General features: G+C 45.7%; 1 protein-coding gene, 2 long non-coding RNA genes and 1 pseudogene across 3 annotated transcripts; 2 read left to right on the forward strand and 2 right to left on the reverse strand.

Moving 5' to 3' along the window:
- Positions 1–2,252: 2,252 nt before the first annotated feature.
- Positions 2,253–5,826, forward strand: LOC120967414 (uncharacterized). The gene is made up of 4 exons (XR_012187301.1): positions 2,253–2,797; positions 2,896–3,265; positions 4,050–4,121; positions 5,357–5,826. It is a non-coding gene; the product is annotated as an uncharacterized lncRNA (long non-coding RNA).
- Positions 5,827–40,301: 34,475 nt separating this feature from the next.
- LOC120966220 (uncharacterized) lies at positions 40,302–51,204 on the forward strand. Its single transcript, XR_005759534.3, has 2 exons — positions 40,302–40,752; positions 50,950–51,204. It is a non-coding gene; the product is annotated as an uncharacterized lncRNA (long non-coding RNA).
- Positions 40,746–45,060, reverse strand: LOC109756515 (uncharacterized; annotated as a pseudogene).
- Positions 45,589–50,943, reverse strand: LOC109756520 (tyrosine-sulfated glycopeptide receptor 1-like). The gene has a single exon (XM_045229751.1). The coding sequence runs from the start codon at positions 50,151–50,153 to the stop codon at positions 47,004–47,006; it is 3,150 nt and encodes a 1,049-aa protein (XP_045085686.1). The 5' UTR covers positions 50,154–50,943; the 3' UTR covers positions 45,589–47,003.
- Positions 51,205–53,960: the final 2,756 nt, after the last annotated feature.

A 53,960-nucleotide genomic window follows, 5' to 3' on the forward strand; every position in this document is an offset into this window, starting at 1 on the left:
AAAACTTAACAGAAAATCTCGTGAGCTCCGTTAGCGAAAGAAAACAAAAGACCACTTCAAGGTACTGTAAAGAAATCATTCTTTATTTATATTGGTGTTAAACCTACTGTATTACAACTTCTCTATGGTTTATAAACTATTTTACTAGCCATAGATTCATCAAAATAAGCAAACAACACACGAAAAACAGAATCTGTCAAAAACAGAACAGTCTGTAGTAATCTGTAACTAACGCAAACTTCTGGAACTCCAAAAAATGAGCAAAAATAGGAAGACCTAGACAATTTGTTTATTGATCAGCAGCAATTCGAATCACTATTTTATCACGTTCTGGTGATTTTTAACAATTATTTTCGTGAACAGAAAGTTTCTGGAAATTACAGCAAGATCAAATAACTATCATCCAAGAAGATCCTATAGGTTTAACTTGGCACAAACACTAATTAAAACATAAAAACACATCTAACCAGAGGCTAGAACAAATATTTATTCCTAAACAGAAGCAAAAAGCAAAAAAACTAAAAATAAAATTGGGTTGCCTCCCAACAAGCGCTATCGTTTAACGCCCCTAGCTAGGCATAAAAGCAAGGATAGATCTTAGGTATTGCCATAATAGTGGTATGGCAAGTCATGAAAACTTTTCTCATATTCTCTATGTTCAGCAGCACGTTTTCTTTGAGGCAAGCAAAAATAATCAAAAGGGCTAAATTTAATGGGACAAAAGTCCCCAAGATCAATCTCGGGAGGTATGGGTTCCTCCCTAGGCCCTTTGTATTGCACAACAAATTCATCATTACAAGCATTCTTTTGGCAAAAAGTCACAAGCCTTTGTTCAAGAGGAAAACCTAATCCATTATTCTGAATAGCAAAATCATCATTAAGCTCGGAAATTCTATCAACTAGAATATCAGTTGGAACCTTTTTCCTAAGATTTTCATTATAAGCAATATGATCCAAAGATTGTAAACGCATCATGTCTTCTTGATTAAAAAGGATAGCTTCAATGGGAGGATGACTAGCATCTACCCTATAATGCGCAAAGATTTCTTTGGCCTCTTTTATTATGAATCTAAACTCATGAGCCAAATAGATAGTGGCGGCACGCTTAACAAAAGAATGCTCAATATTAGAGAATTCTAGGAAAATTCTTTGTATGCAAGGATGCATGTGCATAAATTGCCTTTCAAGTTCAACTATAAGCATAGCAATAGCGTCCGCAAGACTACTAGTTCTATGAAGAATAGAACCGCCCATAGAAGGCAAAGCATAGGCACAAGTAAAGAAATCTTGAATAACTCATTTTCCAATAATATTACCACTACCAATTCGAAATCTTTTTGTATGCAAGGTAGGGGGTTCTTCAGCAGGAGCATCAGAATTATCTATGATATTATTATTGTCCATACCGGCAATAATTTCCCCAATTTCAGACATAATGACAGAGAGAGCGAGGGGCAAAAAAGAAAGAAGAAGGCGAACGGAAAAGAGAGGGCGCATAAAACGGCAAAGGTGAAGTGGGGAGAGTAAAACGAGAGGCAAATGGCAAATAATGTAATGCAGGAGATAAGGGTTTGTGATGGGTACTTGGTATGTTGACTTTTGCGTAGACCTCCCCGGCAACGGCGCCAGAAATCCTTCTTGCTACCTCTTGAGCACTGCGTTGGTTTTCCCTTGAAGAGGAAAGTGTGATGCAGCAAAGTAGCGTAAGTATTTCCCTCAGTTTTTGAGAACCAAGGTATCAATCCAGTAGGAGGCTACGCGTGAGTCCCTCTGTAACGCCCCAAGACCGACGCTCCGATTGCCTTCCTTGTTTTGCGAGTCAGCTGTGTTTTATTTGTGTGTTGCCTTCATCATCGCATCATTTGCATTGCATCGGCACTTTCGTTGCCGTCATGTTTTAAAAATTTGCATTCGTTCGTAGTTGCCGCGTTCCCCCCTTGTCTTCGTTCACCGTTCCAAGACCAACCGTGTTTCCGGTTCCCTCTTGTCAAACCAACTAACCTCTCTCGTCAGCCCACGATCCCCTCCCGCGCGTCCGAAAGTTGTCCCGTACCCGACCCGGTTTGTTGTGACCGTTGGGTCCGGATCATCCCCTAACATCTACAAAACATCTCCGTTTTCTTATTTGGACTCCCTACCTATTATTTTCTCGATCGTCCGATTTTAATCAGAGGGACCAAATGCCCCTATCAAAATTCACTTGTTATATATATAGACCTCCGTGTCCATTTTTAGACAAAACCCTAATTTCTAGGGATCCTACCCTAGCGCCGCCGCCACTCTTCCTCGGGATCTGTCTGATCCTTCCACCCACCTTCTCCTCGATTTCAGCCACCGGTCAGTCGCCTTCGAACCTACCCAACCGGCGCTCTCCTCTGGATCCCCTCGATCCTCCAACCGACGACAGAAACACCCGCAGGAGAGAGCCAGGGCCTCGATCCCGTGCTCATGCCCGAGCTTCTCCAACCTCTGCGTTGTCTCGCTCCTCTGCATCGGCAGCCAGGCGCCCGAGGCCATGCGCTCCTCCCCTTGCGCAACACCTCATCACCGTCCGACAAGTTACCGGACTGGGACCCCTCGCCTGGCGCCACCAGCAGCTCCCCACTGCCCCGCTCCTTTCCCCTCCCCTCCTTTTCCCTCTCGGCTCTCTTCCTCTCGTGCCTCTCAACTCTGTTTTGTTCTCTGTACAGCAGCACCATGCCATGGTTGGAACTTGCAGCCGCCTCGCTGCCCGGATCCACGTCGTTTCGAACCTCCCGTCGCCAACATCACCCGTGGCCAGCCGCTGGAGTTCCAGGTCACCGTTGCTTTGCGTCCCCTGCTTTCTTGTACTCTCCATCCCGTCCCCCTTCCCTAACCTCTCTCATGCCCCGGTCTCTCTCTCTCTCTCGTCAGGTGCAGGAGCAGCGGAAGCTCCACTATGGCTGCCAAGGGCCTTCTCCTGCAACGATCCGTCAAGTCCGCCGCCGGGAATGTCCTCCACCACCTGGATCCGCCAAGTCCAAGCCGCCTCGCCCGATTCCAGCCGTCTTGCGCCGTCCCCGCCGCCGGCTACCTCCCCTGCCTCGCACTTGCTCAAGCAGGACGACCGCGCCTCTGCTTCCCCTACAACGAGCAGCAGCCGCTGCATCGTCTCCCGTATGCGTCCATTGACCGCTTCAACCTTCCACGTGGGCCCCGCGTCGTCAGCCAGCTCCAAAGGCCCAGCCTGCTTCCCCTCCAGATCTGCCCCAGCCGCCACCACCGACCTGGGCCTCAGCCCATGGTGAGCCCCAGCGCCCAGCAGTTTCGGCCTGCTACTTTTTTTTTCCTGTTCTGTGAATTTCCTAATTTCCCGGGAATTAACAGATTTGCAGAAAAACCCTTGAACTTCATGCATATAATAACTTCACAACCGTGCATCGGATTAAAATGATTTAAACATGTAAAATGCTTAGAATTTTGTGTAGTTTAATAATATGCCACTTTCACCCATGTTAAAATTGTTTAAAATGCTGTTTGATTAAATTTGCTCAAATAACATGTTAAAATGATTTATTTCATAACTAAATAACCGTAGCTCGGATTTTATTAAACTTTATATGTAAATGGGGTAGAAAAATGCATAGATTAACATGGTGCACCTTGTTTTACTGTTTAATAACAATAAAATATGGTTTTGGGCAGAACAGTACCAAATCTAAAATATGGACATGAGGATTTTTCGGAATTGTTGTTTGTTGTTCCGGCCTCATTTAAACTTGCCTAGATAGATAGTATTACCATGCTTCACCTCTTGCCATGTTTAATAACATTTAATATTGTTGGGTACATAAATGAGAGAGAACTAAATAATTGATGTGGTGTTTCGTCAATATGCAACTCGTTGCATATTGAGCTCCACTTAATTTGTAGTGTTGTTTGTTGCACTTTGCCATGCCATGCCTCATTAAACCGGACATGCATCATATTTGTTTTTGCATCATGCCATGTGTATGTGGTGGTTGTTTACTATGTTGTTTGTTTCTTTCCGGGTTGCTTCTCTCGTTACCTTCGGTTTCGTTCCGGAGTTGTGAGGATTCGTTCGACTACATCCGTTTGTCTTCTTCATGGACTCGTTCTTCTTCCTAGCGGGATCTCAGGCAAGATGACCACCCCTCAAAATCACTTCTATCTTTGCTTTGCTAGTTGCTCGTTCTATTGCCATGCTGCGCTACCTACCACTTGCTTATCAAGCCTCCCAAATTGCCATGAACCTCTAACCTTTGTCACCCTTCCTAGCAAACCGTTGTTTGGCTATGTTACCGCTTTTGCTCAGCCCCTCTTATAGCGTTGCTAGTTGCAGGTGAAGATGAAGATTGCTCCTTGTTGGAACATAATTATGTTGGGATATCACAATATCTCTCATTTAATTAATGCATCTATATACTTGGTAAAGGGTGGAAGGCTCGGCCTTATGCCTGGTGTTTTGTTCCACTCTTGCCGCCCTAGTTTCTGCCATACCGGTGTTATGTTCCTTGATCTTGCGTTCCTTACGCGGTTGGGTGATTTATGGGACCCCCTTGACAGTTCGCTTTGAATAAAACTCCTCCAGCAAGGCCCAACCTTGGTTTTACCATTTGCATACCTAAGCCTTTTCCCTTGGGTTCTGCAGACTCAAGGGTCATCTTTATTTTAAACCCCCGGGCCAGTGCTCCTCTGAGTGTTGGTCCAACCTGTCAGTCGCCGGTGGCCACCAGGGGCAACTCTGGGCTCGCCTATCGGAAGCTTGGACAATCCGGTGTGCCCTGAGAACGAGATATGTGCAGCTCCTATCAGGATTTGTCGGCACATTCGGGTGGCTTTGCTGGTCTTGTTTTACCATTGTCGAAATGTCTTGTAGACCGGGATTCCGAGACTGATCGGGTCTTCCCGGGAGAAGGTTTATCCTTCGTTGACCGTGAGAGCTTATAATGGGCTAAGTTGGGACACCCCTGCAGGGTATTATCTTTCGAAAGCTGTGCCCGCGGTTATGTGGCAGACGGGAATTTGTTAATGTCCGGTTGTAGAGAACTTGACACTCGACTTAATTAAAATGCATCAACCGCGTGTGTAGCCGTGATGGTCTGTTCTCGGCGGAGTCCGGGAAGTGATCACGGTTCTTGGGTTATTTTTGACGTAAGTAGGAGTTCAGGATCACTTCTTGATCATTACTAGTTGACGACCGTTTCGTTGCTCCTCTTCTCGCTCTTATTTGCGTATGTTGGCCACCATATATGCTTAGTGCTTGCTGCAGCTCCACCTCACTACCCTTTTCCTTCCTATAAGCTTAAATAGTCTTGATCTCGCGAGTGTGAGATTGCTGAGTCCTCGTGACTCACAGATACTTCCAAAACAGTTGCAGGTGCCGACGATGGCAGTGCAGGTGACGCAACCGAGCTCAAGTGGGAGCTCGATGAAGATCTTGTTCGTTGTGTTGTTTCTGTTCTTTTTGATCAGTAGTGGTGCCCAGTTGGGACGATCAGGGATCTAGCAGTTGGGTTATCTTCTTTTCTTTTGGTTTTGACCGTAGTCGGTCTATGTGTACTCTGAATGATGTATGTTTTATTTATGTATTGTGTGAAGTGGCGATTGTAAGCCAACTCTTTATCCCATTCTTGTTCATTACATGGGATTGTGTGAAGATGACCCTTCTTGCGACAAACCACAATGCGGTTATGCCTCTAAGTCGTGCCTCGACACGTGGGAGATATAGCCGCATCGTGGGTGTTACAAGTTGGTAATCAGAGCCATCCCCGACTTAGGAGCCCCCTGCTTGATCCAATCGCTGACGTTGTTGAGTCTAGAACAAAAATGTTTTGAGTCTTAGGATTATATATATCGGAGAGTAGGATTCTTTTTACTCCTCAGTCCCTTCGTCGCTCTGGTGAGGTCTCCTGACGTAGAAGTTTTGACTCTTCTCTCCTCAAATTTCACTAAATTTTTTTAGGATCACGCGGGTATCTTGGAATCGTTCCGATGGTTTTGTGACGAGAACATTGTTCTTGGTGCCTCCTGACATTTAGGGGTTGTGGCAGTGTCCCGGGGAGTTGAGCTCCGAGGTGTTGTCGTCACAATTTTATCGTTGTAGTTCTGGAATACCTGAGTTTCACCGACATCGAAAATCTCTTTTATGCAGTTGTTGGTGAGATCACCTCGACGCCACCCAGTACTGGGGTGGGAGTTCGGGAGTATTGCCATAACTAGTATAACGGATGCTTTTCGAAGGTTGAGGTAAATGATTTCCGAAGGTTTCTTGGTTATGTGTTGACGGATGGATACAGCTGGATCTAGGGATTGTTAGTTTGGGTGATATATATTTTGTGTCCCCTGTATCCCCAACACCAGATTGCATAACCAGAAAGTTTCGGGAGTTTATAAGTGGGAATTCAAGTAGCTCTTAGGATATCTTTCCGACAGATGCATGATATGAGATTGGGGTTCGACGTCTAGTGGTCCGCCTTTCCACGGTTGGTTTTACAGTGGTCTCGTAGTGTCTTAAAGAGTCCTTGGCTATGCCGACTCGGGGACGCTTTGTTGAAAATATGCCCTAGAGGCAATAATAAATGGTTATTATTATATTTCTTTGTTCATGGTAATTGTCTATTATTCATGCTATAATTGTATTGTCCGGAAATCGTAATACATGTGTGAATACATAGACCACAACCTGTCCCTAGTAAGCCTCTAGTTGACTAGCTCGTTGATCAACAGATAGTCATGGTTTCCTGACTATGGACATTGGATGTCATTGATAACGGGATCACATCATTAGGAGAATGATGTGATGGACAAGACCCAACTTAAGCATAGCATAAAAGATCGTGTAGTTTCGTTTGCTAGAGCTTTTCCAATGTCAAGTATCTTTTCCTTAGACCATGAGATCGTGCAACTCCCGGATACCGTATGAGTGCTTTGGGTGTGCCAAACGTCACAACGTAACTGGGTGACTATAAAGGTGCATTACGGGTATCTCCGAAAGTGTTTGTTGGGTTGGCACGGATCGAGACTGGGATTTGTCACTCCGTGTAAACGGAGAGGTATCTCTGGGCCCACTCGGTAATGCATCATCATAATGAGCTCAATGTGACTAAGGCGTTAGTCACGGGATCATGCATTGCGGTACGAGTAAAGAGACTTGCCGGTAACGAGATTGAACTAGGTATTGGGATACCGACGATCGAATCTCGGGCAAGTAACATACCGATTGACAAAGGGAATTGCATACGGATTGATTGAATCCTCGACACCGTGGTTCACCCGATGATATCATCGTGGAACATGTGGGAGCCAACATGGGTATCCAGATCCCGCTGTTGGTTATTGACCGGAGAGGCGTCTCGGTCATGTCTGCATGTCTCCCGAACCCGTAGGGTCTACACACTTAAGGTCCGGTGACGCTAGGGTTGTAGAGATATATGTATGCGGAAACCCGAAAGTTGTTCGGAGTCCCGGATGAGATCCCGGACGTCACGAGAGGTTCCGGAATGGTCCGGAGGTAAAGATTTATATATGGGAAGTCTTATTTTGGTCGCCGGAAAAGTTTCGCGCTTTATCGGTATTGTACCGGGAGTGCCGAAAGGGGTCCGGGGGTCCACCAAGGGGGTCCACCAGCCCCGGGGGGCCACATGGGCTGTAAGGGGTGCGCCTTGGCCTATATGGGCCAAGGGCACCAGCCCCAAGAGGCCCATGCGCAAGAGATAAGAAAGAAGGGAGAGTCCTAAAGGGGGAAGGCACCTCCGAGGTGCCTTGGGGGGGAAGGACTCCCCCCTGGCCGCACCCTTCCTTGAAGGAAGGGGCAAGGCTGCGCCCCCCCCTCTCCCTTGGCCCTATATATAGTGGGGGGAAGGGAGGGCAGCAAGATCCAAGCCTTGGGCGCCTCCCTCCTCCCCTGCAACACCTCTCTCTCTCTCGCAGAAGCTCGGCGAAGCCCTGCCGGAGACCCGCTACATCCACCACCACGCCGTCGTGCTGTTGGATCTCCATCAACCTCTCCTTCCCCCTTGCTGGATCAAGAAGGAGGAGACGTTGCTGCACCGTACGTGTGTTGAACGCGGAGGTGCCGTCCGTTCGGCACTCGGTCATCGGTGATTTGGATCACGGTGAGTACGACTCCGTCATCCACGTTCATTGGAACGCTTCCGCTCGCGATCTACAAGGGTATGTAGATCCACTCCTTTCCCCTCGTTGCTAGTAGACTCCATAGATGCATCTTGGTGAGCGTAGGAAAATTTTAAATTATGCTACGATTCCCAACAGTGGCATCATGAGCCAGGCCTATGCGTAGTTACTATGCACGAGTAGAACACAAAGAAGTTGTGGGCGTTGATGTTGCCAATTCTTCTTGCCGCTACTAGTCGTTTCTTGTTTCGGCGGCATTGTAGGATGAAGCGGCCCGGACCGACCTTACACGTACGCTTACGTGAGACAGGTTCCACCGATTGACATGCACTAGTTGCATAAGGTGGCTAGCGGGTGTCTGTCTCTCCTACTTTAGTCGGAACGGATTCGATGAAAAGGGTCCTTATGAAGGGTAAATAGAAATTGGCAAATCACGTTGTGGTCATACGTAGGTAAGAAAACGTTCTTGTTAGAAACCTACAAACCACGTAAAACTTGCAACAACAATTAGAGGACGTCTAACTTGTTTTTGCAGCAAGTGATATATGTGATATGATATGGCCAGAAGATGTGATGAATGATATATGTGATGTATGAGATTGATCATATTCTTGTAATAGGAATCACGACTTGCATGTCGATGAGTATGACAACCGGCAGGAGCCATAGGAGTTGTCTTTATTATTTTGCATGACCTGCGTGTCATTGAATAACGCCATGTAATTTACTTTACTTTGTTGCTAAACGGTTAGCCATAGAAGTAGAAGTAATCGTTGGCGTGACAACTTCATGAAGACACAATGATGGAGATCATGATGATGGAGATCATGGTGTCATGCCGGTGACGAAGATGATCATGGTGCCCCGAAGATGGAGATCAAAGGAGCATGATGATATTGGCCATATCATGTCACTATTTGATTGCATGTGATGTTTATCATGTTTTTGCATCTTATTTGCTTAGAACGACGGTAGCAAATAGGATGATCCCTTATAATAATTTCAAGAAAGTGTTCACCCTAACTGTGCACCGTTGCGAAGGTTCGTCGTTTCGAAGCACCACGTGATGATCGGGTGTGATAGATTCTTACGTTCGAATACAACGGGTGTTGACGAGCCTAGCATGTACAGACATGGCCTCGGAACACACGCAATACACTTAGGTTGACTTGACGAGCCTAGCATGTACAGACATGGCCTCGGAACACGGAGGACCGAAAGGTCGAGCATGAGTCGTATAGAAGATACGATCAACATGGAGATGTTCACCGATCTTGACTAGTCCGTCTCACGTGATGATCGGACACGGCCTAGTTGAGTTCGGATCATGTTTCACTTAGATAACTAGAGGGATGTCTATCTGAGTGGGAGTTCATTAAATAATTTGATTATATGAACTTAATTATCATGAACTTAGTCTAAAAAATCTTTACACTATGTATTGTAGATCAAATGGCCCACGTTGTCCTCAATTTCAACGCGTTCCTAGAGAAAACCAAGCTGAAAGATGATGGCAGCAACTATACAGACTGGGTCCGGAACCTGAGGATCATCCTCATAGCAGCCAAGAAAGATTATGTCTTAGAAGCACCGCTAGGTGAAGCACCAATCCCTGAGAACCAAGACGTTATGAACGCTTGGCAGCAGCGTGCTGATGATTACTCCCTCGTTCAGTGCGGCATGCTTTACAGCTTAGAACCGGGTCTCCAAAAGCGTTTTGAGAAACATGGAGCATATGAGATGTTCGAGGAGCTGAAACTGGTTTTTCAAGCTCATGCCCGGGTCGAGAGATATGATGTCTCCGACAAGTTCTTCAGCTGTAAAATGGAGGAGAACAGTTCTGTTAGTGAGCACATACTCAGAATGTCTGGGTTGCACAACCGCTTGTCTCAGCTGGGAGTTAATCTCCCGGATGACACGGTCATTGACAGAATCCTCCAGTCGCTTCCACCAAGCTACAAGAGCTTTGTGATGAACTACAATATGCAGGGGATGGAAAAGACCATTCCCGAGGTGTATTCAATGCTGAAATCAGCTGAGGTAGAGATCAGAAAAGAACATCAAGTGTTGATGGTGAATAAAACCACTAAGTTCAAGAAGGGCAAGGGTAAGAAGAACTTCAAGAAGGACGGCAAGGCGGTTGCCACGCCCGGTAAGCCAGTTACCGGGAAGAAGTCAAAGAATGGACCCAAGCCCGAGACTGAGTGCTTTTATTGCAAGGGAAGTGGTCACTGGAAGCGGAACTGCCCCAAATATTTAGCGGACAAGAAGAAGGCCGGCAACACCCAAGGTATATGTGATATACAAGTAATTGATGTGTACCTTACCAGTACTCGTAGTAGCTCCTGGGTATTTGATACCGGTGCGGTTGCTCATATTTGTAACTCAAATCAGGAACTACGGAATAAACGGAGACAGGCAAAAGACGAGGTGACGATGCGCGTCGGGAATGGTTCCAAGGTCGATGTGATCGCCGTCGGCACGCTACCTCTACATCTACCCACGGGATTAGTTATAAACCTCAATAATTGTTATTTAGTGCCAGCTTTGAGCATGAACATTGTATCTGGATCTCGTTTAATTCGAGATGGCTACTCATTTAAATCTGAGAATAATGGTTGTTCTATTTATTTGAGAGATATGTTTTATGGTCATGCCCCGCTGGTCAATGGTTTATTTTTGATGAATCTCGAACGTGATGCTACACATGTTCATAGTGTGAATACCAAAAGATGTAAAGTTGATAACGATAGTCCCACATACTTGTGGCACTGCCGCCTTGGTCACATTGGTGTCAAGCGCATGAAGAAGCTCCATGCAGATGGACTTTTGGAGTCTCTTGATTACGAATCATTTGACACGTGCGAACCATGCCTCATGGGTAAGATGACCAAGACTCCGTTCTCCGGAACAATGGAGCGAGCAACCAACTTATTGGAAATCATACATACCGATGTGTGCGGTCCAATGAGTGTTGAGGCTCGCGGAGGATATCGTTATGTTCTCACTCTCACTGATGATTTAAGTAGATATGGGTATGTCTACCTAATGAAACACAAGTCTGAAACCTTTGAAAAGTTCAAGGAATTTCAGAGTGAGGTTGAGAATCAACATGACAGGAAAATAAAATTCTTACGATCAGATCGTGGTGGAGAATATTTAAGTCACGAATTTGGTACACACTTAAGGAAATGTGGAATAGTTTCACAACTCACGCCGCCCGGAACACCTCAGAGAAATGGTGTGTCCGAACGTCGTAATCGCACTCTATTGGATATGGTGCGATCTATGATGTCTCTTACCGATTTACCGCTCTCATTTTGGGGTTATGCTTTAGAGACTGCCGCATTCACTTTAAATAGGGCACCGTCTAAATCCGTTGAGACGACACCGTATGAATTATGGTTTGGGAAGAAACCTAAGCTGTCGTTTCTAAAAGTTTGGGGATGCGATGCTTATGTCAAGAAACTTCAACCTGAAAAGCTCGAACCCAAATCGGAAAAATGCGTCTTCATAGGATACCCTAAGGAAACTATTGGGTACACCTTCTACCTCAGATCCGAAGGCAAGATCTTCGTTGCCAAGAACGGGTCCTTTCTAGAGAAGGAGTTTCTCTCGAAAGAATTGAGTGGGAGGAAAGTGGAACTTGATGAGGTGATAGTCACCCCTTCCGAGTCGGAAAATAGCGCAGCGCGGGAAAATGTTCCTGTGGTGCCTACACCGACGGGGGAGGAAGTTAATGATGATGATCATGAAGCTTCGGATCAAGTTGCCACTGAACTTCGTAGGTCCACAAGGACACGTTCCGCACCAGAGTGGTACGGCAACCCTGTCCTTGAAATCATGTTGTTAGACAACGGTGAACCTTCGAACTATGAAGAAGCGATGGCGGGCCCGGATTCCGACAAATGGCTAGAAGCCATGAAATCCGAGATAGAATCCATGTATGAAAACAAAGTATGGACTTTGACTGACTTGCCCGATGAGCGGCGAGCCATAGAAAACAAATGGATCTTTAAGAAGAAGACGGACGCAGATGGTAATGTGACCATCTACAAAGCTCGACTTGTCGCTAAGGGTTATCGACAAGTTCAAGGGGTTGACTACGATGAGACTTTCTCACCCGTAGCGAAGCTGAAGTCCGTCCGAATCATGTTAGCAATTGCCGCATACTATGATTATGAGATATGGCAGATGGACGTCAAAACGGCATTCCTTAACGGCTTCCTTAAGGAAGAGTTGTATATGATGCAGCCGGAAGGTTTTGTCGATCCTAAGAATGCTAACAAAGTATGCAAGCTCCAACGCTCAATCTATGGGCTGGTGCAAGCATCTCGGAGTTGGAACATTCGCTTTGATGAGATGATCAAAGCGTTTGGGTTTACACAGACTTATGGAGAAGCCTGTGTTTACAAGAAAGTGAGTGGGAGCTCTGTAGCATTTCTCATATTATATGTGGATGACATACTATTGATGGGAAATGATATAGAATTCTTGGAAAGTATAAAGGCCTATTTGAATAAGTGTTTTTCAATGAAGGACCTTGGAGAAGCTGCTTATATATTAGGCATCAAGATCTATAGAGATAGATCAAGACGCCTCATTGGTCTTTCACAGAGTACATACCTTGACAAGATATTGAAGAAGTTCAGTATGGATCAGTCCAAGAAGGGGTTCTTGCCTGTATTGCAAGGTGTGCAATTGAGCACGGCTCAATGCCCGACCACGGCAGAAGATATAGAAGAGATGAGTGTCATCCCCTATGCCTCGGCCATAGGGTCTATTATGTATGCCATGCTGTGTACCAGACCTGATGTAAACCTTGCCGTAAGTTTGGTAGGAAGGTACCAAAGTAATCCCGGCAAGGAACACTGGACAGCGGTCAAGAATATCCTGAAGTACCTGAAAAGGACTAAGGATATGTTTCTCGTTTATGGAGGTGACGAAGAGCTCGTCGTAAAGGGTTACGTCGACGCTAGCTTCGACACAGATCTGGATGACTCGAAGTCACAGACCGGATACGTGTATATATTGAATAGAGGAGCAGTAAGCTGGTGCAGTTGCAAGCAAAGCGTCGTGGCGGGATCTACATGTGAAGCGTAGTACATGGCAGCCTCGGAGGCAGCACAGGAAGCAGTCTGGATGAAGGAGTTCATTACCGACCTAGGGGTGATTCCCAATGCGTCGGGCCCAATGACTCTCTTTTGTGACAACACTGGAGCTATTGCCCTTGCGAAGGAGCCCAGGTTTCACAGGAAGACCAGACATATCAAGCGTCGCTTCAACTCCATTCGTGAAAGTGTTCAAAATGGAGACATAGATATTTGTAAAGTGCACACGGACCTGAATGTAGCAAATCCATTGACTAAACCTCTCCCTAGGGAAAAACATGATCAACACCAGGACGCAATGGGTGTTCGATTCATCACAATGTAACTAGATTATTGACTCTAGTGCAAGTGGGAGACTGTTGGAAATATGCCCTAGAGGCAATAATAAATGGTTATTATTATATTTCTGTGTTCATGATAATAGTCTATTATTCGTGCTATAATTGTATTGTCCGGAAATCATAATACATGTGTGAATACATAGACCACAACCTGTCCCTAGTAAGCCTCTAGTTGACTAGCTCGTTGATCAACAGATAGTCATGGTTTCCTGACTATGGACATTGGATGTCATTGATAACGGGATCACATCATTAGGAGAATGATGTGATGGACAAGACCCAACTTAAGCATAGCATAAAAGATCGTGTAGTTTCGTTTGCTAGAGCTTTTCCAATGTCAAGTATCTTTTCCTTAGACCATGAGATCGTGCAACTCCCGGATACCGTATGAGTGCTTTGGGTGTGCCAAACGTCACAACGTAACTGGGTGACTATAAAGGTGCATTACGGGTATCTCCGAAAGTGTTTGTTGGGTTGGCACGGATCGAGACTGGGATTTGTCACTCCGTGTAAACGGAGAGGTATCTCTGGGCCCACTCGGTAATGCATCATCATAATGAGCTCAATGTGACTAAGGCGTTAGTCACGGGATCATGCATTGCGGTACGAGTAAAGAGACTTGCCGGTAACGAGATTGAACTAGGTATTGGGATACCGACGATCGAATCTCGGGCAAGTAACATACCGATTGACAAAGGGAATTGCATACGGATTGATTGAATCCTCGACACCGTGGTTCACCCGATGATATCATCGTGGAACATGTGGGAGCCAACATGGGTATCCAGATCCCGCTGTTGGTTATTGACCGGAGAGGCGTCTCGGTCATGTCTGCATGTCTCCCGAACCCGTAGGGTCTACACACTTAAGGTCCGGTGACGCTAGGGTTGTAGAGATATATGTATGCGGAAACCCGAAAGTTGTTCGGAGTCCCGGATGAGATCCCGGACGTCACGAGAGGTTCCGGAATGGTCCGGAGGTAAAGATTTATATATGGGAAGTCTTATTTTGGTCGCCGGAAAAGTTTCGCGCTTTATCGGTATTGTACCGGGAGTGCCGAAAGGGGTCCGGGGGTCCACCAAGGGGGTCCACCAGCCCCGGGGGGCCACATGGGCTGTAAGGGGTGCGCCTTGGCCTATATGGGCCAAGGGCACCAGCCCCAAGAGGCCCATGCGCAAGAGATAAGAAAGAAGGGAGAGTCCTAAAGGGGGAAGGCACCTCCGAGGTGCCTTGGGGGGGAAGGACTCCCCCCTGGCCGCACCCTTCCTTGAAGGAAGGGGCAAGGCTGCGCCCCCCCCCTCTCCCTTGGCCCTATATATAGTGGGGGGAAGGGAGGGCAGCAAGATCCAAGCCTTGGGCGCCTCCCTCCTCCCCTGCAACACCTCTCTCTCTCTCGCAGAAGCTCGGCGAAGCCCTGCCGGAGACCCGCTACATCCACCACCACGCCGTCGTGCTGTTGGATCTCCATCAACCTCTCCTTCCCCCTTGCTGGATCAAGAAGGAGGAGACGTTGCTGCACCGTACGTGTGTTGAACGCGGAGGTGCCGTCCGTTCGGCACTCGGTCATCGGTGATTTGGATCACGGCGAGTACGACTCCGTCATCCACGTTCATTGGAACGCTTCCGCTCGCGATCTACAAGGGTATGTAGATCCACTCCTTTCCCCTCGTTGCTAGTAGACTCCATAGATGCATCTTGGTGAGCGTAGGAAAATTTTAAATTATGCTACGATTCCCAACACTACTGTCACTGGGAAAGGACACCGCAAGATTGAACCCAAAGCTAAGCACTTCTCCCATTGCAAGAAAGATCAATCTAGTAGGCCAAACCAAACTGATAATTCGAAGAGACTTTCAAAGATAACCAATCATACATAAAAGAATCCAGAGAAGATTCAAATATTGTTCATAGATAATCTTGATCATAAACCCACAATTCATCGGTCTCAACAAACACACCGCAAAAGAAGATTACATTGAATAGATCTCCACGAAAGAGGGGGAGAACATTGTATTGAGATCCAAAAAGAGAGAAGAAGCCATCTAGCTACTAACTATGGACCCAAAGGTCTGAAGTAAACTACTCACACTTCATCGGAGAGGCTATGGTGTTGATGTAGAAGCCCTCCGTGATGGATGCCCCCTCCGGCGGAGCTCCGGAACAGGCCCCAAGATGGGATCTCGTGGGTACAGAAGGTTGCGGCGGTGGAATTAGGTTTTTGGCTCCGTATCTGATCGTTTGGGGGTACGTAGGTATATATAGGAGGAAGGAGTACGTCGGTGGAGCAACAGGGGGCCCACGAGGGTGGAGGGCGCGCCCTGGGGGGTAGGTGCGCCCCCTACCTCGTGGCCTCCTCCTTTGTTTCTTGATGTAGGGTCCAAGTCTCCTGGATCATATTCTTCCTAAAAATCACGTTCCCGAAGGTTTCATTCCGTTTGGACTCCATTTGATATTCCTTTTCTGCGAAACTCTGAAATAGGCAAAAAACAGCATTTCTGGGCTGGGCCTCCGGTTAATAGGTTAGTCCCAAAAATAATATAGAAGTGAATAATAAAGCCCAATAATGTCCAAAACAGTAGATAATATAGCATGGAGCAATCAAAAATTATAGATACGTTGGAGACGTATCAGTGTCATAAATGTTTTCCATTAAATTAATCTGTTAATTCCAAAATAGTATTTAGAACTTTGAAAAAATCATATAAAATAAACCGTAGATGAGATGAAAAAGTTTTATACATGAAAGTTGCTCAGAACGACGAGACAATCCGAATAAAAGGTCCGTTCGTGTGTCACACATCCCTAGCATAGCGAACATGTAACCGTCCCCCTCCGTTTCATCTGTCCGGAAATGCCAAACTTTGGGAAAGCATTCCCGGATGTTGTCCCCCTTCGCCGCTAGTGTGTAGTGCAACGTTAGAACACCCCTAACACCGCTTATTGTCATGTCATGCATCTGTGTGCTTTGTATTTACTGTTTCTTCCCCCTCTTCTCTCCGGTAGACCCCGAGACCGCTGTCGCTGTGATCGACTACGTCAACGACGACCCTTCTTCCCTTTTAGCGGAGCTTCCAGGCAAGCCCCCCCCCCCCCCCCCCCGTTGATCATCTCGATATCGCCCATTCCATTCTCTCATGCTTGAATTAGATTTTGCTACTATAATTGATTACTCCTATTCTGATGCATAGCCTGCTTTTGTAACCTACTCATTGTACCTTACCTGCTTATCCTAAACTGCTTTATAGGTTGGGTAGTGATCCATCAGTGACCCCACCCTGTCCTTGTTGCCCCTGCTTCATCATCGGCGACTCGATCAACGTGATCGACGGCCAGAGCCCGACACCTCACATCACATCATGCCCCTTTTTGTTGCTCGACTCTGTAGAGTTACCATCGAGTGTCGAGGGTGATACCTTGCACATCACTCCTGATGAGATATCTGTAGTGTAGCTATTCGGTCGTGGTCATCGAGGGTGATTCCTCCTTAACCACTTCCAATACGACTCTATCGTGCAACCCCTCAAGTGTGAACCTCGAGGGTGGTTCCTCTTACATTCACCTTGATGATTACATCGAGTGGAATCCACCGAGGGTGACTCCTCGGGTTTTCCCCTTGATGTTTGGACACACGGATACCTTGACTCTACTTGAGACCTTTGTGAAAGTCGAGCGGGCCTGGAGAGCACCCGCAAGATAATTACGTGGCACGGCCCGGCATTCTGGGCCCTTGCCGCAAGTCCACGAGACGGGGCAATGGGGTCACATCGATCGTGAGTCTCTGCTCGTCTTCGCAAGGTAATAATACACTATGGTTTGGGTATTTGTTTTGAGTTGGCCTTTGGCCTTTACGCACTAACCACCACGCGAGAATAGTTATGGGCCTCGATGACGTAGTATTAGCCGAAGCTTTGTCAGACGTCCAGTTCAGCACTACGGCACGGCTGGGCCGGCACCAACCATGTAAAGGTGGAGCCTGGACCCGCCCTGCTCGCAATGACCCGGAGTGCAACGGGCGATGGGCCCAGACCCCGGAGTGCTTAGAGCATCTCCAGTCGTTCAGCCCTCCACGGCGCCGAAAAAGAGCGGCCTGGGGGCGAACCGGCGCTAGATTGGCCCCTGGGGGCGACCTAGCTCCCAGCCACGCCCCCAGGCACCGCCCCCCAGGCGCGGCAAATTCAAACGTAGTCTCATTCCCGCTCACAAAATAGACGCCACAAATCCGGCGATCAAGCGGCCACAACTTCGGCGATCGAATGAAAAGTTCGGCGTCCAAAAAGCAGAAAGGACGCGCGTGCGCATCAGACAGCGAGGTCGGCCTCCAGCGTCGGCGGAGTCAGCATGCGTGGGCTTGGCGGTGTCTTTGTGCTGGGCGGCGTCGGCGTGGCTTCTATGCTGCGGGGAGTCTCGGCGGCATCATCGCACTTGGCGGCGGCGGCGGCGTGGGCGTCGGCGTCGGCGGTGGCGTCGAGGGAAGCTGGTTCAGGATGAGGCCACGCTCCGCCAAGTACCACGCCTTGACCGCCTCGTCATTGCTCTGGAGCATGTCCGCCCCGCCCAGCAGGAAAGCCAGGTCGGTGTTTCTCTTCTTCGCGGCGACGTTGGTCCGGAGTAGGCCGAGCTTGACGGCGTTGCTCGAAATCAACGCCGACCATCGTGCCTCGGTCTTCTCTTCACGAAGGGCGGCCCGGGCCTGTGCGTCGGTGAGGCGGTGCTTGATGGACTCCTGCACTCGAGTGGTGGCCGCGTCGGCGTGTTTCCCCTTCTTGGCACCTTTGTTGCCGTCCGGCCACCCTTCTAACGCGCCCGGAGTCGGCGCGTCCGGCTTGTAGGTCTCCTTGGCCTTGTCGAGGGTGCGCCGGACTTCCGCCCACTTCTCGCACTTGTCAATGCTCTTGTAAACATGGAGGTACTTGAATTCGGCGTCGTTGTTGCCCTGCCAATACATGGTGAACATGCGCAGCAACTGCGCGGACGAACAAACAGTTGGCGGGCGCACACGACGAAGAGAGGCGGGAGACCGGCATGCCATACCTGATCCTCAACGCTAGCGCCGCTCTCCGAGCGAGCCGCGACCTCCTCGACGATCCCATGCCATTTGTTGCACACCCCCTAGATACTCCACTAATGGTTCGCCATCGCTTTCGCCCCGCGCTGTATGTAGACGCCTTTAAAGTAGGGGTCGACGAGCTTGCGCTCGTCGAACTCGGCCTTGATGCACTCCCAGTACGTCTTGATGCTCTGGTTTGTGCCGGTGGTCGGGTCGAGGCAGACGACTTTCCATGCTTCGGCGAGGCATTCCTCCTCCTTGGACGCCCACTTGATGCACGGCTCGCCGGACCTGGCCGCCCGCTACTTCTTCTTGCGCCTCCTCGCCGGAATAGTCGCCGGCTCCTCCTCCTCCTCCTCTTCGTCGTCCTCCTCCTGCTCCTCCTCGCCATAGACGTAGCCGAGCTTGCCGTCCATGCCGCCGCTGAGATCCACCGTATCGTCCGGGGTGACGAACCGACGCGGCGGCCGCGGCCGAGCCTGTCGCGATGATGTCGTCCATGTCGGCCTCGGTCTCGTCAGCGTCGCCGAGGTGCGAGAAGGGCAGCGCGCCACGGCGGAGAGGGGGCATCGGGGAGGAAGCGTAGGAGGGCGGCGAGTAGTTGTATGGAGGGTACTGCACGCCGGCGAAGGCGGGCGAGGGCGTGCGCTGGGCTGGGTGTCCATGGGGAAGGTGACGTTGGGGTTGAACCCACCGTGCGCGTCCCCGTCGGTGTAGCCCGGCGAGGGCGTGCATCCCCATGGCTGCGATGACAGAGAGCCGACGCCTTGCTGGCCCCAGGGCGCGTACTGGGCGTGGCTGCCGGGTGGATTCATCATCCCTGCGCGAGTCGCCTCGGCCTCGGCTTGGTCCGCCGAAGCCGCAGCCGCACGCGCCGCGTTGTCACGGGCCTTCTTGGCGATTGCCCTGTTCCGCCGGTCGACGGTGACAGCCTCCCATCGCTGAACTTCCGCCCTCCACTCGGTGTTTGTCATGCCCGGTGGCTTGGACGGCGGCGCCCTCGGCTTCCTCTGCTTCGGCTGGGCGACGGAGGCGGTCGCGGTTGCCACGGCGCGGGGGACGATGTACTTCTTCGGTGGCATGGCGGCCGGCTGGGAGGCGAGCGGGAGGGAGATTGGCGAGAGGAATGGAGAGAATGGGAGGGAAGTGGGGAAAAGCGGGAAGAAACGGCAGGAAGAGGCGCTCGACTTGCCGACAGGGCAGACCCACGCGCCCTTTTCGCTTGTGCCGGCACCCAGGCGCCGGGTTGCCTGGGTCCGCCGGCACTAGTTTCGGCCCGAGCCGGCGAAAAACAGGCTTCTGGGGGGGCGACTGGGCCGTTTTTCGGCGCCGGCGTGGCAAAAACGCCTGGGGAGGGCCTGTTGGGGGCGCGGCTGGAGATGCTCTTAGGATGTAGACCGACAGGGACCTCTTTGTTGAGCCTAGGTAGGGCTACGACGTGTTGATTTTTTGAGGCCGGGCATTGACCCAGAAAAGTGTGTACGGCCAGAGTAATCAAGCGTGTTGGAAAACGTGGTGCACCCCTGCAGGGAAGATTATCTATTAATAGTCGTGTCCACGGTAACAGACGTTCAGACTTATATCCTGATCTTTTACAACTAGAAAGGGATACTTGAGATATGTGGCCCCGTGATTGCTTTCTCGCAGGGAGTCGAGGAAGGATCTCTGGGCGTTAATGTTACAACATGCTTGTTAATTATTGATACGTCTTCGTCGTATCTATAATTTTTGATTGTTCCATGCCAATATTATACAACTTTCATATACTTTTGGCAACTTTTTATACTATTTTTGGGACTAACATATTGATCCAGTGCCCAGTGCCAGTTCATGTTTGTTGCATGTTTTTGTTTCGCAGAAAATCCATGTCAGACGGAGTCCAAACGGGATAAAAACTGACAGAGTTTTTTTTTGGAATATATTTGATTTTTGGGAAGAAGAATCAACGGATACGATGCCCGAGGGGGCCACGAGGCAGGGGGGCGCGCCCAGGGTGTCAGGCGTGCCCTGGGCCCTTGTGGCCACCCCGTAAGGTGGTTGGAGCCCTTCTTTCGCCGCAAGAAAGCTAATATCCGGATAGAGATCGTGTCCAAAATTCAGCCCAATCGGAGTTACGGATCTCCGATTATAAAAGAAACGGTGAAAGGGCAGAATCAAGGAACGCGGTAACAGAGAGAGACAGAGAGACAGATCCAATCTCGGAGGGGCTCTCGCCCCTCCCACGCCATGGAGACCATGGACCAGAGGGGAAACCCTTCTCCCATCTAGGGAGAAGGTCAAGGAAGAAGAAGAAGAAGGAGGGGGGCTCTCTCTCCCCCTCGCTTCCGGTGGCACCGAAGTGCCTCCGGGGCCATCATCGTCATCGCAATCTACATTAATGATGAAAGTGGATTTGGAGAGGTCATGACTTTATTTAGTGATGATTCCACTATCTTGGAAGAGGTTTCAATTGATTATGATGAGAACCAAGTTGCTACTTATGATGATTATTGTGATGAAACTTATGCTATAAAAAGTAGTGATGCTTATATTTATAAAACTTGTCATGATTATGATTACCCTTTTTCTGAACATTACTCATTTAATGTGAAAACAATTTATAGTATTCGAGTCTCTTATGATACTCTCACTATTCCGAAAGAGAAGAATTTTGCTTATGTGGAGAGTAATAAAATTTCTATGCTTGTAGATCATGAAAAGAATGCTTTATGTGATTTTTATATTGTTTAATTCATTCATGATTCTACTGAAAAATATTGTGAGGGAGTAATATATGTTTGTAGGAATTGCAATAATATCAAATTTCCTCTCTATGTGCTTAAAGTTTTGAAGTTATGCTTGTTTTGCCTTCCTATGCTAGTTGATTATTGTTCCCATAAGTTATTTGCTCACAAAATCCCTATGCATAGGAAGTGAGTTAGACTTAAATGAGCTAGTCATATTATTCACGATGCTCTCTTTATGTTTCAATTCTTATCTTTTATGTGAGCATCATTGAAATCATCATGCCTAGCTAGGGGCGTTAAACGTTAGCGCTTGTTGGGAGACAACCCAATCTTATTTTTGTTCCTTTTTTTTGCTCCTGTTTATCAATAAATAATCTATCTAGCCTCTGGTTATATGTGGTTTTATGTTTTAATTAGTGTTTGTGCCAAGTAGAACCTTTGGGAAGACTTGGGTGAAGTCTTTGTGATCTTGCTGTAAAAAACAGAAACTTTAGCGCTCACGAGATTAGCTGCCATGTTTTACTGGAGAGTTATTTTAGGTTGATTCTTTTTGAATATGATTAATAGACAAATTACTCAGGTCCACCAATTTATTTCAGAATTTTTGGAGTTCCAGAAGTATACGTTTGATGCATATTACTACAGACTGTTCTGTTTTTGACAGATTCTGTTTTCATTGTGTTGTTTGCTTATTTTGATGAATCTATGAGTAGTATCGGAGGGTATGAACCATAGAGAAGTTGCAATACAGTAGATATTACACCAATATGAATTTAGAATGAGTTCACAACAGTACCTAAGTGGTAGTTTTATTTTCTTATACTAACGGAGCTTACGAGTTTTGTGTTGAGTTTTGTGTTGTGAAGTTTTCAAGTTTTGGGTAAAGATTTGATGGACTATGGAATAAGGAGTGGCAAGAGCCTAATCTTGGGGATTCCCAAGGCACCCCAAGGTAATATTCAAGGACAACCAAGAGCCTAAGCTTGGGGATGCCCCAGAAGGCATCCCCTCTTTCGTCTTTGTTCATCGGTAACTTTACTTGGAGCTATATTTTTATTCACCACATGATATGTGTTTTGCTTGGAGCGTTAATTTATTTTGTTAGGTTTTGCTTGCTGTTATTTAGAACAATGTTTTGCATCTTTTATTTCAATAAAAGTGGCATTGATAGCCTTTACTATGCCTGTTTTACAAGTCTTCATGTTGCTGTTTGAAAACAGAAAGTTTACCGCTGTTGCAAAAATTCCCTAGAAAAGTCAGAATGTGATAAAATGTTGAAACCTTTAGCATAATAAGCTCTAATAAATTTACTACAGTGGTAGTTTTCGTTCATAATTTTTGGAGCTAGGGAAGTATGGATCTTGCTGCATTCTTTACAGACTGTCCTGTTTAGGCAGATTGCTGTTATGTTTGCATTGTTTGCTTCTTTAATAATTCTATTTGAGGATAGGACTATTAAATATGCAGAGGCATTTAGTATGCAATGTTGAATAATAATTTTAGTGATTTGCTACAGTAGAGTATGATAAGGTTTTTGCATTGGTTTATACTAACTTATCTCACGAGTCCTTGTTGAGTTTTGTGTGGATGAAGCTTTTGAGATTTAGGGAGACCGTGATATGAGAGGAATTAATGAGACACAAAAGCTCAAGCTTGGGGATGCCCAAGCCATCCCAAGTTAATCTTTCAAGAAGTCTCAAGCGTCTAAGCTTGGGGATGCCCCGGTTGGCATCCCACCTTTCTTGTTCGACAACTATCGGTTAGTATCGGTTGATCCTAAGTTTTTGCTTCTTCACATGATGTTTGCTATTCTTAGAATGTCATTTTATTTTATTTTGCTTGCTTTTTGAATAAAGTATCAAGATCTGAAATTATTAAATGGGAGAGTCTTCACATAGCTAAATAATTATTTAACTACTCATTGATCTTCACTTATATCTTTTTGGAGTAGTTTGTCATTTACTCGTGTGCTTCACTTATGTCCTATGAGTAAATAGTTGAATGATTTGAATATCATAAATCTGAAATTATATATGTTTCATATGCTTATCCCATGGGGAGTAATGACTTCACATATAAGAAGTAGAGGTGGTAAATTTATTGAAGGTTAGCAAACATTGTACTGGTCACTTGAACATTTCATGAAAAATATTGAGGGAAGAGAGATTTCACATATAAATATACTATCTTGGACATCTTTTATGAGTGCGAGCACTCATTAAAATATGACATGCTAAAAGGTTGATGTTGGACAAGGAAGACAACATAATGGGTTATGTTTTCTTATATCCGAAATAAAGTATATTGTCATGGATCATTCAACATGCTGAGCTTGCCTTTCCCCCTCATGCTAGCCAAATTCTTTGCACCGAGTAGAGATACTACTTGTGCTTCCAAACATCCCTTAAACCAATATTGCCATGAGAGTCCACCATACCTACCTATGGATTGAGTAAGATCCTTCATGTAAGTTGTCATCGGTGCATGCAATAAAAAATTTCTCTCTAAATATGTATGATCTATTAGTGTGGAGAAAATAAGCTTTATACGGTTTTGTGATGTGGAAGCAATAAAAGCGACGGACTGCATAATAAAGGTCCCTATCACAAGTGGCAATATAAAGTGACGTTCTTTCGCATTAAGATTTTGTGCATCCAACTATAAAAGCGCATGACAACCTCTGCTTCCCTCTGCGAAGGGCCTATCTTTTATTCTTGTCTTATACCTTATGCAAGAGTCATGGTGATCTTCACCTTTCCTTTTTACATTTTATCCTTTGGCAAGCACATTGTGTTGGAAAGATCCTGATATATATATCCAATTGGATGTAAGGCATCATGAACTATTATTGTTGATATTACCCTTGAGGTAAAAGGTTGGGAGGCGAATCTATAAGCCCCTATCTTTCTCTGTGTCTGATTAAAACTTTGAACCCATAAATATCGCGTGAGTGTTAGCAATTGTGAAAGACTAAATGATAGTTGAGTATGTGGAGTTTGCTGAATCAAAGCTCTGACATAGACCCTTCCTGAAGATGAATTGTAATTGTTTGATGACTAATAACACGGTTTGTTAGTTTTCAAGAAAGTTTATGATCTATACTTTAACATGTGAATAGCTTGTTACTTGATCATGAGAAGTTCTATGAGTTGAGCTACTGTTATGATATACTCCCTCCGTTCCTTTATCTAAGGTGCATTTTTTTACAAAAATTTCACTATGTAAGGTGTATTTGTTGTAATCTCACTTAATCCCTCTTTTACCCCTCCACCGCCACATACATGGGTAGCTATCCTCCTGATGCTAAAATCAAGCCAAGCACTTAATGCGTTTGTTGGGAAAAAAGGGCCCCATCATTAATTAGGAAAATGTATATCCTCCCGTCCCATGCAATCCCATTATTTTAGTGTTTCCTTTTGAGAGCGTATAGAACAATTTTCTCTACCTGATCCAAGCCTTCTCCTTTCTCCTGAGAACAGAAAACATCACACGAACAAAACTTCTGAACGGACGCCCTTTCTCTTCCACCATGGATCCGTTCACGCTAGAGGAAGATAGGTTCAACTCGTTGCTGCATGTTTTTAGCCAAGAGGATGATCCCGCTATGGAACTGTTCAGTCAGGTGGAAGAAACGGACGAGTCCTTGGGCCTGTTTAGTGAGGTGCAAGACCACGGCCGGTGTCTCGCCGAGGACTCGTCGCCTCTGTTGTCCAACGTGAAGCTCGGCGACCAGATTTTGCATGATGCGGCCACGGCAGACAACGGCGGTGTCCAACAAGCCGGGTTATTGCGCACACATGGTGCTCGACATCCGGTCTGTAACTTCTTCCAAGGCGGGAATCACCACCGCCAACGAGGTCGTGAACTGCGCGGTGTCCGAACCGTACGCCGCATTGGCCTCTTCAAGCATGCCATGTCAAGCAATGCTCAGCGCACTGACCTTTGCTGTATCTATGGAATATCCGTCATGTCAAATAACATCACCGATTTTTGGTTAGTCCCACTTATACGTTTGCTCTTATCCATCATATCTGTACATGTAGTATGACATGCCTTGTTCTAACTTTTAGCGCGACAACTGGAGGCGTCGATCAAGGGGAGCATCAATATGGCGAGGAGAACGATAAGAGCAACGTGGTAAATGACAAGGCCATCAAGAATGATGAGGTGGATAGCGATGCTGAGACCATCGATTCAGAGTTTGAAGCATTGCAAGCTGCCAGAGCAAGTGAAGTGCGTGTGGAATGATTTTATGCCCCAGATTCAATGCCGGACTCGGTACCCCCAGGAATGGAATCATATAGGGATTTCATACTGAAGTCCTTGATATCATCGTATGATCCAAAGATGATGAAGAAATTACCACATAATCAGTGACGCAACTACTCTCTGCTTAGCACTAAATATTTGGTGTGATTTCATAAATTTTCAATGTGCCCAAAGTCTTTTTTGTATTGCATGAGTTTGTTAAGTGACATCATACTTTGGCATGAATAAAGCTCATTTTGTTGGTTATTGTTACTTGCAACATTCTACTCTCAAAGCAATAGATAAGTCGAAGTCATGGAGTAATAAAAATCACCCAAAAAAATAACAACAAGTTCTTTTAAGATTACTTGATGGCATGGAGTAATAAGCATCAGAAAACAAAGAACGAGTTCGCTGAGATTATGAATAAGGCTACAAGTACAGTACGAGTATGTTTAAATTCATGATTGTATAAATAACGAAGTCGCTAAGATTATTAGTGATAACAAGCCACATGAAGTACATCAAGCATCTGGAAGGGCTTCAATAGCAGCAATTACAACATCAGCATCGCAGGGTACTACGTCCGGAAGCATTTCGAGTGCTGCCAGAAATGTCTTCCTCATGTGCGGAACCTTGCAACAATATCAGCAATTTTACCAGGGGACATCTTCTCAAAAAGAGCCTGAAGTGCCGCAAAGAACCCTAAGTCAAGAATGTTCAAATCAGGTGAGTTCGGTGGCTGACATGTAAGCCTAATATCCCATCCATCCGCCTGTGCCGCTGCACAAAACACACTGTCATTCACAGCAATATGGGTCTTTGCATTATCTTGCTGAATGTATATTATGCGTCCGCGTTCCGAAGCCGGCCACAAAGCCTTGATGGCAGGTAGAAGCTTGTTCACCATATAATCTCTACTAACATCCTTCGTCACCAACGGCAAAACCTTGGTTACCTCTTCCCCCCTATCTCGGTAAGGGCTACGCCTCTTTGCAAAGTCCTGATATGTGAATGGCCAAATTCCAATCTTGCCATCAAATGTCATGACACCATGATCATCATAACGAGGCCTTGCTACTGCTGCCAAGAACATCACTTTCTCGATAAATCCCTTGCTCTGTGTGCTGCGATAGGGTTCTTCTTCATCAGGTGCCAAGTAGTAGTTCTGAGTACCTTTAGTGCGGTAGAACCACTTCTCATCAATATGAATGACATTGTACATGCCTTTAAATCTGGGTTCTTCAGGCACACTTAGCTCATCCAACATGGATAAACAAAACCGAATCCGACCTACCTTGTTGTCATCAGTCAATGTGGATTTAATTGAATTTGTATGGCGCTTCAGTCTGCCCTCCTTCAACCTTCTCCATAAAGTTGTCTTCGCCATTTGAAGCTCATTAGCAAGATCTTTGAGCGTAGTTCTTTTGCTCAATTCAATCTTTTTTATGGCATCTGAATCAAACAGTATCTTCTTGCGGCCACAAGTTTTCACCCTTTTGTTTGCTACTCCATGAATACCACCGGCTTTCTTGCCTCTCGACCATATGTTTTGAACAGTCTGGTAATTAACTTGACAAAACTCTGCCACCTCGTCAACCACCCCTTGGTTTAGTACGCCTTGATTTGTCCGCTCTAATATCATGGCATAAATTTCTTGCTTTTGATGGTCTGGGTACCATCTTCGCTTCTTTTTTTTATTAGCATTTGAGCCTACAGAATATTCAGAACAAGAACTGAATTACTTTCAGCTAAAATTAACTAACATTCTCTAGAAATTAACATGAATTTAGTGCCACAAATTACTCACAATGACATCAGACAAGGACTAACTTAAATAACTCATGCAGAATACTAACCATTGTTGCTGCCGGTGTCAGCTACTTCACCTTGTACTCCAGGGTCACTCTTTGGAACAACACCTTTGTTCAACTCCACACGGATGCATGGGTTAACGTTGCTGGCAGGGCTGGTTGCATCATTGCCGCTGCCATTTACTGAAGATGGAACACTTTCTGTACAGTCACCTTGGTTAACGTTGGCAGGACTGGTTGCATCATTGCTGCTGCCATTTAGCGAAGATGGAACAACTTCGGTACGGCCGCCTTGCCACTTCGTCAGAGTCGGGCGCATTCTGCTGCGACCAGCCAAGCCCAAGTGTCGACAACCACGTCGAGCGTCACTGGCGTCCCCGACGGCATTGTCATCACCTCCACGGCCACGCCCGACGACAGGACCAGCAAGTAGCGCCGCACGCACACGTTTAAGCACGACATCATGTGCACCACGAGCACGTCCGAGGCCCGCGTGCATACTGGCAGCTTCTTCCACTTCCGAACCATCGCATCCACTAGTAGCATCTTCTCCATGGCCTGAGTCGTGTGCGAACATAGAACCTGCCGCATCAACTCCTTGGTCATCGGTGGCGATGTTCGCAAGATGGCAGGGGAACATGACAACCGTTCCCTGGATGAATACTTCACCGGTACTGCGCGCACGAGAATCTATAAGAACATGTTCACCGTTGAAGAGATAGGCCCTGGTGGTACCAAGCCGGATCGCCCCCGGATAGAAGGTATTCCTACTTCTGAGCGACACCATCATGCAAAAGGACACCGGCCACCACTTCTCCGCTGGATTCACCGGCGGCTTGCACTGTATTCCATCCTCTGCGTGGCCTCGTCCACCAGCGCCTCGGCGATCGACCTGAGCAGAGATGGTGACACAGCGGGTCAAGTACTACCCCGGAGTACATGATCTGGTTCAAGGAGTATGGAATACATACAGTACGTACCTGTGAAGCCTGCGTTGCATCCACTGCGTGGCCGGGTCCGTCTGCATGTTGGCCTCGCGTGCGTCCCCGCCTGCCGGCGCGTTGGCCGTGGCTGTCCCCGCGTCTGCGCCCGCCGGCGGGTTGGCCGTGCCCGCCTGCGCCTTGGTCGTGCCCACGTCCGCGCCCGCCGACGCGTTGGCCGCGCCCCGCGTCTTCCGCCGGCGTGCGTACGTCAAGTCGCCCGTGCTCCGCAGAAGCAGCTCGCGTGTGTTCAAGGAGGTCCGCCTCATCGTCGGCTTCTTTGCTGGCATGAAGTCGATCATGCTCGCCTTGCCGTCATGGAGGGAATGCTCAACTTCTACATGGAGCCCGCAATGAAAAAATTATCTCGCTATTACTGCAAAAAGGTGAGATTGCACGAGAACATACCGTCGTCGGAGTCATCAGAAGCTAGCCAGTCATAGTCGTATCCAAGATCACAGGCCCTGTCTTCGTTCTCCTCAATTGAATCCCAATTAGGTGCTGGATGCAAGTCTAGATCAACCATGTTTTCTGTTGGCCACGTACTGGAAGAAGGGGGAAATGAAGAAAAACAGGGGGAGTTGACTCATTTTGTACACGAGAACATATTTTGAAATCTTCATTCTGTTGGCGCCAAGTGACTTCCCTCCCTTTTTCTGTTTGCCGCGCGAGCTCATTTTCCTATAGGAGGCAACACAGTTATGTGCATCGCTGATTTCTTGGGATATGGGGATTGCATGTGCCATGCTAGGCCGGCAGCGTATCTGCATGCAGCGGCCAAATCAGTGGAGGCTCACCTAATTGATTTCCAACGCTAAATTAATACCAGGGGTAGTATTGTACCAGATGCTCCAAAAATTACTGCCTTGGTCACTGAGCTGAAAAAATGCACCTTAGATAAAGGAACGGAGGGAGTATAATGATGCTAGAAAAGGTGATTGAAATTATCATTGATCAAACTTGTGCACCTGCTAGCATTCACACTTCATAAATTATTTCTTTTATCATTTACCTATTCGAGGACGAGCAGGAATTAAGCTTGGGGATGCTGATACGTCTCCAACGTATCTATAATTTATGAAGTATTCATGCTATTATATTATCTATTTTGGATGTTTATGGGCTTTACTAAACACTTTTATATTATTTTTGGGACTAACCTATTAACCGGAGGCCCAACCCAAATTGTTGTTTTCTTGCCTATTTTAGTGTTTCAAAGAAAAGGAATATCAAACGAAGTCCAAACGGAATGAAACCTTCGGGAGAGTTATTTTTGGAACAGAAGTAATCCAGGAGACTTGGAGTAGACGTCAGGGAAGCTTCGAGGAAGCCACGAGGCAGGGAGGCGCGCCCTACCCCTGGGCGCGCCCCCCACCCTCGTGGGCCCCTCGTGGCTCCCCTGACCGACTTCTTTCGCCTATATATGTCCATATACCCTAAAAACATCGGGGAGTAGAACAGATCGGGAGTTCCGCCGCTGCAAGCCTCTGTAGCCACCAAAAACCAATCGGGACCCTGTTCCGGCACCCTGCCGGAGGGGGGAACCCTCATCGGTGTCCATCTTCATCGTCCCGGCGCTCTCCATGACGAGGAAGGAGTAGTTCACCCTCGGGGCTGAGGGTATGTACCAGTAGCTATGTGTTTGATCTCTCTCTCTCTCTCTCGTGTTCTTGAGATGGTACGATCTTGATGTATCGCGAGCTTTGGTATTATAGTTGGATCGTATGATGTTTCTCCCCCTCTACTCTCTTGTAATGGATTGAGTTTTTCCTTTGAAGTTATTTTATCGGATTGAGTCTTTAAGGATTTGAGAACACTTGATGTATGTCTTGCATGTGCTTATCTGTGGTGACAATGGGATATCAGGTGATTCACTTGATGTATGTTTTGGTGATCAACTTGCGGGTTCCGTGAGCTCATGAACTTATGCATAGGGGTTGGCACACATTTTCGTCTTGACTCTCCGGTAGAAACTTTGGGGCACTCTTTGAAGTACTTTGTGTTGGTTGAATAGATGAATCTGAGATTGTGTGATGCATATTGTATAATCATACCCACGGATACTTGAGGTGACATTGGAGTATCTAGGTGACATTAGGATTTTGGTTGATTTGTGTCTTAAGGTGTTATTCTAGTACGAACTCTATGATAGATTGAACGGAAAGAATAGCTTCATGTTATTTTACTACGGACTCTTGAATAGATCGATCAGAAAGGATAACTTTGAGGTGGTTTCGTACCCTACCATAACCTCTTCGTTTGTTCTCCGCTATTAGTGACTTTGGAGTGACTCTTTGTTGCATGTTGAGGGATAGTTACATGATCCAATTATGTTATTATTGTTGAGAGAACTTGCACTAGTGAAAGTATGAACCCTAGGCCTTGTTTGAACACATTGCAATACCGTTTTCGCTCACTTTTATCATTAGTTACCTTGCTGTTTTTATAATTTCAGATTACAAAAACCTATATCTACCATCCATATTGCACTTGTATCACCATCTCTTCGCCGAACTAGTGCACCTATACAATTTACCATTGTATTGGGTGTGTTGGGGACACAAGAGACTCTTTGTTATTTGGTTGCAGGGTTGTTTGAGAGAGACCATCTTCATCCTACGCCTCCCACGGATTGATAAACCTTAGGTCATCCACTTAAGGGAAATTTGCTATTGTCCTACAAACCTCTGCACTTGGAGGCCCAACAACGTCTACAAGAAGAAGGTTGCGTAGTAGACATCAAGCAGTTTCTGGCGCCGTTGCCGGGTAGGTGAGTGCTTGAAGGTATATCTTTAGATCTTGCAATCAAATCTTTTAGTTTCTTGTTTTATCACTAGTATAATTTATAAAAGAAAACTACAAAAAAATGGAATTGAGGGTGCCTCATATGCTTCATCTTTTTTATATCTTTCATGAGAATAAGGATTCCGATAATTGTGCTCAATTGCTAGAGGAAGAATCCATTAGAATGTTTGGCACTAAATCTCTGAATGATGAACATGATTGCAATGTTGTTAGTATGAACTCTTTGAATATCCATAGTACTAATGATGATTGCACTAGTCATGATGAAAATGTCTCTTATAAGCATGTCAATTTCTGTGGAGTGCATAGAGCTTGCAAGTACACACCAAATAGGGAAACTAGATTTTGCAAGAGGCATAAGTATTTGGAAACTAAATGGTTGCAAGAGGCATAAGTATTTTCATTATAGAACTTGGCTTGTATATTCCAACGATGGGCTTCCTCAAGTGCCCTAGGTCTTCATGAGCAAGCAAGTTGGATGCACACCCACTTAGTTTTTAGTTTGAGCTTTCATACACTTATAGCTCTTAGTGCATCTTTTGCATGGCAATCCCTACTCCTCACATTGGCATCAATTGATGGGCATCTTCATAGCCCGTTGATTAGCCGCGTCAATGTGATACTTTCTTCCTTTTTGTCTTCTCCATACAACCTCCACCATCATATTCTATTCCACCTATAGTGCTATGTCCATGGCTCACGCTCATGTATTGCGTGAAAGTTGAAAAGGTTTGAGAACATCAAAAGTATGAAACAATTGCTTGGCTTGTCATCGGGGTTGTGCATGATGTGAATATTTTGTGTGGTGAAGATGGAGCATAGCCAGACCATATGATTCTGTAGGGATAACTTTGTTTGGCCATGTTATTTTGAAAAGACATGATTGCTTTGTTAGTATGCTTGAAGTATTATTGTCTTAATGTCAAATGATAGACTATTGCTTTGAATCACTCGTGTCTTAATACTCATGCCATGATTAGATTATGTGATCAAGATTATGCTAGGTAGCATTCCACATCAAAAATTATATTTTTTATCATTTACCTACTCGAGGACGAGCAGGAATTAAGCTTGGGGATGCTGATACGTCTCCGTCGTATCTATAAATTTTATTGTTCCATGCCAATATTATACAACTTTTATATACTTTTGACAACTTTTTATACTATTTTTGGGACTAACATATTGATCCAGTGCCCAGTGCCAGTTCCTGTTTGTTGCATGTTTTTGTTTCACAGAAAATCCATGTTAAATGGAGTCCAAACGGGATAAAAACTGACGGAGATTTTTTTTTGGAATATATGTGATTTTTGGTAAGAAGAATCAACGTGATACGATGTAACGCCCACGATGCGGCTATATCTCCCACGTGTCGAGGCACGACTTAGAGGCATAACCGCATAGTGGTTTTGTCGCAAGAAGGGTCATCTTCACACAATCCCATGTAATGAATAAGACTGGGATAAAGAGTTGGCTTACAATCGCCACTTCACACATACATAAATATCATCAAACATCATCCAAAATACAATCATATAGACCGACTACGGTCAAAATCCAGATGAAAATAAGACAACCCCAAATGCTAGATCCCCGATCGTCCCAACTGGGCTCCACTACTGATCATCAGGAAAAGACACATAGTAACGACCACGTTCCTCGTCGAACTCCCACTTGAGATCGACGCCATCATCTGCACTGGCATCGTCGGCACCTGCAACTGGTTTGGAAGTATCTGTGAGTCACGGGGACTCAGCAATCTCACACCCGCGAGATCAAGACTATTTAAGCTTGTAGGGAAAAGGAGGTGCAAAGAGGTGAAGCTGCAGCGGCAAAAGCATATATGGTGGCTAACTTGCGCAAATGAGAGCGAGAAGAGAAGCAAAGGAACGGACGTCATCTAGCATTGACCAAGAAGAGGTCCTGAACACCCACTTACGTCAAACATAACACAGACCGTGTTCACTTCCCGGACTCCGCCGAGAAGAGACCATCACGGCTACACACGCACTTGGTGTATTTTAATTGGGTCAAGTGACAAGTTATCTACAACCGGACATTAACAAATTCCCATCTGCCTCATAACCGCGGGCACGGCTTTCGAAAGATAATACCCTGCAGGGGTGTCCCAACTTAGCCCATCATAAGCTCTCACGGTCAACGAAGGATAAACCTTCTCCCGGAAAGACCCGATCAGTCTCGGAATCCCGGTTTACAAGACATCTCGACAATGGTAAAACAAGACCAGCAAAGCCGCCCGAATGTGCCGACAAATCCCGATAGGAGCTGCACATATCTCGTTCTCAGGGCACATCGGATAAGTCAAGCTACGAGTTAAACCAGTCCTCGAGTTTCCCCGAGGTGGCCCCGCAGGCTGCTCGGTTCGGACCAACACTCGAAGGAGCACTGGCCCGGGGGGGTTAAAATAAGATGACCCTCGGGCTCGCGAAAACCCGGGGGAAAAAGGCTTAGGTAGCAACTGGTAAAACCAAGGTTGGGCCATGCTGGAGGAGTTTTATTCAAGGCAAACTGTCAAGGGGGTCCCATAAATCACCCGACCGCGTAAGGAACGCAAACTCAAGGAACATAATCCCGGTATAACAGTAACTAGGGCGGCAAGAGTGGAACAAAACACCAGGCATAAGGCCGAGCCTTCCACCCTTTACCAAAATATATAGGTGCATTAATTAAATAAGAGATATTGTGATATCCCAACATATCCATGTTCCGACATGGAACAAACTTCAACTTCACCTGCAACTAGCAACGCTATAAGAGGGGCTGAGCAAAAGCGGTAACTTAGCCAAACAACGGTTGCTAGGAAAGGATGGTTAGGGGCTGACATGGCTAAAATAGGAGACAAGATATAGCAAGTGGTAGGTAGCGGAGCATGGCAATAGAGCGAAACAACTAGCATAGCAAAGATAGAAGTGATTTCGAGGGGTGGTCATCTTGCCTGCAAGATTCTCAGAGTTGTCGAAAGCTTGATCCTCGTAAGCGTACTCGACAAGTTCCTCGTTCACGAACTCGTCTCCCGGCTCTACCCAAGACAAGAACACAAACAAACGGAACCACAATCAGCAACGAGAAATTCGCAAGCAACATGATGCAAGACATGTATGATATGCAAGTTATGATATGCGATGCATATGCGTGCTCCGGAAGGAAAATGATGAACATGGCAGTAACTTGACAAACCAAGCATGCCACTGGAAAGTTGAGATGATTTCGGTCGAAATCGATATAAAGGTCACCGGAATCGGATTCACGGTTTGCAAATGGCAAGCAAAACAAGAATGACACTAATCTTCGATAAACAGCAAGATAGCATTTAAAATGCAACAAGTAGCAATGCTAAAGCACCCCAACATAGCAACAAAGCACATGGCAGTAATCTACAGGAGATGCTTGACAAAAGATGAACACTGAGCTACGGCTAGTTCACAACATATCAAGCTCAAACAAGCATGGAAAAAGTGCAAAAGATTACAGGTTCACAGACTTAGTGAAAAACTGGACATGGCAGAAATCAGCATCAGGTAGCAATGTTCAGAGCACAAAATCAACATGCTACAGGAACTTAACATAGAAAAACAAGGTATGGTAGTGTTCTACTAAATGCACATGACAAAAGTCCCTTAGTGACCATAAGCCAAAAAGGACCAGAAGATATGATGGCAAGCATGTAAACTTAGTAAGTTTCGTTATCAGGTTTCAGACAGCAGAAAACAGAGCATGGCAGAAATATTAATATGTAGGCCTCTTTGTGAGCATGATGCACTCACTACAGAGCAATGCATGACAAACAAATCATACCTACAGCAAGATGGCATGTCTATGAAGCTATCCATGGCAAGAACAATTGCATAGCATATATGGATCAACTACAATAAGCTTGGCAAGATTGCAAATCATGTTAAGAATCTGCCAGAAATATTTTATAGCAAAAGTAGAGCAAGATTGAGTCATGCTCTGGTGCTCTAAAATTGCAAACAATTGCAGGAATGGATCAATTACAACTATAGCTACAAAACATCCTTACTGAACATCTCCAAAATATGCATGGATCTCTCTCTAGCATCAAGTTTACATGGCAACAAAATTACAGCAGACAAAGACTTAGAGAAAACACTAAGTCCCTGAAATCAGAAATATTACGGGGCCTACTTTGCATGCTTGTGCTAGTCACCACAAAGATCAAAAAAATACATGGACTAACCCACTGGAAAGATGGCATGGCATACTTCAAAACACATGTAGAGCTTATGCTCAAAAGATGCACAGAATAAATGATACAAAAATGACAAATCTCCAAGTTCTGATAAGAACCAGAGATTAACAGCAACTAGCCCTCTTCCAACGAATATTTGGGCATCAAGAAAACCTCTAATGAACATGGTGCAATTGAACAAAATGAAGAGCATCACGAGACGAACAATTTGGCATATTATACGCGCGAATCGAAACTACATGCACAAAGTTATCGCATCGGGAACAAGTGCATATGCTGAGAAAATACTGGGACTTGGGAAAAAAACGAGCGAGGGAAGTCAGCGGGGAGGCTACCGCTCGATCGGATCTGGGCCGGAGGTCGGGCTCGCTCGCCGGAGGAGAAGAAGGGGCCGGCGGCGCCTGGTCGGGGGAGGGCCCGGCGGAGGGGGGGTCGCCGGAGGAGGCGGTCGGCGGAGGGGGGGTCGCCGGCCGGCGAGGGAGGCGGCGGGGCCCCGGCGACGGGCGGCGGCGGGGAGCCACCGGCGACGCGGCGGACGGGCGGCGCAGCCGCGGCGGCGAGGCGGCGATGGCCGGCGGCGGCGGGCGCGCGGGGAGGCGGCAGACGGGGCGCGGGCGCCGGGCGGCGGAGCTGCGGGCCGGGAGGGCCGGTCACGGGCCCGGCGGGCCTGGCGCGGCGGGGGCGACGTGGCGCGACGCCACTGGCCGGGAGCGGCGGCGCGTCTTGTCCGGCGGCGGCTGGACACGTCCGCCCGCGGAGAGGCGATTTAGGGTTTCGGGGAGACTGCGATTTCGTTTTCGGGATGCCCACATATAAATAGGTAGAGGGAGCTAGGAGGCTCCAAATGAGGTGCGGTTTTCGCCCACACGATCGTGATCGAACGACCTAGAGCATGGAAGAGGGTTTGGTGGGTTTTGGGCTGGTTTTGGAGGGGGGTTTTGCTGGATACTCAAATGGACTTTGCGGATGCCCGGTTAACCGTTGGAGTACCAAACGACCTCCGAATGGAACGAAACTTGACCGGTAGTCTCCGGGTGGTATATTAAGACCACTTGACAAGCCGCGGTCCATTCCGAGAAAGTTTGACACACGCACACGAAAGAAAACAAGAGGGGTGCACCGGAGGAGATAGGAGCGCCGAATTGGAAAACGGACAACGTGGAAAATACTCGGATGCATGAGACGAACACGTATGCGAATGCAATGCACATGATGACATGATATGAAAATGCATGACATGACAAAATACAAAACGAAAGACAAAACCCGACAACGGAGGGAAAAACATATGACATAGCCGGAAATGGCAAGAGTCGGAGTTACAAATATGGCAAGTTACATGCGGGGTGTTACATACGATGCCCGAGGGGGCCACGAGGCAGGGGGCGCGCCCGGGGCCCTCGTGGCCACCCCGTAAGGCGGTTGGAGCCCTTCTTTCGCTGCAAGAAAGCTAATATCCGGATAGAGATCGTGTCCAAAATTCAGCCCAATCGGAGTTATGGATCTCCAGTTATAAAAGAAACGGTGAAAGGGCAGAATCAAGGAACGCAGAAACAGAGAGAGACAGAGAGACATATCTAATCTCGGAGGGGCTCTCGCCCCTCCCACGACATGGAGACCATGGACCAGAGGGGAAACCCTTCTCCCATCCAGGGAGAAGGTCAAGGAAGAAGAAGAAGGAGGGGGGCTCTCTCTCCCCCTCACTTCCGGTGGCACCGGAGTGCCGCCGGGGCCATCATCGTCACCGCAATCTACACCAATAACTTCACCGCCGTCATCACCAACTCTCCCCCCTCTATGCAGTGGTGTAACCCCTCTTTTACCCGCTGTAATCTCTACTTAAACATGGTGCTCAACGCTATATATTATTTCCCAATGATGTATGGCTATCCTATGATGTTTGAGTAGATCTGTTTTGTCCTGTGGGTTAATTGATGATCGTGATTGGTTTGAGTTGCATGTTTTATTATTGGTGTTGTCCTATGGTGCTCACCGTGTCGCGCAAGCGTGAGGGATCCCCGCTGTAGGGTTTGCAATATGTTCATGATTTGCTTATGGTGGGTGGCGTGAGTGACAGAAACACAGACCCGAGTAAGTAGGTTGTTTGCGTATGGGAATAAAGAGGACTTGATACTTTAATGCTATGGTTGGGTTTTACCTTAATGATCTTTAGTAGTTGCGGATGCTTGCTAGAGTTCCAATCATAAGTGCATATGATCCAAGAAGAGAAAGTATGTTAGCTTATGCCTCTCCCTCAAATAAGATTGCAATAATGATTACTAGTCTAGTTATCGATTGCCTAGGGACAAATAACTTTCTCGTGACAACAAGTTCTCTACTAAAACTAACTTAGTTGTGTCTTCATCTAAACAACTCCTAGTTTTTATTTACGTGCTCTTTATATTCTTGCAAACCTATCCAACAACACCTACAAAGTACTTCTAGTTTCATACTTGTTCTAGGTAAAGCGAATGTTAAGCGTGCGTAGAGTTGTATTGGTGGTTGATAGAACTTGAGGGAATATTTGTTCTACCTTTAGCTCCTCGTTGGATTCGACACTCTTACTTATCAAAAGAGGCTACAATTGATCTCCTATACTTGTGGGTTATCAATTATAAAGTGCTATTCTTTACTCTTCTACATGCTGCAAGATGCTTGGAGCTGCTTGAAGATGCTAGTCTTCGATAGGCTAGGCCTTCCCCTTTATTCTGACATTCTGCAGTTCAGTCCACAGATACAACCCTTCCATTTGATACCAATGCATACTTAGTATAGATTGATGCTTGCGAGTACTTTGGATGAGTACTCACGGTTGCTTTGCTACCCATTTCCCCCCTTCTTTCTTCTTTCCGGTTGTTACAACCAGATGGTGGATCCCAGGAGCCAGATGCCACCTCTTTGCTTGCTGCTACATGGAGACCACCGACGACCAGGAGTAGTTAGGAGGTCCCAGGCAGGAGGCCTTGCCTCTTCGATCGTTGATGTTTGTGCTTGCCTTCTTAAGGCAACCTTGTTTAACTTATGTCTGTGCCCGTTGCTTCCGCTGACTCTTGTGTATCGAGCTTGTATTCGAGCCCTCGAGGCCCCTGGCTTGTAATATGAATCTTGTATTATTTTATTTGTGTCTAGAGTTGCGTTGTCATATGTTCCCGTGAGCCCTTGATCTTGATCGTACATATTTGCGTGTATGATTAGTGTACGGTCGAATCGGGGGCGTCATAACTTGGTATCAGAGCCGACTGCCTGTAGGAACCCTCTTTTCCAACTCCTTGGCCGAAGTTGAGTCTAATCTTTGAAAAATTGTTTTACTAACATGAGACGGAGGGAGTACATTCACATACGGATCCAGTGATATATTTTATGACATATATAACATAATTTAAGTTTGGACGCGTCTAGCGGGCGGCTGGATGCCCGCTAGCGCTCCTGGGCGGCCTACCTTTTTTTTAAATAGTGTGGGTGTTGTTATTTAATCATTCCTGTGATTAAAAAGGATTCTACTAATTAATCATTCTCTATATGGTCTCTTCTCACGTGATGAATGTATGGATGCCGCTGCATTAATGTTCTTTATGTTCGTTCCTTTAATTTTTGATTTTCAAAATTCTAAAAGACATATCTTCTAAACCGCGTGTCAAAATTCAGATCCGTTTTCACCGTTGAAACCATCACGACGTGCTCTTCAAAAGTAGATCCCGCATGGGCATGTTTCGATAAATTAATTTTCCTGCCAATTAAACATCAATGTGTGTGCAACTAGATTACATTGCCGCACCAATTAAGCATATGTGTGTGTCAATAGTCTTGCCAACTAAACATCAATGTGTGTTCAACTATACTACATTGCTGCGCCAACTGAGCATATGTGTGTGCCAATAATCCTGCCAGCTAAACACCAATATGTGTGCAACTAGACTACATTGTCATCCCAACTGAGCATATATGTGTAACTAGTCCTGCCAACTAAATATCAATGTATGTGCAACTAGACTAAACACGTCAATTGCGCATGTGTGTGTGCAACTAGTGTCCTGCCAACTAAACATCAATGTGTGTGCAACTAGACTACATTACGAATCAACTGAGCATATTGTGTGCAACTAGTCTTCCTGTCAACTAAACATCAATGTGTGTGCAACTAGACTATATTACAAGCCAACTAAACATCAATGTGTTTGCAATTAGACTACATTACAAGCCAACTGAGCATATGTGTGTGCAACTAGTCTTCCTACCAACTAAACATCAAATCGGAACCTCACAACCAAGACCAAAAGTGGAGGAGAAGGCAAAGCCAATACATACGCAAATCAGGTACTATCCCTGATGAACAGTCACATAGGAAGTTGGATTATGCAGCTCCAGAATTTTGTTGTGAAAAAAGTTGCACCATGTAGTACTAAAATTGCACAATATAACATAAAAGTTGGTATAAAAAAATTTCATCGAAACATATCCATGCGGGATCTAGTTTCAAAGATCTCGACGTGCGGATTCTAAGGGTGAAAACGGATCTGAATTCCGCCGCGCGGTTTGAAAGGTATGACTTTTTTAATTTTTGTGAAAGATAGTTAAATCAGTCTCATGCGGAGAGAGAGAATGGACATCATGGGCTACTTTTTCTTCTAATTATATTCCCTGACCCACAACAGTCCAAAAACAGTCCATATAATTCAGACCAGGTGACACCTGGACTACGTACGCACGGAAACGAGTGGCCAGGAGCCGGCCGCTCAGTTTGCCCAAATAGTGCGTATGCACTTTTTAGATTTTAGGTTTAAGTTTTTCCAAGAAACACAATTTATGTTTTTTTTTATGGTAACACAATTTATGTTAGTCAAATCAACGACCTACCTTTCCCCTCCCCCACCCCTATTTTTTTTTAAAGAATCGACTACCTATGACTAGGCACGTGCCCTATGCGCCGAGAGGGAGGGAGTATATCTGGATGCCGCCTTTGGTTCGCCGCTCCATCGCCATCAGCCCATCACCCGCTCCTCCTGCTGGCATGCCGCCGTACTCGCGCCGCATCCTTGCTTCCACCACGCTCGCTCCGTTCCACGTGCGCGCTGGCATCTACCCCTCCGACTCAATGCCGGCCTTTCGTGCCCAGCGAAGCCGCCTCGGCAGCAGCGCGCTCAGGCCGTTCGGCAGAATGCCGACCCGGATGCGGCGGTTTCTTTGAACCGCCGTGAGGGTTGCCATCGAGAAGCTGGATCGGGCTCGTAGATCAGGCCTAGGACGCGTTTCCAGGCCTATTTCTATATCACGGAGGAGCTAGCTGCGGATGCAAGGCAGGTGGTTTCTTCGCCGAGTGATTCCTGCTGCATGGTAAGTAGGTGCTATGCATAGCAGGTGGTTTTTTAGCCATGCCTTTCTTGTTCTGCTAGTAGCTATGTACTTTCTGCAGTGCGCACTGAATTATAAACACTCCGAAGATAGTAGTCGTATTGCATCCTCAAATTCTCGTTCCATTTGTTTGACGCTTGGACCAACCAAACACTTGCTGTGTCTAGTAGTTCGGCAGTTCACCTCCAACTCTGCTGGTTTTTAAAATCGCTGATCCAAAACAAACAGCTGAAAGAACTTGAATTGAAACCACTTTCAATCTTTCAGTGACAAAACAAGATAGTCATTTCACATGTTTATACTTTGTCTCATGCTTGTGAAACATAAACCATATAGTATAATATATACTCCCTCCGTGTACTTCTACCTTTTGTCCTAAGTCAAAGTTTTAACGTTTTGACCAACTTCATAGAAAAGAGTAGTAACATATATGACATCAAATTGGTATAGTATGAACGTACATTTCAAAACGGAATGAGTGATACTACTTTAATGCCATAATTGCTGCTACTTCTTCCTATTAATTTGGTCAAAATTCTAAATCTTTGACTTGGAACGAAAGCTAGAAGTACACTTATGGATGGACGGGAGGAGTAGAGGGACATGTAAAGGTCCTCGAAAAAATAATACTAATAAAGGAAGATCGATTTTATAAAAAATCTTTCCTTAAAGAAACACGAAACACTGAAAATGGCAACCTGTTAGGCTCTGTACAAAGTACAAAATAAACTCTAAGATTATCAGAAGTACTAGTAGTTGTATGAAATTAAGAAAGTACATGTACATTGTGCACGAAAATACATTATCTATCATGTGCTATTCCTTCTATATCTTGGCTGTTCTTTGCATTTGTCGATCATCGCCTATACTGGTCAGGCAGGAGACTACTTCCATCATAGCTAGCCTCCTGAATTGATTATGATCGGCACACCTGCAAGCGATTTGAACCACCTTCAGCATTTGCTCTTTGTATCCTGTTCCTTGAAGTGTTGGAGATGCTATTTTGTGACAGTAGTGCTTATAGCATACTGCATACATTTTATCAGTTCATCTTGTTTAGTCGCTAACACACGCTATACCCAAGGATTTAGCATGACTCAACCGCATGCCGTTATTGCTCCGGAAGCAAAGTAATTTGTGAAAAATAAAGTTACACTACATAATTTGTTTTCCTGAAAGAAAAGAATTAGAAAACCAGCAAGATGAGTTTCAGATACATATAGAATGCTTCAGTACAAGCAGTCTTGCATTGTTACATACTTATACACCTCCACGAAATGGAATGACTCCTTGCCCTAGATTACTGTGGTATACAATTATGACGGCAAGCTTGTTCGCTGGACATGTTGCTAAACCTGAATAGCAACCTAATCGTCTCAACATTGGGATAAATCGATACAGAAACTGGATTAGTACCAGCCAAAATACTTTGATAAGACTATCTGATCATACAGCACCCCTACACCAAAGAACACGCTGAAGGCAATTGCGAAGCCGGTCTTGTAATCAGTTTGTTTGATTGACATAATTGTGGCTGGAGGTGGTTCAGCTGAACCACATTTGTGAATGAGCATGGCGCCGCAGAGCTTGTTGTTCCCATCGAAGCCAGAAATCTCAAATGTGTCGAACTGGCCTCCAGATGGAACAGGACCTTCTAGGTCATTATAAGAAATGTTGAACCTGGATAGAAAGTGCAGGCTACTCAGTGCAGATGGAACTGCACCGGTGAGATTGTTGTTGGACAAGTCTAGTGCTGACAGGTTTGTGAGATTACATATTGATATTGGGATCTTTCCTGATAGGTCGTTGGAGCTCAAATTGAGTGAATGAAGGGATATCAACTGGCCGATCTCCGGAGGGATCTCACCAGTTAAGTTATTGTTACCTAGCTCCAGCACTTTGCGGAAAGCAATGTGTGTGCGATACTGACGTGATGGAGTGCCATAAACAGGCAGTTCAAATGCTCTTGGGTCCAAACGGGGTGCAATCCTATCTGACTTGAGCATTGGCATCTCCATTAAGGCTTTTGGAATTTCGCCTGTAATGTAATTATTTGATATGTCTAGATGGAACAGTAAGTTTAGGTTTTTGATCCAGCCTGGTATTGGCCCACTGAGTTGGTTATCTTGCAAAAATAACATCTCCAGCTTTGTCAGCTTTGATAGCCAAAGGGGTATGTTTCCAGACAATGAGGAACTAGCTATTGAAAGAACCTGAAGATTCTGAAAACCATCAACAATTTCATCTTCTGGCATGGACTCACCCTTGAAGTTGTCGTTGCCGGATCGAGCGAGAGGGAGAGAGGAAGACAAGCTCACGAACGAAAAGAGAGAGGAGTTTTTGCGCTGTGCGACTTCACAGCTTTTTCTGCGTCTATTTCTCTTCTAGTTATTCTGTTACAACAGAAGCCACCCCAGCTTGCTCACTCCCGGCGGGATCGCCATGATCCGTGATGGCCGCGCCATCCCACGACCGCATCTCACAGCGATCAAGTCCCACCAGGAGAGGAGCCAGGGTATGGGGAAAAAACGAGAGAACATGAGAGAATCGTGCGTACGTGCACTGAGCTCCCACAACTACGTGCATGTGCCGGTCACATCACCATGCACACACATTATTTAACAGAAAAAGCAAAGGACCTATACTATGCAGCCATGCAGCCAACTAGCTTAGTCTAACAGAAGTTGGTCCCCCCGATAAGTAGGGAAGTGAGGTTCCTACAGTTCTTGAGTATCCGGAGTGTGTTTGTGATATTTGTAAAATTGTTGAAACCAAGTGATAGGAACGTAAGGGATTTCAAACTGGCTATTCTTGGTGAAAGCTGCCCATGCAAGTTGTTGCCAGATATCCGCAATGCAGCCAGCTTGCTGCAAGAGTATATGCTTTCTGGAATTGTGCCGGTGAAGTTGTTGTACAGAAGATCTAAATTCCTTAGACTGAGCAGGCTTGAGAAGTTGACCTTGGTAAGTTCTCCGTTGAAGTGGTTGCTCTTGAGATCAACTGTTATGAGATTTGTGCAGTTGCTCAGAGCCGACGGCAGCTCCCCTGACATCTTGTTGTGGTCCAAATGCAACTCCTCTAATTTCTTGAGCTGGCCAATGGAGTCGGGAATCTTGCCGCTGAAATAGTTCCCTCCAAGATTTAGGTTAGCCAGATTTCTGAGCTTGATTATCTGTGCGCCATCGAGCTTTCCATTTAAATGATTGTTCGGAAGCGAGAGGTACTCCAGTAAGGAAGCATCAAAGAGTTCATTGGGGAGAGCCCCCCTGAGGTGGTTGTGTCCAGCCTTGAGCACTCTGAGCATGGAGCAGTTACCAAGTCCTGGAGGGATGCTGCCTGTAAATTGGTTGTAACAGAGGTCAACCACAGCTAACAATGACGAGCTGCTGCACAAATAACTCGGTATTTGCCCAGTGAAGCTGTTGTTGCTGGCGTTGAGCGCGACCAGATTGTTCATCACTTTCCACGTGGATGGAAACCCTCCTGTGAACAAGTTGCTTGAGATGTTCAATACCTGCAGAGGCCGGGCTGTTGAAGATGGAAGCTCTTGCATGTCTCCTCTGAGGCGGTTGAAGCTGACATCAAGGACGACGATGCTGTCGGACGACACCAGCTCCAGCGGCAGGCCACCAGACAGAGAGTTGTGGGACAGGTTGACGCGCAGCAGGTCAGTGAGGTTGCCCAGCGATGGAGATAAGCGCCCCTCAAGGCCCTTCGAAGCTAGCGAGACGTCTGTGACTGACCCATCCGCACCACAGGTGATCCCTTCCCACACGCAGCAGCCGGTGCTGTTCCGCCTCCACGACGCCGTGAGGCCGCCGTCCTGTGACAGCCCAGCCAGGAACTGCAGGAGGGAGTCCTTCTCCCCCTCTGTTCAAGAACTGGCTGGAGAGGCCATGGAGAGCAGCAATAGCACCACCACAAGAGCAGCACATCCAAGGAAAGGTCCATTGCTGCACTTCTTGCTTGAGGAACGGAGCTGCTGCTGCTTCTGCATGGTTGCTGTCCTGATCAACGATTCTGACTGGACCTGGTCAGGAAAGAGGGTGAGGAGGAATGAGAAGAAGGGTGGACTCTTCATTGACCACAGAAGAAAGGAGGTTTGGGTCAAGGATCAGGGGCTGTGCGGGCACACATCCACACTGGTGCTCTTCACACTGGCCTCGGGCAGCAGCTTCCTGGCTCTCGCCCATGCCATCACGTTTCGGTTGAGGCTCTCACACACTAGCGAAACGGTCCGTCCGTTGCAACAGGAGATTTTTTTTTTCATAATCTCCAATGGCCATGACCACATTTTGCTGCATCACTGAGATACGCCATCACTCTCATTTTCGTGAAATCGTGAACAATTTTTGAAAATCCTGAACATTTTTTTACAGATTTCCAACATTTTCTAAAAGCATGAACATTTTTTGAATTCATCAACATTTTATACTATTTGCAAAATATATACTGTGAACATTTTTTAAAACATTTTTCTTGAATAGGCGAACATTTCTAGAATCGACGAACATTTTTTTTGAAAATTGGTGGAATAATTTTTGAAATTCATGATCAATTTTTTTGATTTAACGATCATTTTTTGAATCAGCAAACATTTTATGAATCAATAAACTATTTTGTAAGTCACAAACAGTTTTTGAATTTTTAGAATATTTTTCAATTCATGAACATTTTTTGTATTGATGAAATTTTGTTCAGTTTCATTAACAATTTTTAATACACTAACATTTTTAAAAAATCAGGAACATTTTTTTATTTTCTGAACATTTGTTTTCAAAATTGGAACATTTTATGAATCCACAAACTTAGACTTATTGTTCTACTTGTAAAAAAAATGACAACACAAAACTGCCTAAAAAATCAACGCATAAAAATAAATCATCGATGATAAAATATAGAGTGAGTAGTACAACTAATACAGTGCTGATTTTGACTTTGTCCTGAACAATACCACGAAAGTCATTTAGCCCCCAATTGTTTTTAGGAGTAGGAAAATAAATCAAGTTTGTTGCCAACAAATTTCATGATTTTTCGACCATTTTCGAAATATAGATATCTTAAAAAAAAAACGGGTTCATATGCCCACAAACTTTCCCCGCCGCCTGAAAACACTCGGACGTAGCAAAGCCCCGAGGCGGACAAACCTCTCCACGGGCTTCGCTTTCACCGATCTATCGCCATCACTATTCACTCGCTCCTCCTGCTCGCATGCCGCCATACTCGCGCCGCATCCTTGCTTCCACCACGCTCGCTCCGTTCCACGCGCACGCTGGCATATACCCCTCCGACTCAATGCCCGCCTTTCGTGCCCAGCGCAGGCCGCCTCGGCAGCAGCACGCTCAGGTCGTTCGGCAGAATGCCGACCCGGATGCGGCGGTTTCTTTGAACCTCCGCGAGGGTTGCCATCTAGAAGCTAGATCGGGCTTGTAGGTCAGGCCTAGGACGTGTTTCCAGGCCTATTTCTATACGCCTGAGGAGCGAGCTGCGATGCAAGGCAGGTGGTTTCTTTGCCGAGTGAATCCTCCAGCATGGTAAGTAGGTGCTTCTGAAGCTGCAATGCAAGGCAGGTGATTTTTAGCCATTCCTCTCTTGTTCTGCTAGTGTCTGCTTTCTGATGTGCGTGCTGAATTATATACATTCCGATGATAGTAGTCCTATTGCATTCTCATATTCTCGTTCCATTTGTTTGACGCTTGGACCAACCAAACACTTGCTGTATCTAGTAGTTCGGCAATTCACCTCCAACTCTGGTGGTTTTTAAATCGCTGATCCAAAGCAAACATCTGAAAGAACTTGAACTGAAACCACTTTCAATCTTCCAGTGATAAAACAAGATAGTCATTTCACATGTTTAAACTTTGTCTCATGCTTGTGAACCATAAAACATATACTCCCTCCGTCCCAAAATAAGTGACGTGGTTTTAGTTCAAATTTGAACTAAAATCCACTTCACTTATTTTCGGACGGAGGGAGTAGCATAATATAAAGAGGGACATCTAAATGTCCTCGCAAAAATAAAAATAAACAAAGATGGATTTTATGAAAATCTTTCCTTAAAGAAACATGTAAAGCTGAAAATGGCGACCTGTGAGGCTCGTACAAAGTACAAAACACACTCTTAAGATTATCAGAAGTAGTACTTCTGTGCATGAAACTAAGAAAGTTACATGTACATTTTGCACGAAAATACATTATCTATCATGTGTTGTTCCTTCTGTCTTGGCTGTTCTTTATATCTGTAGGTCATCGTCTATACTGGCCAGGCAGGAGACTACTTGCATCATAGCTGGCCTCCTGAATTGATTATGATCGACACACTTGCAAGCGGTTTCAAGCACCTTCAGAATTTGATCTTCATACCCTGTTCCTCTAAGTGTTGGATCCAAGACGTCGATCTGCTTGCCCTCAGACCTCATCTGTAGAACCCATGGGACAAGTTCTTTTGATGTAGATAGGACTGAAACAGGTCGCATTCCAGTGAGCAGCTCAAGCAGGACTACTCCAAAACTGTATATATCACCTCTCAACGTAGCAACCCATGCTTGCCCATACTCAGGGGGAATGTAACCCATAGTGCCGACCAACTCAGTTGTAACATGAGTTCTGTTGGGAACAATCAATCTGGCTAGCCCAAAATCAGCAACATAAGCTTTAAATTCTTTGTCCAGTAGGATGTTACTGGATTTGATGTCACGGTGGACAATCTGAGGCTTGCAGACATCATGGATATAAGAAAGGCCCAGGCTTGCTCCTTGCGCGATCTTGAGCCGAGTTGGCCAGTCAAAATATGAGCTAGCATCGTCATATCTGTTATGAAGCCAATCATCCAGGCTGCCATTCTCCATGTAGGAATATACGAGGAGCCTTGAGTTTCCCTGGATGCAGTAACCCCACAGCGGTACAAGATTTTCATGTTGTGCCATGGATAGAGCATCGACCTCTGCACTGAACTCCCTTTCCATCAGACACATTTCACCATTGAGCTTTTTAATTGCTAGCTTGGAACCATCAGGTAGCTCTGCCTTGTAGACTAATCCGAACCCTCCACATCCAATGATGTTGTCCTTGTGAAAGTTGTTCGTAGCTTTCAAAATGTCATTGAATTTGAGCATTTTTTTTCCTCCCTTGAATTGTGGCATCCTTATCACTACTAATGTTTGTTCTGAGCTGCAGTAGACTGAAGTTGCTTCAGCATCTCCATCATTATCCCTTCTAGTTTCTGCATTTAAACCCTTGGCCCTGATTGAGACGAGGAGACGCCCGAGCAACAAAAGAATTGCAATGCCTCCAAAGAACACACTAAATGTGATTGCAAAAATAACCTTCTTATTTCTGTGATTTTGGGAGACTAGAGGTGTTGAAGCTGATGCGCATTTGTGAGTGAGCATAGAGCCACACAACTTTGGATTCGCATCAAAACTAGAATTCGGAAATGTATTAAACTGCCCTCCAGATGGAATAGGCCCTTCCAGGTCATTGTTAGAAATGTTGAATGCTGAAAGGAAGTTCAGGCTATTCAATGCACCTGGTATTGCACCTGTAAGATTGTTGTTGGAAAGGTCTAGCACCAGCAGGTTTGTTAAATTGCATATTGATTGTGGAATCTGTCCTGTCAAGTAGTTGAAGCTAAAATTGAGTGAAAGGAGAGCTTTCAACTGACCAATCTCCAGAGGTATCTCACCAGTGAATTTATTGTTGCTTAGATCCAGCACTTTAGGGAAAGCAATGGGTATGCGGTATTGGAGTGATGGGCTCTTATAAATAGGCAACTCGAAGAGCCTGGGGTCCAAATGAGCTTCTGTCTTCTCTGACATTAGTGTTGGCATATCCATCAATATTGTTGGAATTTCCCCTGTGAGGGTGTTGTTTCTTATGTCTAGATAGAAGAGGTGCTTTAGGGCTTTGATCCAGGCTGGTATTGATCCAGTGAGTTGATTGTCGGATAAGACTAATACCTCTAAATTTGCTAGATTTGATATCCAAAGAGGTATTTTTCCAAACAATGGGCATCCTCCGATGTCCAAAACCTGAAGTTTCTCAAAACCTTCAATTTTCTCATCCGCTGGCATGTGCTCTCCTATGAAATTCTGCCCTATAAGCAAGGTGGTAAGGTTCTTGCAGCTCTGAAGGATGTGAAGTGCACTTTTTATGTTTTCAAAAGAATTTTTACCAAGTGACAGGAAGGTGAGGTACTTCAGATCACCTATTCGTGGTGAAAGCTGCCCATGTAATTTGTTGCCAGATAACCGCAGTGCAGTCAGGTTGCTGCAAGAGTATATGCTTTCTGGAACTTTCCCGGTGAAGTTGTTGTACAGAAGGTCTAAAGTTTTTAGGTTGAGCAGGTTGGAGAAATTCACATTGGCAAGTTCTCCACTGAAATTGTTGCTCTTGAGGTCAATTATTATCAGATTTATGCAATTGCTCACTGCCGATGGCAGCTCCCCTGACATATTGTTGTTGTTCAAATGGAGCTCCTGCAATTTCTTGAGCTGGCCTATGGAATCTGGAATCTTGCCACTGAAATTGTTCTCTCCAAGATCAAGGGTAGACAGATTTCTGAGGTTAAATATGTGTGCATCTTCAAGAACCCCATGCAAATGATTGTTAGAAAGAGACAGGTATTCCAACGAAGTAGCAATGAAGAGTTCATCTGGGATAGTTCCACTGAGGTCGTTGTACCCGGCCCTGAGCTCTATCATCTTTGAACAATCACCAAGGCCTTGGGGGAGGCTGCCACTGAAGCGGTTGAAAGACAAATCAAGCACGGAGATGGATGGGGAGGTGCTACAGAAATGAGTTGATATCTGCCCAGTAAATCTGTTGTTGCTGGCATTGAGCGCGACCAGATCCTCCATTCCCTTCCATGCGGTGGATGGGAACTGTCCTGTAAAGAAGTTGCTTGAGATGTTGAGTACCTTGAGTGGTCCGGCAGTGGTCGAAGCTGGCAGCTCTGGCAGTGTTCCGTTGAACTGATTATAGCTGATGTCAAGGACAAGGATGCTGCTGGACAATACCAGTTCCAGTGGCAGACCACCGGAGAGTGAATTGTGGGAGAGGTTAAGGTGCTGCAGCCCAGTTAGGTTCCCAAGGGACTCTGAGATGTGCCCCTCAAGGCCCTTTGAAGCCAGCAAGACATCGGTGATCGTCCTATCTTGCCCGCAGGTGATCCCTTCCCACTGGCAGCAATCCATGCCATGCTGCCAGGACGCAGCGAGGCCACCGTCTTGTGAAAGCCCGGAGAGGAACTGGAGAAGGGAGGCCTTCTCCTGCTCCGTGCAGGAACTCGTAGGAGAGACCAAGCAGACCAACAGCACAAGAGCAAGGGAAGGTATGTGCAATATCTTGCTGTGTCCCCAGTTGGAGAAATGGAGTGTCTGCATGGTTTATTGGTGCTGGAACTAGCATGGGAACCAGGGCTGATGTTGTGCCCTGACTGGACAAAGCATGAATGGCGGTCTAATCATGAAAGAGCACGAGGGGAAGAAAGACCGTTTCCGAAAAGGCGCTCGTGCTCGAGAGCAATCATCTTTGTCAAAGTCAGTGTGTGGACAAGGCCCAGTGGAGGGCAAGAAGAAGTGCGATGTTGTTGCTTTTTGGACGGGGTGGATGGTTGACCTGCTGGAGTGATCTGTTATCTCTTCCATCCTCTTGATTTTAGGCGTTTACTTTACTTACCCTCTTGTCATGCAAGCGAGCTTCGCCTGATGGATACGTCTGCTGTTGTTTTTCCGTTCTCCTGGCACCACCGGGTTGCTATTGTGGACCATGGACTGTAACGCTTCGTGTTTATCGTCTGAATTCAAAGTAAACTGAGTAGCGTGTGAGCTCTGTCAATGGCGGGCTGATTCATCACCGTACCCGTAGGAGTATTAATTATAGCTGAATGATTGGTGTTAAGAATCACATTGCTTGGATGCTGATGTGCTGATGCTAGCTGCACTGTACCGTTGTTATTGCTTCTTAGATGCTGCACTGTATCATTGATCATTATAGGTGTGATTAGTGATCCCCCTCTTCTGTTTGAGAAAAAATAATAGCAAGTGCCAGCCGCTCTACTTAATTAAGGCTCTCGCGAACTTCAGCGTTGGCGCTGCGTCGTTCTTGATGTCCTGTTAGTGTTTATGGAATCGCTGATCCTTCTGTTTTTTTCTGCGGTGGCGCGCATGCTATTATCAGGTACAGTGCCGACTGAACTCTGAAGAACTTGCTGTGGGAGCAGAGAAGGCAAGAACACAACACAAGAGGCCGGCCACACGTTTGTGTTTCAACACGTTGATGTAGCTACAGCCTGCTCTCTCATCTTGTTAGCTGAAAACTACTCCCTCCATAACAAGTGTCATGTTTTTAGTTCAAGTTGTTTATTTCAAATCTTCAAGTTGTATAGTTTAAATTAAATTGATTGAATTGAACTAAACTACTTGAACTAAACCACGACACTTATTTTGGATCGGATAGAGTATCTTGCTTTTTCTGCATGGTACCACCTCACGTTTCACATGGTCACTTGCAATACAGAAATGATGGCGACACCCGAGTACCCGACTATTCAAAACATGTTTGTACAATGTACAACATGTATGAAAAAAAGTTAGACATGTGTTAGAAAACCCAATGAAAACCGACAAAGATACAAACAGAGAAGCAAAAAAGCAAGAAAAAACCTAACCCAAAATACTAAATTATAAATAAGAAAATAAGAAAAATAAAAAACCCGTTGAAAAACAAAGAAACCAAAGCATAAAAAAAAGAAAAAACTGTGAAGAAACAAAGAAAACCAAAGGAAAAACAAAAAAGAAAGGAAAAAACAGACCGAACCGACCGGACAAGGACGAGCAAAGGAAGAAGGCAGCGGAGGACAACACATAAGAGCATGTTTGAAAAAATTTACCCAGCGTAATATTTATGAAAATTAATTAAAAAAATGTATTATTTAAAAAAAATTAGCTAATAGCAGAGCCTGCTGCCGGCTCTATGCTAGTGCCACATCTACTATAGCCTTCCTACAAAAATACTCATATAATAAGCTGGCTGTACATGAGCTATAGTAATCAATGCTTGCATGCAGAGATGGGCAAAGAAAACGCATGGTGATTGGATGGCAGGAATAAGCGCCGGCCTTTAGTCTTGTCACGGGCTGCATGCTGGCTCAACTTCATTGTAGATTGTGCTGTAGCCCGGCGATACATGGAGCGCCGCTCCATTCTCTCTCTTGCATTCTCTTCCCTCCAGCTAGGATTTTGCAGACGTGGAGTATCTTATAGCCTACTGAGGTGGATCTATTATACTTGCTCTAATGGACCAGCGATTCCTAATAGTAATCAGTACAAACCAAACATATACCCGAAACCATTAATTAAAAAGTACTCTTTTCAAAGATCACTCCCACCTCCGCAGGTTGTACAAGTGGCGCACTGCATTGTCGCAACCTATGAGTTTTTCCTTTTTTCTTAGATCCGTTTATTCAAAATATTTCATCTCTTAAACCGTGCGTCCAAATCTTGAACCGTTTTCACCGTTGATTTCTCGCATTGAGATCTTCAAAATTAGATCCCATATTGATAGGTTTTGACAAACTCTTTTTTAAGAAAAAAATAGACAAAAAAAACTGAACAGGGAGCACGTTTTTTCCCTTTCCGAAAGCCGTTTCAGAAAGGTACGGCCGTGCATCTCGCGGAAGCAAATTCGTGCCTCTCGCGAAAAATAAACACACTTTTTTTCGTTTCCGAGAGGGTTGGTCGTGCCTCTTGCGGAAGCAAGACCGTACCTCTCACGGAAGAAAAAAAAGAAAAAAACATGTTTCTTTTCCGTTTCGAGAGGCATGGCCGTGCCTCTCGCGGAAGCAAAATCGTGTCTTTCGCGGATGCAAATCCGTGCCTCTCACGGAAGAAGGAAAAAAGATAAAACACATTTTTTTTCATTTCGAGAGGCACGCCGTGCCTCACGCAGAAGCAAAAACGTGCCTCTCACGGAAGGAAAAAAAAGAAAACACGTCTTTTTTCGAGAGGCACGACCGTGCCTCTTGTGGAAGCAAAACCGCGCCTCTCACGGAAACGAAAAAAACGTGTTTTTTCGTGCAAAAAATTTCATCGAAAAGCTAAGAAAGACCAGTGAAAAACCGGAAAGCCAAAAAACCATCCAAAAAGCCGAAAACGTATGCGAAAAAAAACAAAATCTAGAGGGAGCGTCCAGACGCGACACATGCCCACCCCAAGTGATCGTTGGTGGGCTCCCGAAGGAGTATACCGGGAGCTCCTATTCCGTGACCCCCGAGCGCACACCCCCACTCCCCTGCGCGCCATTATGGGCCGGCCCGCGTGTGGCACGAGGTGCCCCTTGTTTTGTTTTGAGATTTTAGAAACCATTCACAGATTCAAAAAATGTTCACCAAATTCAAAAACAGTTCTTGATTTCAAAAAATGTTTGCGACTACAAAAGAATGAACATTTTTTGGATTTTAATTATCATTATTTTATTTTCATGAAGAATTTTGCATGACCATTTTTTTATTAATAATGAAATATTTTTTGTATTTGATGAACAAATTTTGAATTCAATGTACATTTTTAGGAGTTGACGAACAAAATTTGTTTTCAAGAACATTTGAAAAAATGGATGAACAATTTTTGAAATCGATGAACAAATTTCAAATTTGATGAACAATTTTTAAGTCCGATGAATAAATTTTGAATTCAACGAACATTTTATAAATTTATGAAGATTTCCCTACATTGATGAACATTTTTTGAATTCAATGAATAAAAAAACATCGCGAATTTGAAAAGAAAATTCATAAAAAAGTGAACAACAAAAAAGGGAAATAAAAAAATAAAAAGGGAAAGAAAAAGAAAAAGAAGGAAAAAACAAAAGGAAAACCCCGTAAAATGGGCCGGCCCGTAGCAACACCCGCATGCGCGGGGGGTGGGGTGGGGGGGGGGGGGGGGGGCACGCGCCAGGTCAGGTTAGGGTGCGCTGAGTAGGATTCCCTGCATATACCTGGTCTTTTTATTTCCCGTGAGAGCTATATCTCACTTATAGCGAGATGAAAGGAGCTCCCGCGTCAGGTACAGTGCGAGCGGGCCGGCCACTAGTGTAGGGATTCGCTTGCTGTATGTTCTCGATACTCCAGTTTTCCCTGTTTTTTTTTCGCTTTCTTTTGTTCTTTTCGTCGGTTCATTTTGTTTTTACGT

Source organism: Aegilops tauschii, chromosome 6 (genome assembly GCF_002575655.3).
Source record: "Aegilops tauschii subsp. strangulata cultivar AL8/78 chromosome 6, Aet v6.0, whole genome shotgun sequence".
Taxonomy (NCBI): domain Eukaryota; kingdom Viridiplantae; phylum Streptophyta; class Magnoliopsida; order Poales; family Poaceae; genus Aegilops; species Aegilops tauschii.

Excerpts from the sequence above, each read along its gene's own strand:
- LOC109756520 (XM_045229751.1), bottom strand. The coding sequence starts at position 50,153 with ATGCAGACACTCCATTTCTCCAACTGGGGACACAGCAAGATATTGCAC.